Source organism: Bos indicus x Bos taurus, chromosome 29 (genome assembly GCF_003369695.1).
Source record: "Bos indicus x Bos taurus breed Angus x Brahman F1 hybrid chromosome 29, Bos_hybrid_MaternalHap_v2.0, whole genome shotgun sequence".
Taxonomy (NCBI): Eukaryota; Metazoa; Chordata; class Mammalia; order Artiodactyla; family Bovidae; genus Bos; species Bos indicus x Bos taurus.
Window position 1 is genome coordinate 271111 of NC_040104.1, and position 51948 is coordinate 323058.

Genomic DNA, 51948 nt, shown 5'->3' on the forward strand with positions numbered 1-51948 from the left:
CAGTGCATGTTCACGGACCGGAAGACTCAGTACGGTCACACTGTGTTTTTCCCAATGTGATCTCTCTAGATTTGATACAATTCTAATCAAAGCCCCACCAACCAGGACTTCCCTGCTGGTCCAGTGGTTACAAGCCCAGCTCGTAATGCAGGGGATGTGGGTTCAGTCCCTGGTCAGGGAACTAAGATCTCACGTGTGGTGGGGCAACTAAGCCAGCCCAGGCACCGCAGCTACTGAGCCCGTGCGGCATAACTAGGGTCCAGGCGCTGCAATGAAAGATCCAGCAAATAAGTAAGTGAAACTGCTCTGTTAGCAGAGTCAGATAAGCACAGTTTCTCCTCCAATTATTTAAGAAACAATATCCCACCAATCAACTAACTGATTCTTTCCTGGAGAGGTAAAAGACACAGAATAAGCAACATAATACTCAAGGAGAAGAATAAACTTGAAGGACTGAGAGCTCCAACTTCAAGCCCTCCTATAGAGCTGCAGCAATCAAGACAGTGTAGTACTGGCAAAAGAGTAGACAGATCAGTGGGACAGAAGAGAGAACTCGGAAACAGACCCACATAGAAGCAGCCAGGGCTTCCCAGGTGGCACTAGTGGTAAAGAACGTGCGTGCCAATGCAGGAGACACGAGAGATGCGCGTCTGATCCCTGGGTAGGAAGATTCCCCCAGAGGAGGGCATGGTCACCCACTCCAGTGTTCTTGTCGTAAGGAACTGGACAAGACTGAAGCGACCTAACACGCATGTAAATGCAGTCAACTGATCTTTGACAAAGAAGCACAGGCAGTACAGTGGAGCAAAGCGGTCTTTTCAACAAACGGTGCTGGGACAACTGGACAAGAAAAATTAACACCAGGTGACTCACAGACCTAAATGCAAAACACAAAACCATGAAATTTCTAGAAGACAGTGCAGGAGGAAACCTAGATGACCTTGGGTGTGGTGATGTTGTAGATACAACACGAAGGCTGACCCATAAAAGAAACAATTGAGGACTTCCCTGGTGGCTCAGTGGCAAAGAATCCACCTGGAGTTTGATCCCTGATCTGGGAAGATCCCACGTGCCACACAGCGACCAAGCCCGCGTGCCACGGTCATTCAGTCTGCTCTCTGGAGCCTGGGAGCTGCAACCGCTGAAGCTGGCACTTCCTAGAGACCGCGCTCCACAACGAGAGAAGGCAGCGCGGTAAGAAGCCCGCACCCTGCAACCAGAGAAAAGCCTGTGCGGTGAAGACCCAGGCCAGCCAAAAATAAAACAAAGAAGGACTTCCCTGATGGCTCAGACGGGAAAGAATCCACCTGCAGTGCCGGAGACCTGGGTTTGATCCCTGGGTTGAGAAGATTCCCCTGGAGAAGGGAACGTACTCCAGTATTCTGGCCTGGAGAATGCCATGGACAGAGGAGCCTGGCAGGCTACAGTCCATGGGCCCGCAAAGAGTCAGACACGACTGAGTGACTTTCACTTTTCACTTTCAGCTGACACACAGAACTTCATTAGAATGAAAAACTGTTCTGCAAAAGACAGCACCAAAAGAATAAGAAGATAAGTCACAGACTAGGAAAAAGATACTTGCAAAGGCCATATCTGACAAAGGACTGTTATTCAAAAATACAGAAAGAACTCTTAAAACCCAACAAGAAAATGAGTGACCCAACTGAAACATGAGCAGACAATCTTAACAGAGCCCTCAGCAGAGAAGATATGCAAGTGGCATCTGAGCACATGAAAAGAGGCACCGCCGCTTAGAGAAATGCACACTGTAAAACAATGAGTATCACTCTGCACCTACTGGAATGGCCAAAATCCAGAACCAAGTGCAGCGAGGACACCGGCGCGGCAGGAGCTCACAGCCAGCACGGGTGGGCTGCACACAGCGCAGCCACGTGGAGACAGCTGGCAGCTCCTTACAAACTGCACTCTCACCACGCGCTCCGCAGTCATGCCCCTGGGGGGTACCCAAAGGGGCTGAAAACACGTCCACACAAAAGCCTGCACAGGATGCTTATAGCAGCTTCATTCATGATTGCCCAAACCTGGAAACAACCAAGATGAACTTCAATAGCTGAACGGATGAAGAAACTGTGGTACATTGGACAATGGAATATAGTCATGTAAAAAGTGAGCTGTCAGGCCACAACGAGACACGAAGGAAACTTCAGCGCGTATAACTAAGTGAAAGAAGCAAACGAGAAAAGGCCACATACTGTGACATTCCAACCTGTGACATTCTGGAAAACGCAAAACTGCAAAGAAAACACAAAGATCAGTGGCTGCCAGAGGCTGGGGGAGGGGCAGGGAGAGATGAACCAGCGGAGCGGAGGGTGCTCAGGGCGGCGGCCGTACTCTGCACGGGACTGTGATGACGGGCGCACATCACTGTCAACTTGTCTAAACCCCCAGCGTGTAAAGCACCAGGATGAAGCCTGATGTGAGCCAGGAGTTCCGGGTGACGACGGCTTCTCAGTGCAGGGTCATCGACTGCAAGAAACGTGCCTGCCGATGCAACAGCTGGGGAGCTGTGCCTGGTGGGGAGGGGCAGATGGGGGTGCTCTCTACCTTCCTCTCAGTTCTGCTGTGAACCTAAAACTTGCTCTAAAAAATAAAGTCTCCTTTAAAAAATCAGTGACAGAAACAAAGAAAATTCAAACTATCTGACAGTACATGGGAAAAACAACAGATGAGAAAAATAAAATCGTTACAGTGATGAAAGCCACTTTAGGAGTTTCAAAGAATAGGAATAGCTATTGTTAAAACCCAGTCAGGAACACAGAAGACAAGTTTGAGAGACGCACACAAAAGGGGATGGGGAAGGACAGCTGAAGGAGACCGTGAGGAGACAAGGGATCCTGGAGCACAGACGGAACAGACAGGAAACAAGGAGAAAGACACCTCAGTGACACAGCGGAAGAAAACGTTCCTGAAGGAAAGAAACACAGGCCACTGTCGAAAGTTTAAAACGAAAAATTGGCCATACGTGTGCACAGGAAGTCATAGGCCTTGGAGGTGCAGGCCCCTGCGGGTGCCAGGCAGGCACACAGCGTCCTCCCCTGGGCTGGACCAGCTCCGACTGACCCCCAGGGCGCAGGACCTGCAGGAAAGGGAGTTGGAGGCTGACGGGCAACCCAGCCCTGATGTTGTTCAAGCAGAAAGGCGACACCGGGCCTGTTGGGCCCCGGCACCGGATCCAGATGGTGAGAGCGAAGAGCTGCCCGGGTGGCCCAGGGGGCAGGAACCCCTTTCAGGACAAGGCTGAAGCTGAACACCAGGAGAAGGCAAACAAACCCTGGCTCAACCCCGTGGAGAAGGTGGCCCAGCCCTAGCTAGGGGACTACATGGGTTCTACTGAGACCCCACCCAGCGGTGCCCAAGCCCAGCCCAGCCCAGCCTGCTGTTGCTCAGGGCGACCTTTCCACACACCCTGACTAGCTCTGTAAGTCCTGGGAACCTATTTAGCCTGCGGAGCCTGTTTCCCGGGCTGTAAAATGGAGTGCTCCCAGCTCGGCCTGCTGGGGCTCCTGAGAGGACAGAGAACAAGCTGTGAGCAAAGCACCGACCACTCTCGGAAACCCGCACCTGTGGGCGGTGCCCGGCGTCTCCGTGGGACCCAGCGCGGGCCTCCTGCCAGAAGAAGCATCGGGGTTCACAGACCTCCTTCCACCCTCCCTGCCCCCCGGGGGCCTCCTCCGGGTCCAGGCCACCCGGGCACCAGCCACCGCCTCCCCAGCCTCCCTTCAGTCAGCTCACGCCCCTCCTCCCCCGCTGGAGCACCCAAAGGATGCCCCGCACTCGTCCCCCACCCATGAGCTCCGGCCCCCAGTTCCCTTCTGGGTCCTCTTTGGGGCCCTGCAAGGCTGCCCTCTCTGTCCCAGAGGAGCTCGGCTGCCCCGCCGTCCTGACGGGCATCACTGCGTGTGCACCGCTCTGTCCGTCTCCGTCACACACCTGGGAAGAGCTCAGAACCAGCCCGGCGGATGGGAGGCTGAGAAGAGGCGTTGGGCGAGGTGGGTGGGGGGGCGGTCCCCGCAGCGACCTTCCCGCCAGGGGGCGCGGGCCGTGCCCGCCCCGGAGGGACGAGCGCTGCGCCGGTAGGCGTCGTGGCGGAGGCGGGCCCGGAGCTGGACTTGGCGGGAACCCAGCCGTCGGACGCTGGAAGGTTCTCGAGCCTGGGCGCGAGTTCCCGGACAGGAAGCGCCGGGACGCGCGGGCCGGAGGGCGAGCAGCAAGCCCGGTGTCTCCCCGCGCCCGCCCACCGCCCTCCGCCCTGCGCTGCGCCCGCGCCGGTGAGCGCCTCACCCGCCCCGGCCCTGCCGTGCGATCTAAACTTCTCTGCGCTCCAGCGCGCTCCCGAGTCTTGTTAATACGATTTTGCTGTCTGCGTCGTCACCTTTTCTCCCCATTTCCGCCCTCCTCCAGGCTCTCGACCGAGTGGGGTGCCGGGCCCTCTGTACCTACTCCAGCTCTGCCTGCACACACCCGGCAGCCCTTTCCCCCTTTGCAGTGAGCGCAGCAAAGCCAGCAAAGGGTCCTCATTCCAGCCCGCCCCTACTCATCCCCAACCTCGGGGTCCCCTCCACCGGTAGACGCCCCAACCCGACCTCTCAGCCCAGGCAGTCCATACTGTAAATGCTAGCCTGCCCCTTGGGCCCTCACACCCTTCCCTCACACCCCCCAGGGCAGAGTCCAGGCTCCCCCACCACCCACCTCCCAAGTAAGAGCATCCCTCACCCTTCCAGGCCTTCAGGTCCTGGGATCTCCAACGCATATTCCCAGGTTTTCTAATCTCCCCCCACCCCCACCCTGCCCGCTAGGGATGCCCCCCCCCAGGAAGACCCATCAAGCCGGCACCAATGGTCCTTATGCTGTCTCCCCCATGCACTCGCTCCAGAGAGAGGGGGACTCTCAGGAACAGAAGGCTGGTCCCAGGGGTGGGTCAGGGCTCTGAGCTTGAGGGGGGACAGGTTTAAGCCACAGCAGGTCCCTCGGGCCCTGCAGTGGTTAGAGGAAGCTCCCTTGGGTCCCCAGGCTTTCCTTGGACAGGGAGTCCCAAAGGGCAGAGACCCAAGGTGGGTGGTGGGAGGGGCGCACAGGTCCCCAGGAGGCTTGGCACAGCCTGGGACCACCTGCAGCCCTCCCTGCCAAGAGGAGGGGCGAGCTCTAGGGAACTGGCCCTGGGAACCCTGCAGGCTTGGAAGACTGGGCCATGGGGGTGTCTGCCTGACCCCCACCTGCAGTCCACCCCGGAGGCTGGCTTCCCCAGGTGTGCAGCCGGGTGGGCTGGGCCCCAGGTGGATGAGTGCAGGGCGGGCCCCAGGCCCGTGCCAGGCGACCTCCTCCAAGCGCACTCAGTGCCGCACAAACTTGTCTCCCGGGATTTTTCCACACAAAACACGACTCCCAGGGAAGCAACCGGTCTGATGAGCTGGCTGGGCGTGCAAGCGTTCCCACCCCGCCCTCCTGGTGCCCCCGCAGTCCTGGCCCACAGCGAGGCCCCAGCAGCAGTGCTGGGCCCGGGATGCAGCCCAGGACTCCTCAGCTCGCAGCAGCCGTCTCTGGGGTGAGCCCCGGGGCCAGCAGTCTCCGGACCGCCAGCAGGGTAGGTCACCCACCCTGTGCATCCCCTCTGCCCAGCGGCTCCACCCCAGGCATCACCTGGACCTTCCCAGGGACCCTCCTCGACCCCTCTCACCCCTGACACTGACTTCTGCCTCCCTCCCCAGTCTCCTCCCCAGCACTGACCTCACCCCTAGGGCTGCCTCCTGACCCGACCCCACCTCACCCCCAGGCCACTGCCCCCAGCCACCATTCCCACCTGGGACCATGTCCCCTGCCTTCAGGGACCCAGGGCCCAGGGTAAGGGTGTCCCACAGGAAGGAAGGCCGGTGAGGGTGGGCCCACGGTGACTCTGCGAGGGGAGCCCAGGAAGAACACGAAGCCGCTGGGCCCCTGCCCCCCAGCCCTCCTGGGCTCAGCCCTCGCCCCACTCAGCCCGCCAGGGGCCTGTCCTGGATCCCATGCAAGCCTCCCCAGGAGGCCTTGGAGCGGGCGGTCTGGCTGGTGGGGACGCTCCAGGGAGACTTTGGGGCAAGCCCCGCTCTGCCGGGCTCTCACTCCTGCTCTGACTCCTGGGCCGCCCCTGTCCATGCAGCTCCAGCCCTCCGGGTCCCTGCTGGCCTGGACTGCCAGTTCCTCCCTGCGTCCCCAGCCCGGGCAGGAGGGCCCCTCTGAGTCAACCCCCCGGGGCAGCCCCGCCTGCCCCCACTGAGCTGAACCCTGACTCACGTGTTGGGAACTGCCTCCCACCCCCACAGCCTGGGGGGCAGAAGCCTGGGAGGGGACCAGAGAGGGCCCAGCCAGCCCTTTGGAGGCCTCTGCAGAGGAGAGGGTTAGGGGTGACTTCCAGGGTCTACGGGATGGATATCTGGAGGGTCATGAGCTTGCGGTGGGCCCATCTAGCCTCCTGCTTCTGGGGTCTCTTGGGCACCAAGGACTGACCCTGTCGAGCCCTCCTCACCCAGAAGCTCCACCCCAAGCCTTCAATCCTCAACTCAGTCCCTTGGCGCCCAAACCCTGCTAGGCCTCCCACAGGCCTCAGGTTGGCTGCCTGGTCCTCGGAGTTTCCCAGAGCACCCGGTTCCCCGGGCAGGGAGGGCCCTGGCCCTGACTCCCCGAGGTGGCCGCCCTGGGACCTTTCCCAGCGCTCGGGACAGTAGGCCCAAAGGAGCAGCTGTGGCCTTACAGGCAGGGGAGAAAGGCACAGACCCTTGCTGCCTGTCCGGGATGGGCGGAAGGCAGGGTGACGCGCAGGGCCTGCTCTTCCGCCGAATTCCACCTTGAGCAGCCCCGCCCTCCCACCTGGCCCAGGTGTCCCCGCCCCTCGCTGAGCTCAGGGCTGGGCGGTGTCGGCCTCTGAGCCAGCCCTGGGCGAGGCCAGAGGGGAGGGGACTTCAGGGACAGGGCCGCGCGGGAAGAGACGGCGAGACAGCTCGGGCTGGAGGTGGCGACGGGGCCCAGGCCAGGCCGACCGCCCGGTGCCCGCCGCCATGCAGGACGGTAACTTCCTGCTCTCCGCCCTGCAGCCCGAGGCGGGCGTGTGCTCCCTGGCGCTGCCCTCGGATCTGCAGCTGGACCGCCGGGGCGCCGAGGGGCCGGAGGCAGAGCGGCTGAGGGCGGCCCGCGTCCAGGAGCAGGTCCGCGCGCGCCTGCTGCAGCTGGGCCAGCAGCCACGGCACAATGGGCCCGCTGAGCCCGACGGGGCAGCCGAGGCGGCCAGAGGTAGGCGGATGCGGGCCAGGTGGGCACCGGAGGGTGGCAGGTGGGGGTGGCCCCAGGGGCGTGGTGGTGCCAAGGCTGGAGGCCGCCGTGGGGCGACTCCGGGTTCAGCTCCCTGACTCACCCAGGCCGCCTTGAGTCACCGCCCCACCCCGCCAGGCGTGGGAGACGCCATGGGTGTGGCCTCTACCTCCCAGCAGGGACCCTGGGGTCCTCAGCGTGAGCCAGGGTGGGCCCCACCTGTCCCCTGTGCCCTGAGCCCCCTGCCCCAGCCAGACATGGGAGAAGCGGCACATGGCCGGCCGGCCGGCTGGGCCCATCTCGGTCGGCAAAGTCAGGACACGCACACGTCCCACATCCCACGGGCTCACACGCAGTCTCAGAGACACACGGACACACACGTCAGTCCCCGAGAGACACAGACACACAGAGACACAGACACCCAGACTCTAGCGTCCACCCCTGGCCCCTTGGGAATGAGCAGACAGAACGGTGAGGGGCGGGGTCTGGAGCTCCTGGGGGAAAGCCACTGCCTGTCGGGGCCAGGGTCTCCCTGCGGGATTGTGGGGCGGGGGGTGGAGGGCCTGCCAGAGCGACCCGGATACTCCCGCTGAGAAGAGCCCACGGGGAACGCCCTTGGGGCCAGGCAGCCCCCTGCGTGCAGAGACCCAGCTCCACCGGGCATGCATATGCATGAGTGTTGCAGCGAGCTCAGGGCGCTTCTGGGAATGTCATCCCCTCCTTGCCAGGCCACAGCAGCAGGCACCAAGGTCAGGCGGGAAGGAGAGCCTGTGGGATGTCAGGGTCAAGCCCCGGTGGCAGATGCTCGAGGGCCCTTCCCAGTACCGGCCTCCAGTGCCGGTTGGGAGATGCGGGTCAGCGTAGGGGCCGCCGGGTTCCTGAGTCCTCCCCGGCCTGGGCCTCTCAGCCTTGCTGGTGGCCCAGCTGGATGCCCAAGGGTCATGGGGTAGAGGAGGGAGCAGGGAGGGGTTAATTACCACCCCAGCTACCCTGGCAATTAGGGGGAAGAGGATTATAATTTTGGGGTGGGGGTAAGGTCCCCAGGCCGGGGGTGTGTCCCCCCAGGCTGAGCCTCCCTGGCATCAAAGGGTTAATAGCCCCTGCCCAGAAGCCTCATTAACCAGGGCGGGTCTGCCAGTTCGGGGAGTCCCCCCAGACCTAGCTGAGCCAGAGGCTGGGAGGGGGCCCCCTCCCCTTCACCCCTGCCCTGAGTCCCTTCTGCCCAGTCTTTCTACCTTGGCCTTGGGCGGGTGGGACTCAGGAACCCCCTCCCCATCCGAAGGCCCTGCCCAGCAGGTGAAGCCACCCCAGCCGGGCTCCCGTGGTGCTGCCTGGTGTGACCTTTGCTCCGCTCCTCTCAGGGTGTTCTCAGCTCTTGCCGCCTGCCTGTCCATCTGCATGTCCATTTAGTTGTTCCTTCAGCGTCTCTCCATTCTCCTGGCCTAGATACTCACTCATGTGCCAGTCTGTTCACCCACCCGCCATGTTCTGGCGGTCCAGGCTGCCCCCTTCCCTCCGCCCTCCGCCCACCCGCCCTGTCCACTCACCATGCAGTCTGGCTGGCTCCTGTGCCCTGGGCTTGTGTGTGCCGGGCGTGGGGATGGCCCTGCCAGGTGGGTCAGGGGCCCAACCCCAGGACACAGCGTGTCCCTAAGCACTGCAGTGTCACCGTCGTGGGGCCAACAGCACAGGCCAGGCCCATAGGGGTCCGTGCGGCTTCCTGGGCGAGGGGGCCAGGCACACTCCCCAGGCTGCCAGGAGGTCAGCAGGGTGAGCGCGTCTGTCCCCCCTGGGGGCCGGGGGGCTGCCCTGCCAGCCTCAGGGTGGAGGGGAGGCAGGAGGCCAGCGCCTGCCGTCGCCCCAGCGGGCTGTGCTGCCCCTGCCCCGTCTACAGGTGCATCCAGGGCTCAGTACCACACCTTGCAGGCCGGCTTCAGCTCTCGCTCCCAGGGCCTGGGCGGGGAAACCTCGGTGAGTGACGCCCCTCTAGCCCAGACCCCTGAGGTGGAGGTTCCGAGGGGGGCTGGGCTCCATGGTCGGGAAGAGGGGCCTGCTGAGCCCCCATGGCCCCTCACTGCCGTCCCCTCCCCTCCCTGCCCCACAGACCTTCCGGCCCATCGCCAAGCCCACCTACAGCCCCGCCTCCTGGTCTTCCCGCTCGGCCGTGGACCTGAGCTCCAGTCGGAGGCTAAGCTCCGTCCACAACGGGGGTGGTGCCTTTGGGGCTGCAGGGTACCGGGGTGCCCTGCCCACTGCACCGGTGCCCGCCCGGCCTGTGTCCTTCCACGAGCGTGGTGGGGCAGGCAGCCGGGCAGATTACGACACCTTGTCCCTGCGCTCACTGAGGCTGGGGGCCGGGGGCCCGGACGACCGATACAGCGTGGTGTCCGAGCAGCTGGAGCCGGCAGCCACGTCCTCCTACAGGGCCTTTGCCTACGAGCGCCGGGCCAGCTCCAGCTCTAGCCGGGCTGGGGGCCTGGACTGGCCGGAGGCTACCGAGGGACCACCCAGCCGGACCATCCGTGCCCCTGCCATGCGGACCCTGCAGCGGTTCCAAAGCAGCCACCGCAGCCGTGGAGTGGCTGCGGGCGGGCCCGGGGGCGTCCTGGAGCCCGTGACCCGCGCACCGTCTGTGCGCAGCCTCAGCCTCGGTGACTCGGGCCACCTGCCGGACATGCGCGGGCTGGACAGCTACGGCGGCCACCGCACTCTGCAGAGGCTCAGCAGCGGGTGAGCTGGGCCGGGTTTGCGGGGGTAGCCTCTGCCAGAACCCCAGTCCATCCTCAGATCAGCCTAACCCGGCTCTTGTCTCTGCAGATTCGATGACATCGACCTGCCCTCAGCAGTCAAGTACCTCATGGCCTCAGATCCCAACCTGCAGGTGCTGGGAGCTGCCTACATTCAGCACAAGTGTTACAGTGATGCAGCCGCCAAGAAGCAGGTGACCGTCCCTGCCGACCACGCCCACGGACCCGCCTCACTCAGTGCTCTGGTCCCTAACCGCCCTCGCTGACCCCCAAACTGACTGGGCAGACCTGGGCCTACCCAGAGCATCCCCAGCAGAGGAAGGGTGGGAGGGCTGGACTTACACATGTCCAAACACACACGCTGACACCGCACACCTCTGCACACACCTGAATATAGACACGCACGCCTGTCACTGTACACACCTGCCTACAGCTGCACACCTCTGCACACACCCATCCGTCGCGTGCACGCTTGTTAACACCCGCATGCCTGTGCCCGCAGGCCCGCAGCCTGCAGGCTGTGCCCAGGCTGGTGAAGCTCTTCAACCACGCCAACCAGGAAGTGCAGCGCCACGCCACAGGCGCCATGCGCAACCTCGTCTACGACAACGCGGACAACAAGCTGGCCCTGGTGGAGGAGAACGGCATCTTCGAGCTGCTGCGGGCGCTGCGGGAGCAGGACGACGAGCTCCGCAAGAACGTCACAGGTGGCCTGGTCCCCGCCCGCTACCCGCCCCCCCCCCCGCCCGCTACCCGCCCCCCACCCCCTCCCGCACCTCCCGCCGCCTCTTCCCTCGGACCCCACGGCCATGCCTTGGCACGTCTCTTTAGAGCCAGCCTCCACCCCAGGGCTCGTGTCCCCAAGGGTCGTCCTCTCTGCCCTACCGCAGCCCCGTGACCCTCTGGGTCACACCCAGGCTGTCCCCAGGAAGGCTGGTGGGTGAGGCTGGCAGTGCCCCGCAGGGACAGGTCAGGAGCCTCCTCCCTACCACCTGAGGAAGACAGAGGGGCTGGAGGCCTCGGAGGTCCCCAGAGGTGGTGCCTGACCACGACTGTGGCCCACCCACCACAGGGATCCTGTGGAACCTGTCCTCCAGCGACCACCTGAAGGACCGCCTGGCCCGGGACACGCTGGAGCAGCTCACAGATCTGGTGCTGAGCCCCCTGTCGGGGGCGGGCGGGCCACCCCTCATCCAGCAGAACGCCTCTGAAGCCGAGATATTCTACAACGCCACCGGCTTCCTCAGGTGCGCCGGGCGGCCGTGGGGCCCTGAGGTCCGAGGGACAAGGCGGAGCCACTGGGTTGCGGGGGGCGGGGGCTCTGGGGGAAGTGGACGAATCCAGCAAGGCAGAGGTGCTGACCCACGAGTGGAGTGGGTCACCAGGTGTCCTCCCCCCAGCCAGATGTCAACAGACTGCAGGCTCAGGTTTCTTTAAATCAGGGACTTGATCTGACATTTCTAACCTGCCCCGACCCCAGATGGTTTGAGGAGTGGATGGGGGCAGGCGTGCAAAAGCGTGGGAGCGACAGTGTCCAACAGGGGCCAGGAGCAGGAGCTGCTGGGGGCAGGCCCAGCGCGGCGGGGAGGGAATCGGGGCCCAGGAGCTCAGCCTCGGGTTCAGCTCGCTGTGGGGTGGCTCTGCCTGGGGTCCCTGTGCCGGCCTCTCACCTGTCTCCACCCGCAGGAACCTCAGCTCCGCCTCCCAGGCCACTCGCCAGAAAATGCGTGAGTGTCACGGGCTGGTGGACGCCCTGGTCACCTACATCAACCACGCCCTGGACGTGGGCAAGTGTGAGGATAAGGTGAGGGTCGGCCTGGGCCCGGGGGCCCCGGGGGTGCCAGCCCGCCCTGACCGCGGCCCCCTCCGTCCACAGAGCGTGGAGAACGCCGTGTGCGTGCTGAGGAACCTGTCCTACCGCCTGTACGACGAGATGCCGCCCTCGGCCCTTCAGCGGCTGGAGGGCCGGGGCCGCCAGGACATGGGGGTACCCCCAGGCGAGGCGGTGGGCTGCTTCACTCCACAGAGCCGGCGGCTCCGAGAGGTGGGCCCAGACTGGGGCGGGCGGGCAGAAGCAGGGGTCCCAGGCGACCTCAGCTGACCCTCTGTGCCCTCCTGCCCAGCTGCCCCTCACGGCCGACGCGCTCACCTTTGCCGAGGTGTCTAAGGACCCCAAGGGCCTCGAGTGGCTGTGGAGCCCCCAGATCGTGGGGCTGTACAACCGGCTGCTGCAGCGCTGTGAGCTCAACCGGCACACGACCGAGGCAGCAGCCGGGGCGCTGCAGAACATCACCGCAGGGGACCGCAGGGTAAGGCGGTGGGGCCAGGCCGGACAGGACGGGAAGGCAGGGGCCGCTGAGCGGCAGCAGGAGTGTGAGGTCAGCGCCACAGACGGCACAGGCCTCGGCTCCTGAGGACGTGGGTTCTGTGCCAGACTTGAGGGAGGCGCCAGGAGGTCTGGGCTGGCAGGGCCTGACCCGCGGGCAGCTCGGGGCGCCAAGCACCTCACTCACCGCCCTCCTCCTGCCGGCAGTGGGCGGGGGTGCTGAGCCGGCTGGCTCTGGAGCAGGAGCGCATACTGAACCCGCTGCTGGACCGAGTTCGGACCGCTGACCACCACCAGCTGCGCTCACTGACAGGCCTCATCCGAAACCTGTCCCGAAACGCCAGGAACAAGGATGAGATGTGTGAGTCTGGCCGTCCCACAGCCTGGGTTCCGCCTCCCCTGTGGACCAGGCGCTCACCTGGACTCTGCCTTTACTGCCGCCCTGGGGCCAGCTTCTGGGAGGCCGGGGTCAGTGGACAGGCAGGCGCGCCAGCTCCCTGGGGGAGCAGGGGACGGCAGGTGCCAAGGGGGCGGCGGGGGGAAGGGCGGTGGAGACCCACCTCCCCGACCTCCCGGCAGCCACCAAGCTGGTGAGTCACCTGATCGAGAAGCTGCCCGGCAGCGTGGGTGAGAAGTCTCCTCCAGCCGACGTGCTGATAAACATCATAGCTGTCCTCAACAACCTCGTGGTGGCCAGTCCCGTGGCCGCCCGGGACCTGCTCTACTTCGACGGGCTCCGCAAGCTGGTCTTCATCAAGAAGAAGCGGGACAGGTCAGGGCCCAAACCCTGTGCCCACCCTGCCCCCTGGCTGCCCCTGCCTTCTGGCCATGCCTGTCACCCCGCTGACCCCTGCCCCCCACCCCCCAGCCCTGACAGTGAGAAGTCCTCCCGGGCGGCCTCTAGCCTCTTGGCCAACCTGTGGCAGTACAACAAGCTCCACCGAGACTTCCGGGCGGTATGTTCCCGTGGCCCAGGGCAGGCGGGGCTGCAAGTGTGGGGCACGGAGGCGGGACAGGAGGGAGGGACAGGGAAGCCATGCTGCACAGGAGGCCTGGACGACCAGGGCCCGCTGCCAGCACACTGGACGCGGGGCAGCACAGCCCTGACTGTGGGTCCCCTCTCCACTGCAGAAGGGCTACCGGAAGGAGGACTTCCTGGGGCCGTAGGCGAAGCCTTCCTGAAGGAGAGTGCGATGTGACCCAGCCTCCTAGGGAAGGGCTCAGCTCAGGGCTGCTCGCCAGCCGGCCTGGAGGAGAAGGTTGAGGATGGCCCAGGGGCCTCTCGCTGGAGCCCTGTCCACATGCAACGTGAAGGCCTGGGCCACGGGGGAGGGGAACGAGGGCTTGCAGCTGGGGAATTGGCTTCTGCGGGGCATGGGGGGGCAGGGCTTGAGGCTGCTCTGATGCGTGGGGTGGTGGCCAGGTCACACTGGAAGAGGTGGTGCTGGCTGTGGCCCAGCGGTGCCTTGGGACAGCCAGCAGTGGGAATAAAGGTGGCCGTGAACACAGCCCCTCGTGCTTCCTTGGCTGGTCAGGTCTGGGGTCAGGTCCAAGGATGCAATAGTGTCCCCAAGCACAGCCGTGCTTGCCCCTGAGGACACTCCCCCCGGGCCCATGCACAGATTTCTCTGGTCAGGGGACACAGGACCGGGGGAGGGAGCGTCCCAACAGCAGGAGAGCCGGCAGAGGGCGGAGGTGGACAGCAGAGGCAGCCTCGAGCTGAATGAGACACGTGTGCAGAGGAATGACCTCTTCTGGGGCAGTGTGCCCACTGCTGACTTTAGTGCCACCCTGCTGGGTTGTGCTCACGTGGCACCTGCACCCCAATGTCTCTCTACCTTGCCCCGCTCTGGGGGTGCCTGACAGCTTCACTCATACTGTCTGAGGCTTGGGGTCCAGGAGCTCTGGGACTCCTCCGCATCCCACCAAGTCAGGCTACTTGGTTGTGACGCTCCCACAGATATTTTACAACAGACTTTTCCGCAAAACTCAGCACCTGCAGTCTGTAAGGGGCCTGCCCCCAGGGGCCGTCCGGCTCACGGTGGGACTGGAAGCAGTCACGTCCCGGGTCAGGGAGGCCTGAGGAGGGTGCTGAGAGAGGTGCCTGAGCTGGCACGGGGCGGAGGGGCAGCGTTGGAGGGGGCGGCCAGGAGTGCCGGCCAGGTGGCCACGAGGCGAGACAAGGGCAGGGTCCAGGGCCCTGGGTGCTGAAGCTCCAGTGCTCTGGCCATCTGATGCAAAGAGCCAACTCCTTAGAAAAGACCCTGATGCTGGGAAAGATTGAGGGCAGAGGGGTGACAGAGAATGAGATGGTTGGACGGTATCACCACGATGGACATGAATTTGAGCAAGCTCCGGGAGACAGTGAAGGACAGGCGAGGCTGGCGTGCTGCAGTCCATGGGGTCGCAGATTCAGACATAACTGAGCAACTGAACACCAACCAGGGCCCTGGAGGGCCCAGGATGGAAGTGAGGGGCCTTCCGCCCAGGACACTGCACACCCGCTTCCTGCCCCAGGGGAGAGGCTGAGACTCGGGCGGGATTCAAAAGGTCTTTATTTTTAGCACGAGGCGGACAGCTGGGGCTGGGTCCACTCTCTTTCCCTGAGGTCCCAGGACTGCAAGTAGACAGGTCCTGCTGTGTGGGACTAAAAACACCCAGCCCTGCCCCCGGCACCCCGGTAACCCCAGTGCTCCAGGGGGCAGGGCTACACGTCGTCCTCCGATACCAGGCAGTAGAAGTCCGTGCGGGCACTGTAGTTTCGGGAGCCAAGGTCTGACACATCCACTTCACTGCCTTGGCCCTCTCCGAGCGAGACCGCACCTGCATGTGGTAGAGCTGGTGGCTCCCCAAAGACAGGCCCTCGTACACCTGGGGAGGGGCACCGCCAGGCCTCAGGCTGGGCTGCACACTGCCTGCCTTCTGCCAGGCCACTCCCTGCTGCCCCTGCTTGCATGATGGCACTTGTGGTTCCCAGGCAGGCCCTGGGCCCAACCACCTCTATGGAAAGAGGCAGTGGGAGGTGCTGAAGTTAAAGCCATCCACGGCTGCAGGGCACGGTCCCCACCACCTGGGCCCCTTCAGGGGCTCCTTCACCTTCTGCAGCCTCCCTCCAACTCAGGGTGAGCTTCTCGGGGTCAGGGGTGGGGCTGGTGAGCCTACCCAGGTCCCCCTCAGGGTCGGGGTCCAGCTCGGGGTCCAGGGTCCGACCCTCTGGGAGCTGGCCTCGCACAATCAGCATGGGGTCCTTGTCGTCCTGCAGCCGGGTCTGGGGGTCTCCCTCCATCGATCTGTACTGCACCTTCCTCGGCAGCGCCAACCGTAGCTCTTTCCAAAAATCGGAGGAAGGCGTCTGGAGGCAAGGGGGGCAGTTAACGTGTGTGAACACAAGAATGGGGTTTGGGGGGGGTGGTGCCAACACATAAAGACCCTGGCCTCCTCGGCCCCCAAAAGCCCACTCCTCTGGGCAGCTGACCACGGAGCCTCCACTCACGGGGTCCCATCCACAGCACCCCCCGCCCCGCACCCCTCCGCACCACAGAGCCGGGCTTCCAGAGCAGCAGGGTCACCAGGTGGCGGTGCTGGCGCAGCAAGCGCAGCGCAGGGTGAGCGGGGTCGCGCCGCTGGCCCTCGAAGGTGATGAAGATGGGTCTGCGCGTGAGCTCCAGCAGCCGGCACAGGCCCTCCCTGCGAGGGCGGCACTGTCAGAGCGGGCACGGCTGAGGCCCACCCAGCCCAGCACGGGACCCACCGGAAGCTGTGACTGCACCAGGCCCGGCCCAGGAAGGCATCCGACAACACCACCACAAGTCGCCGGCAGCGGCTCAGGTTCACCAGGAGGTCTGCCGACGGCTCTGCAGGACCCGGGCATCAGCGGGGGCAGCACAGACTGGGCCCTGGAGGGGCGGGGCCCTAGGAGGGGAGGGAGCCCGAGGGGCGGTGGGGAGGGGCCTGGGGCCGAGGGAGACTTGAGGGGCGGGGCCTGAAAGGCGGGATCTGTGACCCAGCGGGGGCGGGGCGAGCACCGGGACAGGGGTGGGGCCCAGCGGAAAGGGGCGGAGGGCTCGAGGGGCGGGGCCTGGGCCGAGGAGGACCTGAGGGGCGGGGCCTTGGGAGGCGGGGTCTGTGAGCAGCAGGGGCGGGGCCCAAGCGGAAAGGGGTGGGGCGCCGGTACCCGCGCGCGGCAGGAGGTCGCGGTCGTCCAGAAAGAGCTTGTAGCCACGATGCCGCTCCAACTGCGGCTTCAGGATGAAGTTCACGAACTTCCGGTCCTCAGGGCTGTCGCTGTAGGAGATGTAGGCGTCGTAGAGCTTCCCGTCTGCGGACGGCGGCGGGTCAGTGCGGCCGCTTTCCCGGCCTGGACCAGCCACCTTCAGGGTCCCCTAAACCTCCCCCCCTGTGCCAGGGAAGCCAGGCAAGCCCCCCAGACGAGACTCAGCAGATCCCGGCTCAAGCACCGCCTGGATTCGTCCTCAGCACAGGATTCCGGGTAGAGGCCTGGAACCAGGGTACCGTGACCCCCTTCTAGCCATCCAGTGCCCTCCTGGGCTGCACAGAGACACGCCTCTTCCAGAGTCCTCTAGGGATGGATGCCTCCTCACCCCCACCTGCAGAGCTGAGCCTAGTGAGGCCCCCTTCCCCCACGTCCGGGCCCCACGCACCGTTCATCTCCACCTCCCCATACTTGTCTTGGTACCAGAGCAGCACGTTGAGCCGACACTTCACGTACAGCAGCGCCACCAGGAGCAGGGCCAGCAGGGCCAAGAGCGAGGCCAGCACCGCGGCCGCATGTCCCGCCAGCCCTGGGGACAGAGCCGCTGTCTGAGCCACCCCAGCACCCTCCGAGCCGCAAGTCTCCCCAGGGCTCCCTCCTACCTTATACCCCAGTGCACCCCCTCACCAGCTCTCCAAAGAGTGAAGGAAGAGGAGCTGATGTTCCGGATGGAGCAGGTGAAGGTCCCGAAGTCCTCAGCTCTGGTCAGGTTGATCCCCAGGACACTGGACACAAGTACCTCTGACCAGTTGGTCTTGACCCTGGGGAGACCAGGCCCCACCCCCTCACCTGGGGCCCGAGAGCATCACTGGATGCCCCCGAGCCCCAGTTGTCTGGGACTCGCCCAAAGAGGCTGCAGATTTGGGCTTCCTGGCAGTCCCTAGACCGTAAGCTAAGAGAAATGGCCAGAACATGAAGAGGGTATGGATCTCTTTTGGGACATCACCCTGATCCTGGGTCCGGGTCCTGGAGGTACTCAGATCCCAGGCTGGGCCCAGCAGTCAATGAGTAAATTCAGGCCTTAGCACTCTGCTGGCACCCATGACCCTGGGTGGTCTACAAGGTGAGTGTCTAGAGGGGCCATCTGTCCCTGTAGTCACTGACTTAGTCTGCATCCAGAGTGGCACTCTGCCCATGTTGTGTCTGGCCAGTCACTCCCCAGCCCATGTTCAAGTGATTATAGACCAGAGTGTAGGTCAGAGAGGCCACTGGCTGTGGGTATATCCAGCATGTCACCTGACCCTGGACACCTCATCTCTTACCAGGAGTCCTCATGGAGGTCATAGAGGCTTCCATTGCTCAGCAGCAGCCCACCTTTCAGCCACTGTACTGAGGGCAGGGGGCAGTGGGGCCCCGAGACCACCAAGGCTGTGCAGTTCAGTGTGACCACGCTGCCCAGGGCAAGCCCCAGGACCTGGTTTCCAGACGGGGACAGGAAGTCAGGGGCCTTGTCGCAGGCTCCTGCAGAAAGAGGACCCAGTGGGTTACCCGTGCCTGTGATGCCAGCCTCCCACTGTGCACAGATGGTCGGTGGGCCAGGAAAATACCACGGAGGCCAGTGGCACGTGCTGCTCGGTAACCACACCGTGTCCATCCACAAGTCCCAGGGGGACAGGGCCCGGCCCTTGGCACGTCTTCTCCCAGCAGCGGCTAGTTCTTACGTGTTCTGCCTGCCCTGGACGTGGCTGCCCTGTCCTCAGAGAGGATGTCAGTGTGGAGGGCAGTGGCCAGAGTCATGGCTGAGGTCCACCCCCAGCCCAGCCCAGCAGGACCCACCTAGCTGCCTGTGTGCCCAGGACAGGAGCCAGCACACATGCTCTGTGTGCACCTGTGGCCCACTCTGTGACGTCTCGGCCCTGGCCCCTCAGCTGGACAGTGGTGATTTGGGAGACTTGGGTTGGACATGCCAGCACCTTCAACCTGGTAGAAAGTTAGAGTTCCAGGACCCTCTATTTCTGGCCATGGGCAAGCATTCTCACCTCCCTGAGACCTGTCTTTAAATTGGGGTGATGAGCCCAAGCCGGCAGTCAGAGAAGAAAGCCATCATCTTGGCAGTGAGGTCTCCCAGTAGCCCACATCTACCCACCCAATCCCCAGTGGCCCCCACCGGTGCCCACTCCCAGTATCCCTGGGCTTTACTGACCCCCCATGAGCAGGAGATGGGGAGGGCCCATCTTAACCACACTGCAGTGTGGAGCCAGCCTGGGGCAGGAAGTGGAGTGGAGCCCGTGCCCACCCCTCTCTGACCGTCTACCTGCCATGGTCTGGCCGGGGCCTCCTCGAGGCAGGCTGGACACTGGTGCTACCCACAGCGCCACGGGGCTCCTTGGCCGAGCAGACTGATCCCCCAAGGGCTGAGCAAGATTCACTCTCTGTCCTTGTGGCTGGTCAGTCAGGGCGCCAGGACGGGTCAGAGGCTGCCGCCATCCCCAGGAGCAAGTTAAACAAGAACAGGATGAGTTAACGTGTAACTCTGGCCTCGGAAGCACTGCCTCTGCCCCAGCTGTCTTGCGGAAGCCGCAGAGCACCGGGCATGGCCTGGACTGAACTTCGTTTGCCCCAGGGACACCCGACGGCCCAGGGTGGGCAGCGCCCCTGACGCCCTTCCTGGGCCCAGGAGCTGGCCTGGTTCCCAGGTCCTCGGGGACAAGGCCGCCACGTACAGACGGGGGCTGTGTACAGCCGGACTCAGCCTGTACTGAGGCTCCGAGGGGCCGGGGGTCGTGAGTGCCCGGCAGCCTGACTGGGCCTCACTCCCAGCCTGGATGCAGCAAGAGCAAAGCACTCGAGGCCAAGGTGCCGACACAGAGGGGACTCGGGGCTCAGGCTGCTCTCGGGCGGCCTTCCTTCCAGGTCCTGTGCATTTCTCATCTTCAGACCACAGACTTTCGTCCGCATTGTCCGTCGGTTCTCCAAGGCAACCCCCACCAACCCACAGGCGGCCTTTCTCTCCCACGCAGGGCGGGACCACCGCCCGCCAGACAGCAGCAGCTACGCATACACACCTCTCGACACAGAAAGCTCCACAGTGACCTGGGCTGCGGGGCGGGACAGTGAAGCCCAAGCTTCAGAGCCTTCGAGGACAGCCTCCTGGCTCCCGGGCCTCGGGCACCTGCTCCCTGGCGCCAGGCAGGTTCTCACTAGGCATCCAGTCCTCTCCCTCCTCCCTGTGAGTGGACGCACTGGCCTCCTTCATGCCCCCTCCCTGCCCACAGGGCCCGTGAGGCTTTGCGGGGACGAGCTCCCCCGACTCCTTCTGCACGGGGGGGACACAGCGTGGACCCAGGGTCGGCTGGAGCCCCTGCCTTGGCTGGGCTGGGACTTCCTCACAAACGGGGGAAGCACAGGCTCCCTCCCAGCGGGCGGGGGCAGAGGGTCAAGCCGTGTGGAGTGGAGGGCAGCCTGGGAGGTCCCTGAAGCAGAAGAACCAGCCACGAGGGCTGTGAGGGCCTGGGCAGCTCGCACCCCCAGCCCAGAGCAGAAGGTCCAGGGCAACTCCAGTCATGGCCCCTTGGCCTCCACATGCTGACACACCTCTGACCCCTGGAAAGTCACGCTCGGAGCCTCCTGGAAGTTAAGGCAGGTGGCAGGTGCCCCCTGCACACCGTGCCCAGTGGCCCCGCCGCGACACTCCCTCTCCTCCACACAGCCTCTGTGCTGCACCCCCAGCCCCTGCGCACCACTCATGCCCGCACGCTTGGTCCCCGGGCACATGCGCACACGCCCCACATGCCTGACACTGTGGCGGCCCACACCTGGCACACAGCACACACTTCCAAGTTGCCCAGGGCACACCGCCAAGAGCATCCGTGTACACCCCACACCACACACACTGCTCCTCACGCCCACCCTCGGCCTCCATCACCCCTCGCCCTCTCACAGTCACACGTGCCCCACGCACACACGTGCACTCACAAGCTGCATGCTCTGCAGGCCTCCCCTCACACAGGCCTGATTTTGAGGACAGGCCTCAGGCCGGGAAAGGCAGCTGAGGACAGGGACGCAGGCTCACGCTAAGCAGGGAAGGCATGAAGTCACCTGGCTGCAGCTCTTTCCTCCTGAGGAGGGGATGCCCGTCACTGAGGTCATTGGCTTGAGCTTGGGTGCGATTGCTTTGCTCAGCTGGGCCCCCGGCCCAGCCTAAAGCAGCACCGCAGCCCCGGATGCATCACCGAGCATGGCGAGGACCCGGCTCTTGTTTGTGTGTTTGAATCAGAAGTTTCCCCGTAGCTTCCTGGCTTTGCAGTCACATCCTCTGCTAAACCTAAACCCCACCCAGGCACCCCTCCCCGGCGGGCTGGCGGGCAGTTGGTGGTTCTCCCCGCCAGCCCCGCCTGCCCCAGTCTTCCTGTAACTCTGAGTCAAGCGGCTCCTTCCTCCAGGGCCCGCCCCAGTCCACTGCGGCCCAGGCCTTCCCTTCTCAAGCTAGGTCTAGAAGGCCGGGGCTCACGGTGATATGTGGGGGTCCTGTCCAGCAGACCCCCACTCAGGCCTGTCCTGCACACCAACGAGGAGCCGGGCAGCATGGCCTGCTTCCCAGACAGCCCTGTGGTCCCAGGACCTGGAGGGGGCGGGCTCCGTGTAGCTCCCCTGGCCCCAGCGAGCATCACTGACCTGCTGGGGGTGGTGCGGCTCCCGTGGAAACTCTCGCCAATGATAGAACTTTGAGCAGGGCTCTCCGGGCCCCACCCTGGCCACCTCCGAGGTGTAGCCCCCAAACGGTGAGCAGTTACAAGGGGCTTGGGTTATCACGTGGACCTTAGCCCCCTTTTCTACATAGGAAAGCAGTCAGGAGGCCTCAGCGAGGCTCACAGATCTGAGCCCAGGTCAGGGGCAGCCTGAGGTCACCACAGATTCCTCTGCACCCTCATCCTAGACTGCCCTGGCACTCTCAGCCCAGCACTGCTGGCTGATGGCGCTGCTCATGGAAATCAGGCAGGGTCGTTTGTGGCCCCTGTCCCTGCCCTCACCGCTGGGGCAGGGCCTTCCCTTGGAGCATTCTCATCCTACATCCTTAATCTGACCCTTTCCAAGGCGCCTTGCTCAAACACCCCAACCCCGTGGCCCTCAGGGCCTTTGGATAATGGTGCATCTTGGGCTCAGGTCCCACAGACCCTGCCTGCGCGCCTCCCCACTGAGCCGCAGCTCCCCGGTGGGCCCTGAGGCTGAGTGAGCAACATAAGCACCTGATGGACAGGTTAATGGGCTCCGGCGGTCAGCGACCTGCCCAGAAGCACCCAGGAGGAGGCAAAGAACTAGGTAGTCCCTGGTGTCCCCACCAGCCTTGCTGCCTCCCAGAGCTCCTGCCAGGTTGCCTGCCGCCCCACAAGCCGGCCGGTGTCACCACCTCACACCCTCGACTGGGCGCCCTGCCGCTTCCGCTCACGGCCGGCCTCCCCGCCGCGTCCCCCAGGCCCCCTCCCCAGAGCGAAAAGAAACCCACGCGCCTCAGGCGCTCCAGAGAACAGCCCGCGGAGCCGGAGCCCGCCCCCTGCACCGCACACCGCGCTCGGCCGGCGCCCCGCGGTTCCTAGAGAGCCCGGCCTCGCGCGGGTGCTCCGCCTTCCCCGGGCTCCACGTCGGCCCGGAGGCCCGGCCCGCGCCCGCCCCCTGTCCCCACGCTCTGCCGTCTGGCCGGCTGCTGGGCACCCAGAGGGTCTGAGCGACCCCCTCATCTGGGACAGGCGGCCCTCTGCGCCTGGAGCGTGCTTCCTTCCCTGACGTCTCTCCCGAAGGAAAGAACCCGCGCAACGCGCGGCGGCCCCGCCAGCCGAGAGGCCCCTGCTGCGCCCCGCGCCCCCCACGTCGCACTCCCCGCCTTCCGGAGGGTGGGCCGGCCTCCATACCCGGCCCTCTGGCTGCGGTGAGCGGGGCGAGGCGGGGCACGCGCGGTTGGAGGGCGCGGGGGGCGGGCTCGCGGGGCCGGGCGCCGGAGGTGGCTCCGCCCGGAGACAGGTGCGCGGCGGCGCCAGCAGGCTTCCCGGCCGGCGGCGCCCTGGGAGGCCTCGGGCCTGGGCTCCGCTCGCCGCGGCGCTCCTTTTCCCTTTTCTGGCCAAGGGCCGCGGGCGGAGCGGGAAGAGCTGCCCTCGCCCCCGCAACCCCGAGGGCCAGGCCTCAGGTAAGCTCCGGCGACGCGCGCAGCCGGCCCGGCTCCGAGTCGCTTCCTGCGGAACCGCACCGGTCACAGGCCAGGGGCTCCGCGGGCCAAGAGGAGCCTCGGCCCCCCCTAGGCTCCAGGCTCGGTCCTGGCTCCTGGGACCCGAAAACCGCCACGCACTTCCGCCGACAGGAGCAGCGATCTCCACTCACCTGCGGCCCAGACTCGAGGCTCGCGCGGCCGCGAGGGCGGAGCGGCTCACCTGGGCCAGGTGCGCCGCGGCGACAGCCCCAGCGACGGCGGCAGGTGCGGCCCCGCCCAGCGGCCGGGGCGAGGGCGGACCCTATTTTGCGCCCGCAGGCTGGTTGGTGTTCAAGAATGTCCCACGCTCAGGCCCGTGGAGTCGCGGCCGCCGGGCCTAGGGGCAGAGGCCAAACCGGCCCAACCAACCCGGACTGCCTTGGTGCCCCAGAGACTCCTCGGAAATTCCGCCGCCCCCAGGGGCACCTGCAGCAGTTCTGGCCCCCTGCCCAAGCTCTTCCTCTTCCTCCAGGAAGCCTGCCTTAACTCCTGCCTTGACTCTTGCCCCTGATAGGTGCAGGCAAATCCTCACTTTTCTGTGGAAGCCCACGGAAAACCAGAGGAGAGCAGGAGGCTACTGCATTCCAGGCCTTTCCCCATCTGGACCTCAGTTTCCCAGCTAACCCTGTTATCGTTCAGTCGATAAGTCAGGTCCCACCCTTTTCTACGTCATGGACTGCAGCACAAGTCAGGCTCCCCCGTCCTTCACTATCTCCCAGAATTTGTTCAAATACCTGTCCATTGAGTCAGTGACGCTATCTAACCATGTCATCATCTGCTGCCTTCTCCTCCTGCCTTCAATCTTTCCCAGCATCAGTCTTTTTCAATGAGTCAGCTCTTCGCATCAAGTGGCCAAAGTATTGGATTTTCAGCTTCAGCAACAGTCCTTCCAACAAATATTTAGGGTTGATTTCCTTTAGGATTGACTGGTGTGACCTCCTTGCAATCCAAGAGACTCTCAAGAGCCTTCTCCAGAACCACAATTTGAAAGCATCACTTCCTCAGTGCTCAGTCTTCTGTATGGTCCAATTCATATGCATACATGACTACTGGAAAAACCATTGCTTTGACTGTGTGGACCTTTGTGGGCAAAGTAATGTCTCTGCTTTTTAATACTCTGTTCTAGGTTTACCATAGCTTTCCTTCCACAGAACAAGCATCTTTTAATTCCATGGCTGCAGTCACCATCCGCAGTGATTTTGGACCTCCAGAAAATAAAATCTGCCACGGTTTCCACTTTTTCCTCTTTTATTTGCCATGAAGTGATGGGACTGGATGCCACTCAGTTCTTTGAATGTTGAGTTTCAAGTCAGCTTTTTCACTCTCCTCTTTCACCTTCAGGAAGAGGCTCTTTAGTTCCTCTTTGCTTTCTGCCATTTAAGTGGTATCATCTGCATATCTTAGGTTGCTAATTTTTCTCCCGGCAATCTTGATTCCAGCTCGGCATTCTGCATGATGTACTCTGCATATAAGTTAAATAAACGGGGTGATGGAATACAGCCTAGATAGAATCCTTTCCCAATTTTGAACCAGTCACTTGTATGTCTGGTTCTAACTGTTGCTTTTTGATCTACATACAGATTTCTCAGGAGGCAGGTACAGTGGTCTGGTACTTCCATCTCATTAATAATTTTCCAGTTTGTTGTGATCCACACAGTCAAAGGTTTTAGCGTAGTCAGTGAAGCAGAAGTAGATGTTTTTCTGGAAGGCCCTTGCTTTCTTAATGACCCAGCAAATGGCAATTTGATCTCTGGTTCCGCTGTTTCTTTAAAACCCAGCTTGTACATCTGGCAGTTCTGTTCACGTACTGCTGAAGACTAGCTTGAAGGATCTTTAGCATAACCTTGCTAGCCCTGAGGGCAGACATAATCCATCAGAGAGACCCAGAAATCTACAGAAAATTTTTATTTTATTATAGAAAATTCTGCTGGTTGAAGGGAGCCAGGGGGTGGGGCAAGATCTGGGGCCCAGAAGTCAGAGGGCAGCCCAGGAAAGAGGCCACCCCCCTGCACTGTGGCTGCGCAGGAGCCTCTGCCCTGCCCGCCCTCCCCTTCTAGGGCTGGCAGGAGTCACTGAGAGTTCAAGTCAGGCAGTACCAAGCCTGAGACCTAACACATGGAACAGGCCTCACAGAGCACGGACAAGGGTGCAGTTCGCAGACACCCCAAACACACAGGGGCTCCCAGGGCCCCCCCACACACTCAGGTCTTCTTAAAGCTCCCCACACACAGCCAGCCAGGCTGGGGTGGGAGGCCGTGGTGGCAGCTCCTGAGTCGTGGGCCTCCAGGCACCACCTGCTCCAGGTCCCCTACACGTCTGTGCTCTTGGGGCTGCAGCTGGAGGCAGGAAAGGGGTTGAGTGGGCCCACCCCAGCCCCTCCCTGCTCCCAGCCAGCCCCGCCTCTCCACCTTTTTTCTTCCAGTCTCTGGTACTTCTTCTTCAGGACTTCGTTCTTCACAGACTGCGGGACGTCGGGTACAAACCAGGCCGCAATGAGCTTGATGCATAAAGCCACGTGCTGGGGACGGCAGAGAGGGGAGGTCAGGAGGGCTGCACAGGGGCGCCAAGGGTCAGAGAGCTGCCCCACTCCAGGGTCCCTGCCGTGCTGACTCACCTCGAAGAGGATGAGGAAGGCCAGGCGGATCGCCAGGAGGAACCACTGCTGCTCTGAGAAGTTGGAGTCCTGAGCAGAGAAATAGTCCCGGTACCTGGGGTGGGGAGCAGATGAGGTCAGGGGTCAGGAGTTCAAAGGGTGCTCACAGGGGGTGGGGGTCCAAACCTGCACTCGGTCACATTCTCCCAGCCCTCGATTTTGGCAGGATCCTGGAAGTCTTTGGTGTAGAACACAGACAGGCTGTGGTTGACATAGCCGGTGAAGCAGCTGTGGGCAGAGGACAGGAGCTTGGTGTGGCCCCTCAGGCTTCCGGGGTGCCGGCTCGAATCTGGCCTGACGTGGTGGGGGCCGTCAGGGTGGGCCACAGTGCAGACCCTCTCCTTCACCTCTGTACATGGGAGACGGGCCCTCGGGGAGGCTGAAGGGACTCGCAGGGGCTGGGGGAGCCTTCCTGGGAGAGACCCCTGGAGACCCAGCCCCCCACAGGGCTGGAAGAGCTGGATGAGGACAGTGTGCAGACCCTACAAAGCGTCTGAATTCGGAAGGGGAGCCGTTCCCGTAGCGCTTGCTCAGGAAATGGCTAGCTCTGGGACATTAATGCCCTCCTAGGGTCCAGTCTGCATTCCCAGGCTCTACCCAGGGTCTCCAGGTTGGCACAGGGCGGGGGCAGACCACCCCAGGAGAAACTGGGAGCATCAAGCCCTGCCCTGGGCTCCCCTGGGGTGGGGCCAGTTTTGCAGGGGCCTCTGGACAGTTTGAGACTCCCCCAGGGGCTGTGTGGCAGCGTCCCCTTACTCGACTTCAGACTGGGCCCCTCTCCGGCAGGGGCCATAGCGGTACTTGTACACCACACGGGGGATGAACTCGGACGTGAAGGCGATGACCATCCCATTGGCAATGACCGCCAGCACACCGATGATCTCCAGCACCTGCAGCCAGGTCCCTGGGCCACAGAAGGGAGAGAGGCCCAGTCTGCCTACGAGCCTCCTCCCCTGGCCCCATTGATTCCCCAAGGCTGGGAGCCCGGCTGGCCAAGGGCTTTGTCACACTTATGCTCGTGGAGACTGCCAGGCCCCTGATGAGGACAGTCTTGGCCAAGGCCAGCAGAGGGCAAACGCCACTCTCCTGCACCCTGCTTCTTGACATGGACAGGGAGGGGCCCAGGTCTCCATCCCCCATGTTATGCCTGAACCTTTCAGCTGCCCCCAGGCCTGCTCTGCCTCCTAGGTTCCCCCACCCAGGGCAGGGGCAGACCCCCTTACTGGTCCTGGGATGGAGGCCTTCCTCTCTCCTGCTGCCTTGTCCAGTACTCCATCTCCTTGCTTCATCCCTGACCCCGTCCGCCCTGGCAAGGCCAGCCGAGGTGACCGAGTCCCTGCCCCCAGCTGCTGGACATCTCTCCCCCAGCTTCCTGCTCTCAGAGTCCAGCCTTTTCGTATCTGCTTCCCAGTGGCTTTGGCCCTTCAACCCGACTGGGGGTGGGGGGCAGTGGGGGCATGCCAGCCCCTCCTCTTCTTGGGGCCTGGGCTCAACCCCCAACCCAGGCAGACCCTGGGAAGGGCTGGGGGCCACCGCGGGGTGAGGGCCCCTCTTGCCCCGCAAGGCTTAGGGCTGGGGTTCCAGGGAGACTGGCGCACTGGCCGCCCCGCCCCTGGCCGGCCCCTGACCGATGTCCTTGGCCTTGCGTGGCACCAGGCGCCGCTGCAGCCGGACCATTTTGATGGCGTCCAGGCGGATCTCCACGAGGTTGCTGAAGAGCGCGAGCAGCGGGGCCAGCGGGAAGGCAGCCACGAAGATGGTGGTGAAGCCGTACTGGATCACTGCGGGCGGGAGCGGTCACCCTGCGCGTCCTCGCCAGCCCCTCCGCCAGCCCCTCGGCCGCCAGCCCCACCCCGCGTACTCATCTCCATGAACTCGTTGAACAGGCTGAAGGTGTAGACTGGGTTCAGCCGATAGTTGCGCTGCCAGTGGCCCAGCTCGGGGTCCTGAGACGGGGCCCGCAAGGAGCGACACTTGTGCGCCAGCCACCTAGGGGCAGGAGAAGCGGGGGGAGAACCGGGAGGAGCAGGGGGCGGGGCGGGGGGCGGGGCGTCCTGGGGTCCGGACTCCCTGCGGTGGGCGGCGCCCGGAGGGGAGGGGGTCCTCACGGCTTCAGATACTCCACGCAGTTGCTGAGCGTTTGCTTCAGACCCATGATGATGGCCATCTGCACGAACAGGTCCATCATGCAGCCGCTGAGGTGGCACTGCAGGGACAAGGGTGGGAGGGGCGCATGCGCACGGGGCACTGGGAGAGGCCAGGAGAGAGGGCAGTTCGGGAAGAGGGCAGCAGGGCACCCGGGACAGGCTGACCTCCTCCAGCTTCCACAGCCCCGCCAGGCGCACCGTCTTCCCGGGGTGACCGTTGATCCTGTGAAGGACAGCCAGGCTGAGGGAGGTGGCAGGACAAGAGTGGGAATCGGGGCGCAATGGGCCCTGGAGGGGAAGGAAGCAGACCTGCCCCACAGGTGAGCAGCGGCCGGATGTGAGCCTTGTGCCCAGACACGCCTGTGGGCACATGCTCGCACACACAAACCACTAGACCATTCAAGGGTAAGAATAACATTCGCTCAGTCGTGTCCAACTCTGCAACCCCCTGGACTGTAGCCTACCAGGCTCCTCTATCCATGGGATTTTCCAGGCAATAGTACTGGAGTGGATTGCCATTTCCTTCTCCAGGGGGTCTTCCCGACCCAGGGATCGAACCTGGGTCTCCCACATTGTAGACAGACGCTTTACCGTCTGAGCCACCTAATCCATTCAGGTATGACCTAAATCAAACCCCTTACGATTATACAGTGGAAGTGACAAACAGATTCAAGGGATTAGCTCTGATAGACAAAGTGCCTGAAGAACTGTGGATGGAGGTTCGTGACATTGTACAGGAGGCAGTGATCAAGACCATCCCCAAGAAAAAGAAATGCAAAAAGGCAAAATGGTTGTCTGAAGAGGCTTTAAAAATAGCTGAGAAAAGAGAAGCGAAAGGCAAAGGGAAAAAGGAAAGACATACCCATCTGAATGCAGAGTTCCAAAGAATAGCAAGGAGAGATAAGAAAGCCTCCCCCAGTGATCAATGCAAAGAAATAGAGGAAAACAATAGAAGGGGAAAGACTAGACCTCTTCAAGAAAATTAGAGATACCAAGGGAACATTTCATGCAAAGATGGGCAAAATAAAGGACAGAAATGGTATGGACCCAACAGAAGCAGAAGATATTAAGAAGAGGTGGCAAGAATACACAGAAGAACTGTACAAAAAAGACCTTCGTGATCCAGATAACGTCGTGATAGGTGGTGTGATCACTCACCTAGAGCCAGACATCCTGGACTGTAAAGTCAAGAGGGCCTTAGGAAGCACCACTACAAACAAAGCTACTGGAGGTGATGGAATTCCAGTTGAGCTATTTCCAGTCCTAAAAGATGATGCTGTGAAACTGCTGCACTCAGTATGCCAACACATTGGGAAAACTCAGCAGTGGCCACAGGACTCGAAAAGGTCAGTTTTCATTCCAATCAAAGAAAGGCGATGCCAAAGCGTGTTCACACCACCGCACAACTGCACTCACCTCACACGCTTGCAAAGTCACGCTCAAAAGTCTCCAAGCCAGGCTTCAACAACATGTGAACCATGAACTTCTAGATGTTCAAGCTGGTTTTAGAAAAGGCAGAGGAACCAGAGAACAAATTGCAAACATCTGCTGGATCATCAAAAAAGCAAGAGAATTCCAGAAAAACATCTAATTCTACTTAGAAAAACATCTACTTCTACTTTATTGACTATGCCAAAGACTTTGACTGTGTGGATCACAACGAACTATGGAAAATTCAAGAGATGGGAATACCAGACCACCTGCCCTGTCTCCTGAGAAATCTGTATGCCAGTCAAGAAGCAACAGTTAGAACTGGACATGGAACAACATACTGGTTCCAAACTGGGAAAGAAAAATGTCAAAGCTATATATTGTCACCCTGCTTATTTAACTTCTATGCAGAGTACATCACGCAAAATGCTGGGCTGGATGAAGCACAAGCTGGAGTCAAGATTGCCAGGAGAAATATTCATAACCTCAGATATACAGATGACACAGAAAGCCAAGAAGAACTAAAGAGCCTCCTGATGAAAGTGAAAGAGGAGAGTGAAAAAGTTGGCTTAAAACTCAACATTCAGAAAACGAAGATCATGGCATCTAGTCCCATCACTTCATGGGAAATAGATGGGGAAACAATGGAAACAGTGACAGACTTTATTTTGGGGGGCTCCAAAGCACTGCAGAGGGTGACTGCAGCCATGAAATTAAAAGATGCTTGCTCCTTGGAAGAAAATCTATGACCAACCTAGACAGCATATTGAAAAGCAGAGACATTACTTTGCTGACAAAGGTCCATCTAGTCAAGGCTATGGTTTTTCCAACTATCATGTATGGATGTGAGAGTTGGACTATAAAGAAAGCTGAGTGCTGAAGAATTGATGCTTTTGAACTGTGTTATTGGAGAAGACTCTTGAGAGTCCCTCGGACTACAAGGAGATCCAACCAGTCAATGCTAAAGGAAATCAGTCCTGAATATTCATTGGAAGGACTGATGCTGAAGCTGAGACTCTAATACTTTGGCCACCTGATGCGAAGAGCTGACTCATTAGAAAAGAAAACGATGCTGGGAAAGACTGAAGGCAGGAGGAGAAGGGGACGACAGAGGATGAGATGCTTGGATGGCATCACCAACTTGATGGGCATGAGTTTGAACAAGCTCTGGAGGCTGGTGATGGACGGGGAAGCCTGGCGTGCTGCAGTCCATGGGATCACTAAGAGTTGGACACGACTGAACGACTGAACTGAGAGCAGAGTTCACATGACAGCTAAAGAACATCAAAACAAGACTTGAATAGAGAAGCCTTGTCTTTGATACAAAAAATGAGGATTGCCTGCTTGAGACAGATAGAACGACAGGCCCCCAAGGACGTCCACATCATGATTCCTGGCTTATGTTATATGACGTGGCAGCATTAAGGTTGCCAATCAGCTGACCTTAAAATGGACAGAGAATCCTGGGTGATCTAGGTGTGCCCATTTTAATCACCAGAGTCCTTAAATGAGGAAAGAGAAGAGTTGGAGACATGACAAAATGAAAGGGGCTCAGCCTGACACCACTGGCTTTGCAGACACAGGAGGAAGGGACCAGGAGCCATGGAATCAGGCAGCGTCTAGAAGCTGAAAAAAACAGCAGTGTGGATTCTCCCCGAGGGTCTCCAGACAGAACGCAGCCCTGCTGACTGTGACTTTAGTCCAGCAAGACCCTTTTTGGACTCGGCCTCTAGAACTGTCCATAATGTGTATTGTTTAAAGCCACTAAATTGTGGTAAAAGAAAATTAATACAGTATGTATGTCGGTTCTCCCTAAAAGAATGTATAATTTCCCTGCAATCCTAAGGTAAACTCCACAGAATTTTGATGGAGTTTGACAAAAATTAAAGTTCACCTAGAAGAATAAACATGTAAATAACTACAAAAAAGGAAAAGTGAAAAAGAAGAGAAAAAGAAAATTAATGCTAGTCCTATCTGATAGTAAAGCATAACAGAGTAATAATTACACAGTAAGATACTAGACTAAAATGATCAGAATTCACAGAAAGAGCAAAACATTCAGGCAAATGATGGGACTTGGCGTGTGCAGAAGGTGGTGGTGCTGATGGAACAGTCAGCAGATGGTTTGGGGACAGCTGGCTGTCACTTGGAAACAAAACAAGCTTCCCTCCCGTGCCCCTTGCAGCAGAACCAGTTCCTGTGGATCAAAGATCTGAGTGTTTAAAAATACTGGAAACTGCCTTCATAGGAACACGAGAGATCGCCTAGGCTTTCGCCTCCTCACCCGGAAGCACAGTGTGCAGGGACGGCACACAGGAGGAACCGAGTCGGGCCTCGTCTGCTCCTCCGCCTGCTGACTATGTGACCCTGAGAGCTTCCTAACTTCTCCGTCAACCCATCTTTGAAATGGGGTTTAGAGTCCCTACCCCATAGGGCTGTTGTGCGGATTAGAGTTGACGAACATGACTTAGGATAGAATGTGTGAGTGTCCGTGACATGAGTTATTATTATAAAGACATATTCCATCCTGCCAGGGAAAATAAACTGAGTCCTTCGTTATCCAAAGTCAGTGGAGGGCTGCAAATCTTCAGTCGTGAGGAAAAGCGGCTGTATTAACAGAGAAAGACTGCGGTAAAGGAACAGGAAGATGGACCCTTTAGGAAATGAGATGAGGAAAGGAAATGGGATTTCTCTGGTGGCCCAGCGGCTAGGACTCCGAGCCCCCAGTCCCAGGGACCCAGGCTCAATCCCTGGTCAGGGTACTAGATCCCACAGGCCGCAACGAAGACGTGGTGCAGCCAAATACTTAAAAGAAAAAACTTAAGGGGAAAAAAGAACATTGACATCTTCAAGAAAGTACTGTGTCTATGGAAACAAGAAAAGGACACTCTAAGGGTAACAAAAGACCAAAAATCTCTTAAAAATTAAGACTTTGTCTTAAATTCTTAGAAGAAAACAACAGAAGGCAAAAAAGACAAAGTGAAACGACCTTCCCAGATGAGGATTGTGAGACAGAGAGACGGACGACATGAGAGAGAAAGGCAGACACATGAGGAGTGTAGAGACAGAGAGACAGACGACATGAGTGAAAAAGGCAGACGTGTGAGGAGTGTGAGACAGAGAGACGGACAACATGAGAGAAAAAGGCAGACGCGTGAGGAGTGTGAGACAGAGAGACGGACGACATGAGAGAAAAAGGCAGAGGCACAGGGGACAGCCCGCGAGGACCAGGACTCGCATAAAGAGGAAGCAAGGGGAGGTTTTTTTAAAAAACCTGAGATTAAAAAGAAGAAAATTTACTGAGCTTAAGCAGGACATGGTTTTTTCATCGGAAGGTGTCAACAACTGCCCAGCACAGTGCAGGAAGAAAAGACTCACCCTGAGTGTCCCCCTGCTTAAAGAGAAGACCTTAACTTTAAACAGAAGATCCCTCTACCAGAGGGGAAAAAATCTAGGTCAACTAGGAAAAAACAAAAATCAGATTTTCTGCACACTTCTCATCATTCATTTTGCATGTTCAAAGACAAAGGAGCAATGTCTTTGAAGTTCTAGAAAGGAAAACTGTTTTGAAGTTAGACTTCTCTACCCAGCCATATCAAACATGTGCCAAGGTAGACCATGACACCTTGAGACATAAAAGAATTCAGAAAATTTACCTCTCCAATATACCTTCTCAGAATAAATGAAAGCAAAAATCAAGAAAGAAGGAGGCTTGGGAATCAGGAAATGATGGTCCTAACCCAAGTCCCAAGAAGACAGATGTACAGGAGGCGCAGAGAGCAACCAGGCCAGCGTGGGATAAGGCAGGGCTCCCAAGGAGGGTCCCATGGACAAAGGGACTCCGTGCAACAAACAGTTTGCCATAGACACGCAAGGGGGAAAAGGCAGCTGGAAACAATAGGAAAAATAAAGAGCTCTACGACAAAGAAATGGTCAAATAAGAAGCAAAGTAAAATATGACATGATTTTAAGAAACTGATAACATCAAAAGAGAATCCATTTGATCTTGAGATTACGAAAATGCTCAGATGATATGAACAGTTTATAGAAACGGAAATTTAATGACCAATAAATATCTCGGAAGAAGCTGGATTCTCACTAATAGGTTTTAATAAGGCACCTTGAAAGATGAGAAGCCTCTGTTCGTCAGATCAGCAGGGGGTATGCACACACGCAGAGCGCGTGTCTCTGTGAGTCACCTCAGGGTTTCTGGAGGTTGCTTTAGCAATGCTCATCTCCACATAAACATGCACTCCCAGCTTTCAATTGAAATGGCTGCCGACACCCACGGCCAGGCATCACCTCAGAGCTGGGAGGGACCTGGAGAGGCCTGCAGCCCACTCGACACATCCTGCTGGATCGAACCTGTGGGGCTGACGTCCGAGCAGCCGGCAGCCCCACCTCGCCCGGAGCACCCAGGACTTAGGCCCCTCTGGTGGGCCGGGGGCACCCGCTGGATGGGATGCAGGCCTGGCTGAACCCCTGGGCCTCCTATCTGACCTCTAATCCCCCCACACAAGCAAAAAGACAGAGATACTTCCAGGAGGTTGAACAACCAAAGACTCAGATCTCAGGATTGAGCCAATGGACACCGAGACCCCACGCTGTCCCTCCCCCAGCTGGGCTCCCAGCATACCAAAGGCATCCTCCTTCCTCCAGGCAGGACACCAGGGATTCCCCTTCGGGAACAGACAGAGCAAAAGGCCCCACCAGGAGACACGTGGTCCAGAGCACACTGGCACATACCTTTCTCAATTAAAGACATGTGTCCGGGAATAAAAGACATCTAAGGACAGTCTCTAACACCAGAATCAGAGACCAATCAACAAAGAGCGTAAAACACTTGCAAGCAACAGAAGCAACGCAGAGTAGCAGGAAAAGAGGCCACATTCTCAGACAAGAGAAACCCTGGTGTCCAGGTAACACGAAGAGGCAGCTGTAAAGACCCTGAAATATCGAAAGGAGTGCTCTGAAATTAAGAACATAAGCAGAAGTGATGCATTCAAAGAAAACTTCTGAGAAACTGGGACAAGGATGGAAGGAAAAAGCGAAGAAAATTGGATGATCAATTCAGAAGATCTGATTTCCAAACAAAAAGAATTTACCAGACGGGAAGAGAGGGAACCAGAGTAGGGGGCTATCAGACACATCAGAAAATCACTAAAACGGGAGGACCTGAGGCTCCAGGCCCAGCGAGCACCGGGTAATTTCTTTCCACTTGATCAGCATGGATTCTGCATACCTGGCCAGCACAGGAGTTGAGACAGGGCAGGGCAGAAGCAGAGGGAGCAAGGCAAGAGCGGGGTCTGAGGGACCAGGGTTCTGGGTCAAGTGCTCTTTAGAGGCCAGGAGAAGGGCAGCAGTCAGTGGCCAGAGGTGGCCCTGGTGCGGGGCGGGAGAAGCACGGGCTGGGGATGCCAGGAACCCGGCACGACAGGGAGAAGGGTGTTTGAAAGGGAGACGCGGGCACATCTGCGTGGTAGTGGAGACCGTCCAGTAGAGACAGAGATGCTGGTGTGGAAGAGAGAGGCGTGAAGTACTGAAGCAACGTGCAGTGAGAAAGAGCCACCGAGTCACACTGCTAAGAAGTTTCCGGAGATGGAGGATAGTGAGAAGACGCAGAGGGTCGGAGTCGCGTTGCCGTCAGGTCCGTGGGACGGAACACTGGAAGCCAATAAAGCTATCCCTCGAGTCTGAGGAAACCACATCCAACCTAGCATCCTGTCTCTAGCAGTCGCTCGGTCAGGTCCTCAATACAGAGGAGCTCAGCACAGATGATCTCCTGCGCACCCTTTCTCAGGAAGCCACTGGAAAACTTGGGGTCCTCCCTGGCAGAGGGGGATGGGCTCACCAGGATGGGAAGGCCAAGCAGCGCCCGGAGACGGGGACAGACGGAAGGCCTCTCCAAGGACCTCACGATGTCTTTGAATGAACTGGGAGGGGTTTTCTGTTTTCAAAGTTCCACTAGAGAGTTCGGAGTTAATGAGTCTGAGCAAACCCCAGGAGGTGGTGAAGGACAGGAAGACTGGCACACTGCAGTCCACGGGGATCACAAAGAATCGCACATGACAGCGCCTGAACAACCACAATGCGACTTACAAAAGTTGAGCAAACACAGAGACCACATGGAGCAATTATTTTCTTCCGAAAAGACAAGAAAATGTCTGTTGATTGAATCAAAATATTAACTTCACTAATTTGGAAGGTGAGGGCAAGTGTGTGCCTGAGCCTGGTATATGAGATGCCCACTGCCACTTTACTTACAAAGCTCAAAACTGGGATTAACCCAAATGTCCACCAACTGATGTGGTTACATAAATTCAAGAACATCTCTCAAAGGAATGCTCATGTATGGTTTTAAAAACAAAGCCTCACCACCCTTGCGGACATGGAAGATACCCATTGTGTGCTTTCAGGGTAAGGCAGAGAGGATAATTTACATGACTAACCACTTACGTCAACAGGTGTATCTGGGACTCCCCTGGTGGCACAGTGGTTGAGAATCTGCCTGCCAACGCAGGGGACACAGTTTCAATCCCTGGTCCAGGCAGATTCCACGCGCCACCACAGGGCAACGAAGCTGGTGCACCGCAACTACTGAAGCCCGTGTGCCTGGAGCCCACGCTTTGCGACAGGAGCCACAGCAAGGAGAAGCCCTCACGCCGCAACTAGAGAGCAGCCTCAGATCACACATGTGCACAGCAACAAGGGCACAGCACAGCCGAAACAAACACAGAAGAATTTTAAGACAGGCGTGTTTGTGTGTGCTCAGATGTGTAAAAATATCTGGGGAGATGCAACAAACAGTGTCATCTCTGGGGACGTGAACTGGACAGTTGGGGGTAGACTGTGCACTTCTTCCACACTTTTCTGTATTAGGTTTCCATGTGTTCTGAGCTTGATTCATTTTAAAAATTAAAAAGAACATGTGTTTCCATTTCCAAGGTGGGAGAAAGAAGTTAGAGGGAGGCATGTGAGAGCCGGTGGCCCTTACCTGCCCAGGATGAAGGCAATGTAGATAAGGGAGGAGAAGTGAGCAAAAAACTGCAGAGTGAAGAACTTGATAGTGAACTTGCTCTCTCGCTCTGAAAAGGTCCTGGGTTTCTCTGGAATGAGATGTGGGGCCATCCTTCCTCCGTCTCTCCCCCCAATGACAGCCCACGCCCAGCCTGTCCATATCCTAAAAACTTGGGGTCACCTGGGACCCTCACCTGTCTCCCAGGCAGGATGTTCTGGCCTCTCATGGGCCCCATTTCCCCACCCCAGGGTTCCAAGACCCCCACCCTGAATCCTCTCCCAGAGAAGCCATTCTCTCACCAAAGTCACAAAGCTTCAGGGCCACATATTTGTTGATCTGCAGTAGGGGAGACAGGGCTCACCTTGGACCTGGGCGGAGCCGCAGCCTGCCCCACACCCTCCCCTGCCCCGACCCCTACCTTGGTCATGATGAGGATGATCACATAGTGAACCAGGGCCCCGCTCACCACCACAGCCGTGGTCACCTGCTCCCCCAGGAAGGGCAAGGCCGAGTTGAAGAGGGCGGCAGCTAGGACTCGGTAGACCACCAGGACGTGGGCCATGCCGATCATGAGGCAGATCTGGGGTGGAGGCAGGATGGGCGGGGCTCAGGGAACTGCCTCAGCTGCTCTCCAGCCCAGCCACGGGAGCCCAGGAGTACCATCAAGAGAGACAGGAGAAGGATGACGGTGCTCCGCAGGTAGGAGTGCTGGTGCAGCTGCGGCTGGTGGTCTGGGCAGCTTATGAGCCCCAGAGCCATTTCCTCCTGTGGAAGGCACCCAACTGGCCTCAGATGCCGGAACTGCCTCAGATGCAGAACCCCCTGGGGCCTGGGACCCTCCCTCCGACAGAGGACCCCCTCAGACACAAGAACCCTTTGGACACTGAACCCACTCAGACACGGAACCCCTGGGACGTGGAACCTCTCGGACACGGAACCCCTTCGGACACAGGAAACTTTGAAGCAGGAAGCCCTTGGATACAGACACCCCCTCGGACACAGGAAACCCTTGGACATGGGAACCTTCTACGGGAAGCCCTTGGACACGGAACCCCTTGGACTCAGCAGCCTCTCAGGGCCCGAGCCAGCCGCCGGTCAGCCTCACCTGGTCCTCGTCCCACCCGTACAGCTCCCACTGCAGGACCACTCGGGCTCGCTCCCGCTTCCACAGCTCCAGGAACACCGTGGCTGCGCCAGAAAGCAGAGGCCTCAGGGACGTGTCTACGTGTGTTGCTCAGGGGGCCCCAGGTCCGCACGACTCACCCCACAGCGCCATGAAGATGGCGAACAGCACGGTGCCCTCGTTGTCAAAGAGGTGGGTGAGCTAGAGGGAGGGGCACGTTGGGCTGGGATGGCCTTCCCCCCAGCCCTCGGCCCAGGCCTCCCCTTCCCCGGGAGGACCCGCTGGGCCCGCCTCCATCCCGCGCAAACCTTGGCATAGGCGCAGGTGTCTGAGAGCCGCTGGAACCTGCGGTTGTGGTCGCCGCGAGGGCACATGTAGATGTCGTGGGCCTTGCAGATCTCCTTGCTGAGGGCGCAGGGACCGAATTGGCTGCCGGGCTTTCCTGTGGACCCTGGAGGGGCCCCTCCCTGGACCGCCCCTTCTCTGACTCCGCCCACCCTCAGCTTCAGTCCCGCCCCTTCTCTGGCCCCACCCCACCCTCAGCTTCAGATACGCCCCTTCCATGACCCCACCCACCCTGTTTCAGGCCCGCCCCTTCCCTGACTCTGCCCCACCGTCAGCTTCAGTCCCGCCCCTTCCCTGGCTCCGCCCACCCTCAGCTTCAGATACGCCCCTTCCATGACCCCACCCACCCTGTTTCAGGCCCGCCCCTTCCCTGACTCCGCCCACCATCAGCTTCAGTCCCGCCCCTTCCCTGGCCCCGCCCACCTTATCTGGCTGGCTTCGAATTGGGAAAACCCGCTCAGGAAGACGATGAGGCCTATCACTGCGGCGGGCACCAGCATGTAAGTGTACCAGCCGAGCCAGGCGAAGTACAGGGCCACTTTCTCTCCAAAGTAGTCCCTACGGGCACAGCGTCCCGTCAGGGCCACTCCCACCAGGGGTGACGGCCAACGCCTGGGTGAAGCTTGCCATGCTGGGGGCAAGGAGTGTACCGAGGACATCTAAATGTATGTCTGAATGGTTCGCCAGACAGCTGTTTGCTGGAGGCATGGGTGTATCTACAGAGGGGCGGCCTGCCTGCGGGGGGCACAGGTGTGTCCGCGAGGGCAGTAGTACCTGATATCACTAATTGGCTGCCTTTGGAACATGCTTCTCCACCGGGCCCATTTCTTCTTTAGGTGTTCTTCCCCCTGGGCACAGGTGAGACACAGTGAGAGCTTCCTGCCTCAAGTCCTGCCCTCAGGGCCTCTCCCAGCCAGCCCACCCCTCACCTTGTGCAGGGGGAACCCGGCCTCAAAGACCCCATCCTTCACCAAATCCTGGAGCGTGTCTGGTGGTCAGAGGGGTTCTCGGGTCAGAAGGGGCGGGGATGAGGGAGGACCCTGTCCCGTTCTCCCCATGCGACGCCCCTCCTGGAGGGCTGCGGCACAGGCCACCTGCCCATCCAGTCCTTACCACCTGCTGCCATCTTGCTGTTCAGGACAAAGTCGACAATTCGGATTCTAGAACACAAGAGCTGGTTCAGGAGGGTCCTCTGTCTGGCCAGGTTCCAGGCCCCTCTTCAACCTGGCAGAGCCCCCAGACCACTAGCCGGGACTGCCTGACCAGAGCTCAGAATCCAGGACTCATCTGGGAGCACAGCTCCTCGAATCCTCCCAGGGTTCAGCTGTACCGTGGTTGCAAGGTGGGCCGCCTTCAGGGTGGTCTCTCTCATCCCAGGGCCCCATGCTCAGCCCTACAATCGGCCGCCCAGCTTCCTCCAGGATTCCCCACCTCCAATCACACCTCCCACCTGGAGCCCCAACATGTTCAGAGCACACCCTTTATGTGCACAAATAAATCCTCTTTACACCCTGTGAGCCATTTTGCCTATGGGAGACTGAAACTCAGAGGGTAACTTGGCCAAGGCCACACAGCCAGGAGGTGGCACATCCAGACATCTGATCCTGCTCCTCTGGAACACCTCCTATGAGACACAGCCTCCCAAGTGTCCCAGGGCCCTCCCCACAGCCTGCTCCTTCCAGGCCCCGACAAGGTGCCTCTACGCATGTGTCCTCCCAAACCAGCCAGTTCTGAGCTCCCAGGAAGCCCCCTCCATTGCCTCATATCCAGACTCCCAGAGTGTTCTTTGTTGACCTCCCTGACTGGCCCCAGCTGAGTTCAGAGGGCTGGGGCTAGGACCAGGAAGGTGCTGGAGGCAGGGTGTGGGGAGGACAGGTGGACTGGCTTGGTGGGCTAAGGATCAGAGTGGGGAGAAGCAGGTTCCTAGAGAGAGAGAGGAGGTGTGGGGTGCCTGGGAGGCAGGGACAGATGTCCAGAGAAGGGCATTCAGTCTGGAGAAAAGAAGTGGAGACTGAATCCAGGGAGACGACCTCAGAACCCAGGAGGGACAACCAGGAGAGTCCTCCCAGCCTCTCCAAATGCCACCCGCCCTTTAAGGCTGGCTTCTGGTCTGCGTCTGGGGACACAGTCACAGATGTAACCTTCAAGCACATTTTCCAGTATTACAGGCATGGTAAGTAAGGCACAGATGGTTGCCCCCTGTGGCCTCTGCCCCAGGACCACACCTGGGAGCCTTGCTGCCTGTCTGGACCACCATGTAGGTGGGCAGGGGTCCACCTGGCCCCGCGTGGGCCAGCCTCCCACCTGTTGGTGGCTCGGATGGAAGTTGGCCTGGACAGCTCCCCTCTGGGGACAGTGTCCTCGGTCTCCGTAAGTCTCCAGTACCGGTCAAACATCCTATTGTCAGCTCGGATCCCGAAGAACTCCTTCTCCTGGTCCTCCATTGCCTGAGAGTTGGGGGCAGCATGGGACCCTCTGCTCCACCTTGGGACCCTCCCCCTTCATCCGAGGCCAACAGTCTGTCCCCTTCGACTCCGGCATGAGGCCACAGGCAACCTCCCCAGACTCCTTCCTGGGACCCACCCAGCCCCCTGTGACTGCTGCACCCAGGCAGGGCCCTCAGCCCTCCCACCTTGTAGCGAAAGCCCTGGTTCTCAAGCTCTTCCAAGAACTGCCGCTGCCTCTGGACCTGCCCGGGGTCTCTCTGGGTGCGATGATCGACCACAAAGACATAGTCCCATAGCTCAGGGGCCTCGGTCTAGAGGAAAGAGGCGCGGGGCCCAGGGCTGGCAACCAGAGCAGGCCGGGTGCAGGGCGTGGGGGAGCGGGACCAGGCCCAGGAGGGGCTCACGGAGGCTCACCTCACAAGTATTGATGTCCATCAGCGGAAGGCTCTCACCTTCCGTCGGCACCAGGATCCGGAGACTGTCTTCTCCCTGGGGGTGAAGCACATGCGGAACAGAGGCTGGCACTCGTTGCCACAATAGAGCGCCTCCCAGGCTGGGTGCTCTGGCACCAAAGGGATGGTTTCTGGTGGGGCCACGTGCACGCTGAGGCTGCAGCACAAATGGCCGGCAAAGGTTTGTTGGGAAACATACAAAGAGCACCCTGAATTCATAAGAAAAGGCAGGCAGTCCAGTGAAAATGGGCCAAAGATGCAAATGGACACTTCACAGAAGAGGAGCACCCAGAAGGTGAAAACATGGAACTCGAACGTGAAACCGTTTGGAAAATGCAGGCTAGGTGACCAAGGAGGCATCACCGTCCACCCATTTGGCAGCAAACATTTTACAGTCAGACAGTATGAACCATCCAGGTGTGGGAGTTGGCGGCAGCCTGGTGGTTAGGACTCGGTGCCTTCACTGCCGGGGCCCGGGTTCAGTCCCTGGTCAGGGAACTGAGACCCTGCAAGCACACTGCGACCAAAAAAAACACCCTGGTGATCTATAAAATTATTGAATGTAACATAATACTGTAAATCACCTGAAAATCATACAGTATTGAAAATAAGCTATGTGTAAAAAAAAAAGCCAGGGTGACTCAGCAGGACCCCATGTGCTGCTGTCGTGCACGCCTTGGTGCCTGAATTTGAGAAACCTCGCGGACCTGCCCCCTGGCCCCCCTTGGAGTCACACAAAGGCGCTCACACTAGCATATTTCATACCAAAATTGTGGAAATAACCCAAAGTCTCATCAGTTTTCTTCCCAGGTGGCACTAGTGGTAAAGAATCTACCTGCCAAGGCAGGAGACACAGGGGGCGTGGGTTTGATTCCTGGGTTAGGAAGACCTGCTGGAAAAGGAAATGGAAACCCACTCCAGTATTCTCATCTGGGAAATCCCATGGACAGAGAAGCCTGGTGGGCTACAGTCCATGGGGTGGCAAAGAGTCAGACACCAAGTGACTAACACTTTCACTTTCACTAACGAACACACGTCCTTCTATGTTCCTCCCTCCGGGAGGTGAAATCCTCCCTGTTGAGGCTGGCCTGGACTCAGCGACTAACAAGGAAAGTATGAAACAGAAAACCAGCCACTTTACAGAGGAGACCCTGGCAGAGGCCCCCAACCCGGGAGATGACGGCCCAGGCGATGGCACGCAGCAGCCCGTGGTCCCCAAAGCCCACGGCCCCATCCCAGCAGGAGGAGAGCCCCAGCGAGCAGACCCCGGAGTCAGGCAGCCAAGGACAGGGGGGACGGAGAGGCCGTCACAGACAGGAGGGGCCGTGGGGCCGTGGCGATGATGCCGTGGGGGGCCTGCATGATACACTTGAAAAGCCGGTGACGTGAGTCCAGGCCGAGTCAGGCTCGTCACCTGCACCAGCGCCCCAGGCAACAGGCACGGCAGGCCCTGCACTGTCTTTGTGACACTTTAGGAAAACTTACAGATCTGCAAAAACTGCACAAGTAGCAGTCGGGGGCTTCCCAAGTGGCACAGTGGTAAAGAACCTGCCTGCCAATGCAGGAGACGTGGGCTCCACCCCTGGGTTGGGAAGATCCCCGGGAGGAGGAAGTGACAACCCGCTCCAGTACTCTTGCCTGGGAAATCCATGGGCAGAGGAGCCTGGTGGGCTACAGTCCATGGGGCCGCACAGGGTCCAAGCGGCTAAGCACACACAGGAGTGGGGGAGTGGAAAATGCTGGGACTGGCATCCAGGTGGGAGGGGTGTCTTAAGGCCTCACTGATTCCCAAAGAGCAGACAGCAGGCTAGGAGGGCTTGAGACAAAGTGACCCAGGGCCCCTTCTCTGGAAGAGCCACTGGGCTGAAGGGAGTGGGGGACAAAGGAGATGGGGGACCAGGGCAGACAGGCAGGTGGGTCATCAGGGGGAACCCCCGGGGGCTGAGGCGGGGGAAAGACACCACCTCCGGAGCCAAGCGCCCAGCAGGTGCTGAGGCTTTGTGCCCTCAGGCAAGAACCCACCTCTCCCAGCCTTGGGGGGCTTGACGCAACGCGGGCAGCATCCTGCAGCCCTGGCAAAGGGCTGGCCAGGCCGTGTGCCCAGTGAGAGGCCGCCAGCCGTGTCCCGTCGGCAGCTCCCCGGGGAGCATGGGGGACCCCGGGAGGGACAGGAAGCCCGGGATGAGGGCCTGGGGGAACTGAGAGCTGTGTCAGCTTGAGCCCCCTGACTTCCTTGAAGGGCCTGGTGGCTCCCCATCCCACCGTGGGTCCGCCGCCAGCCCACCACCCACTACTGCCTCTGGGCAGCCCCGCCCGGCTCACAAGCCTGCAACCCCCCACCCCCACCCCCAGGCATCGCAGCTGCTCAGCGTCCTGGCCAGCCCTTGCCCTGCGCTGCCCCCGCCGCTCCCCTTCTCCTCCCTGCGCATTCCTGCCTCCTCCAGAAAGCCTCACTGGACTGCTCCAGCCAGTCTGCCCTTGAGGGCTGCCAGAAAAAACGGAGGCCACCCATCACATTTGAATTTCAGATAAACAATAAATACCATTTAGTATAAGTATGTCCCAATTATTGCATGGGACATAACCTATACTAAAAAAAAAAAAAAAAATACTGTTGTGTGTGTGAAATTCAGCTTACTGGGGACCTGTTTTTTATTTTGTTTCACTAAATCCAGGACTCGACCCCAAATCCCCACCCCAGACACACCCGGAACTACTGGGTCCAGAACCAGGTCTGGGTCTGCCCCCTCTCTCCCCTCTGTCTCAGCCACAAAACGGCCAGCTCCGGGGCACGGGACGCCAGGGTCTTTGTGCCGCGGTGCAGCCCCTGCCCGGCCCTCTGTCCCGCTTTCCTGGGGGGCGCTCACCCCCTCTGCAGGCCTGCCCCCTTCTGCCCCAGCTCCAACCCCGCACCATCCGAGCCCTCGGACCCGCAGTGGGGTCAGGGCCAGAGGAGAAAGCCGCCTCCTCAGGCCGGTCTGTGCGCGTGCGCTCTGGGCTGAGGCGCCTGTCTCAGCGAAGGGAGTCAGGTCTCATGTAGATGGGGACGAGGGACGCTGGTACATTTCTGTCACCAGCAGCCAGTCCTGTGACTTGCCCACTGTAGGAGCGAAGCGTCATGTGGGACAAATTCGTGAGTGAAATGGGTCCTCACGTACTCGAACTCGGACCCAGGAGGAGGCCTACGCTTGCTGGGCCTCGACCCCCTGCAGGACGACCCTCTGAGGGTCCCTCGCCGGCAGGCCCACAGAGGCTGAAAAGAGAGGCTACCTCACGTGAGCCTGAGGCTGAAGAGTGGGCAGGACCAGCAGCGGGAAGATGGGGTCCCAGCTGGGGAGACGGGGTCCCTGGGGCGGGAAGATGGGGTACCTGGGGTAGGGAGATGGGGTCCCCGGGTGGCGAGATGGGGTACCTGAGTGAGGAGATGGGGTCCCCAGGGCGGGAAGACAGGGTACCTGGGTGGGGAGACGGGGTCCCCGGGTGGGGAGGGACAGCACAGGGATCCAGATGGGAGGAGGGAGCCTGGGGAGGACCATCCCCGAGGGACTCCCAAAGGCAGCAGCGGGAGGCTAACCCTCAAGTGGCCCCAGAAATGAGGCTGGGGCAGCTCTCTTTCCCCAGAGACATCACATGACTTTGGGGCGTTACCCAGAGCCTCTTGGAAAAGGGGAGTCAGCCTTCCCTGGAGGCTGCTGTGTGACCTGGACCAAAGAGGTCCCACAGGCACTGTCCCCCATCACTGGGACACAGCCCCACCCCAGTCATGACCTGGTTCCCCCAGGGAAAGGGCCGGCAGGTGCAGGAGCAGCAGCAGCCAGGCCTAAGTCCCCTGCCCCGTCCTGTCAAGCCACCCCACACTCGACGTCCGGACGTCTGGTGCCCACACGCTGTGTGCCCAGCGGCCCCATCCCCAGGCCAGCTGCCTGGGCCCCAGGCTCCAGGATCAGGCTGTCCATTGCCCACCTGTCCTCCAGGGAGAGAGGCCTTCACGGATTAGAACCAGGCTCCCCTAAAGTCACCCCCTCCTCCAGCCAACCTGACTGCTTGGTGCACCTGAGGCGAGCTATCTGGGGGTTCTGCTGTCCCCGTCCACCAGGCCCCACCTCCAGGAAGCCACGTGTGCCCATCAGGCTCCCAGACCCCAGGCAGGGTCAGAGGCTCCCCGGGCCCGCTTGGCCTTGGGGGTCCCAGCCCCACCACGTGCAGGTCCCCAGCAAGTCTGCGCACGTGGACGGGGGAGATTCCAGGCACCCGGCTCTCCGTTGTCCTCCCTTGGGGCTTCCAGCCCCCACTCCCTGCAGGCCACGCACCCAGTAGGCCAGGCCCAGGACTGAGTCCAGGCCAGAGCCCCAGTCGATCCACCCACTGCCTGCTTGAGTTCTTTAGAGGCTGCAGCTCCCCGGGAGACCAGCCCAGGCGTGGGGGCCAGGCCTGGGGATCCACACTCTGTCTGTCCATCCCCAGGCAGCTTGCAGGTCCCGGCAGGGCACAGGGACTGCTGTGCAGGTGTGCCTGCCCCGCAGCTCCCGACCCTTCTGGCCGGGCAGCCTACCTGGAGCACACAACGTCACCCTAGCCACACGCAGCAGGCAGGGGCCTCCCCGAACCATCCATGGCCCGCCTCAGGCTTAGGGTCACACGACAGCCCAGCCAGCACCCCACAGCCCCCTGGCTAGGCCCTACCAGCAAGCAGTGGTTTCATCACTCAGCAAAGGGACCGCCCACCCCAGCACCAAGCTCAGACGTGGAGAGGCCTGCCCACACGTGCGATCCCCCACCTGGCTCTGTTTCCTCATCGTTCGGGGGCCACACCATGAAACATGTAGGATCTCACCTCCCTGACCAGGGATCAAACCTATGCACCCTGCAGCAGAAGCACCAAGTCCCAACCACCGGGCCGCCAGGGAAGTCCCGGCTCCCTTGTCTTCCAAGTCCTGTCATCTGCCTCCCTCCCGCCTTGGGCCCCTCCTTCCCACCATGCCTCCCACTGTCCATCCATCTCATTTGTCAGATCACATGTCTGTCTGGTCATCCACCCCAGATGCGGCCTGCTGTGAGTGCAGCCCTCACAGGCAGTGCCCAGCGTGAGTGGACACGGGCCTGGAGAGGCAGGTACCTGCTTGGCAGGGGAGGCAGCCCAGAGCTTGCCCTGGTAATGTGGACAGGGCCTGAGGGGCAGCACACAGCTGGTGTCCAAGAACCTGCTACAGAGACTCAGGGACTTGACAGCATAAAGCCTTGGTGCTCAGCACTTCAGCTCTGCAGAAGCATAACAGGCTTGAGGGCAGCCACCAGGAGGTGAGACCAGCAGTTAGCAGAAGCTAGACCAGAGGGCTTCTGAACTGTGGTGTTGGAGAAGGCTCCTGAGAGTCCCTTGGACTGCAAGGAGATCCAACCAGTCAATCCTAAAGGAAATCAGTCCTGAATATTCATTGGAAGGACTGATGCTGAAGCTGAAACTCCAATCCTTTGGCCACCTGATGTGAAGAACTGACTCACTGGAAAAGACCTTGATGTTGGGAAAGACTGAAGGTGGGAGAAGGGGATGACAGAAGTTGAGATGGTTGGATGGCATCACCGACTCAAAGGACATGAGTCTGAGCAAGCTCTGAGAGTTGGTGGTGGACAGGCAGGCCTGGCATGCTGCAGTCCATGGGGTCACAGAGTCGGACAGGACTGAACTGAACTGAGACCAGAGGGCTGCACAGGCAGCGGCGGAGCTTGGACTGCAGCTGGGGCCAGGGGTAGGGGGTGGGAAATGGGAGGGATTTGGGCAGGGGAAGGGGATGCTCAGATCCGGCTGGGGCGGAGCTCTCTGCTGTCTGTGTCTGTCTTTACCCAAAGGCTGATTTTCTTGCCTTAACTCCCTCCACACCCCCCAACCCCATCCCCAGGCCCCCTCCTCCCCCAGCCCAGGCCCCCTCCTCCCCCCAGCCCCAGGCTCCCTTCCCCCCAGCACAGGGCTGGCCTGGGAACCAGCCTCAGCTGCCAAGGCTCCACAGCCCTGGAATGGCCGAGGCGGAGTGCGAGGCCGCCTGCCTGGCCCACACCTGGGAGCGCCCGGAGGAGGGCGACGGGGAGGCGGGTTTCGCTCTCCACCTCAGCTCGGGTCTCCTCCCGGCCACCCACGGCTGCCCGGGCCTCGAGACCTCGTCCCTGGCGGAGGAAAGAGAGGAAGTCCTCCCGGACGCTCTCCTGCTCTGCCCCCAGATTCCGAATCCAGCAGCCTTCAGCGACTCCCACCCCGGCCCAGGCAGAACCCCCAGGAGCGGAGGGCCCTGCCGGCCACCCTGGGTCTCTCCAGCCCCCTGCCCGCCGGACGGAGCCGCGAGGTCTGGGGTCCGGCTCCAGGCTCAGCGCCCGGGGGTGGCCACGCCCCCCACCTGACCCCGCTCTCCCCGGGGCTCCGGCGCAGGAGGGAAGCCCTTTCTTCCGTCCTGCCCCAGCCCCGGGGGAGCGGGGGGACACGACCCCCTGCCGGCCCCCTCCCGCTCTGCAGGGGACGGGGACGGAGGCGGGAGGGGCGGGAGGCCGGGGCCTGTCCCGGCGGGCGTGGCCTCGCGCGGACTCACCCGCATGCCGGTGGTCGCGCTGGGCTCAGGGTCGGAGGGTCCCGAGGCGAGGCAGCCCCAGCGCCGCTGGGAACCCGAGTGTGGCTTGGAGGCCGCCCAGCGGTCCTACCTGACTTCCGCGTGGGACTCACCCCTCCCTTCTCCCCGCCCTCCTCGTCCTCGGGTCCCTGTGCCGCCCTCGGGAGCGGCCCGTGCCCGCCGGCCGGAAGGCACACCCCTCCCCCAAGCCCCGGGGCCCGGGACACCTTCGGGGCCTCCGGGCTCACCGGAGGCTCTCAGCTCACCTGCAGAGGGGCGTTCCCCTGCGTAAGTGTTAGATCGGCATCCTTTAGGGGGAGGGGAGCGGCTCCCATAACCCTGCTCCCTGCTCCCTTCACTCTTCCTGACGACGCCTGGACGCACCGTCCCCAGGCCCCTCTGGGGCACCAAGCCTCCCACCCTCCAAGTCTAGTGTCGAGTCCCTTGGGGGAGAAAGTGGGGCCGGGACGATGGAAGATGAGACAGACCCCAGAAAGAAAACAGTCTGCTCCACCCAGAATCCCTGCTGTGTGCACCCCAGGGCCAGGATGGGGAGCCCGGGGGTCCTGGAGCCACTTGCTAGCCGGAGGAGGTGGGGGGTCAGAAATGAAGGACTGAGAGGGGCCGTACCCCACCCGTGGTCAGGGCAGCAGCGGGAGGCGGCTCTGGGCCACCTGAGGGAGACTGTCCTGGGGGACGGTGGACTGCCCCCAACAGGGAGGGAGGGTGTCCATGCTCTGACAGCTGCAAGGCAGGGGGTCAGGAGAGAGAAGAGGCGGACATGCTGGGCAGCACAGGGGCAGCTGGAGGACAGCAGGGACCACTTCGGTGTGGCGGGGGTCAGGAGGTCGGAGTACAGCATTGTGCAGCCCAGGCAACCCACGCAGCAGACCGCGGGTGAGGCTCCTCCGGGCTCCACCGGGATAACCCGGCCCCGCCCACGTGTCTGTTTGGGGGACCCCATGGCAGACTGTGAGGGCAGCAGGGACTGAACCCTGAGGTGGCACAGGTGAGAGAAGGAACTGGCAGCACAGAACTGTGAGACTCTGGAGGAGGAGTCTGGACAAATGTGTTATTCGTGTGACAGAAGACCCCACGAAGTAGCGGCTTAAACCAGCCTGTATGCCTCTCTCTCCCACAAGTGACATCTGGGGCAGTGCTACCAGGACCGGTTAGTAACTCGTTGGTCACCGAAAGCACATGGATCCACCGCATGGTTCCAAATGGCTGCTCAAGCCCCAGACATCACGACACTGCAGACGGCCAGGAGAGCAAAAGACAAAGGAGGGGCATCCCGGCCGCCTGTGGTTAGTCACCTGGCTAGTCACCTCACCACACCTTACTGCACGGAAGCCTGGGAAGCGTGGTCACTTTTCCTAGAGGAAGGTCGTTGTTGTTTAGTCACTAAGTCGTGTCCAACTCTTTGTGACCTTGAACTGTAGCCCACCAGGCTCCTCTGTCTGTGGGATTTCCCAGGCAAGAATACTGCAAGGGGATTTTTCTTCTGCAGGGGATTTTCCCGACCGAGGGATGGAACCGCCATCTCCTGCACTGGCAGATGGATTCTTTACTGCTGAGGCACCGGGCAAACCCTAGGAGGAAGGTGGAAGGACCCTAACCCTAACTCAACCTGCTCAGGACAGTCAGCGCGTACTAGTCCCCCACTCAGACGTCACTGCAAGCGTCAGCAAGCTGCCCTCCCTCTCATGGTTTCGTTTGGCATTCCCAGTTTCAACACTCCAGAGACGCTGCCTCTCCTCATTCCCGCCTTCCAAGGGTCTGAGGGAAACGAGAGCCTTGCTGCTCACCTGAGGCCCCTGTGGGAAAGGCAGCGTCTCCTGCGGGGGGAGGGCCAGGAGGAGGAGCCCTGGCCTGGACCACCGAGGACGTTCCTCTCAGTGAAGGGCAGAGGGTGAGGGCAGATCTCATCCAGTCCTACTTGGAGAGGAAACCGGTGTGGCTCTTTGGAAAGCAGTCCAGCAATAAGCATCTAAAGCCTAAAAAAGTGTTCATACTTTGGTCCATTAATTAACTTTTTCTAAACTATCCTAACAAAAATCCAAAATATTGAAAATATGCATTAATATGTCCTTTGAGCAAAAAGTATAAACCACTCAAAAGTGAAAGTCGCTTAGTCATGTCCGACTCTTTGCAACCCCATGGACTATACAGTCCATGGAATTCTCTAGGCCAGAATACTGGAGTGGGTTGCCTTTCCCTTCTCCAGGGGATCTTCCCAACCCAGGGATCAAACCCAGGTCTCCTGCATTGCAGGCGGATTCTTTACCAGCTGAGCCACCAGGGCAGCATGAGAACCCCTTTAGATGATCAATAATAGGGAAAGGGCTTCCCTGGTGGTCGAGTGGTAAAACTCCACACTCTCATTGCAAGGGCCCCGAGTTCCATCCCTGGTCAGGGAACTAGACCCCTGACCCAAATGTCAAAACTAAAAATCCTTTATGCCACCACGAAGATGAAAGATCCTGCGTGCCCCAACTAAGACCCGGTGCAGCCAGATAGAAGGATAAGTAATAAACACATTAAAAAGTAGAGCAGTACCTGAGCAAACATGGTGTATCCACATGCTGCTTAAGCAGCCGTTAAAAATGGTGCTTTCAAACCAGAGTTTAGGACAACATAAGAAAACGCTTCTCTTATACTGTTAAGTGAAAAAGACATAACTGTAAACATGTATACATTTTTATCTCGACCAAGTAAAAATGCAGGAAGATACCAGCAGAGTGGGTTTAATACTTTATATTTCTATTTTCCTGTGGATGGTAGAGGGGCTTCCCAGGTGGCACAGTCATAAAGAATCCACCTGCTCATGCAAGAGACACAGGACACGCAGGCTCAGTCCCTGAGTTGGGGAGGTCCCCTGAAGGAGGAAAGGGCTACCCACCCCGGTATCCTTACCTGGAAAATCCCATGGACAGAGGAGCCTGGTGGGCCACAGTCCATGGGGTCACCAAGAGTCAGACACGACTGAGCGGTTGCACAAGCAAGCACGTGGATGGTGGAACTGTGCTTCTCGTCAGGTAATTTGCTTCCTCCGACACACGTCGCTTTCATAAGCTTTATATTACTAAATGCACTTTGTTGTGTGAAAGTCTATGATTATGAACTTTGTTCAGAGTCAGCCCCACTCTGGGCCTTGGTTTTGAGTATGTCCTGTGGAGAAGCCACACCCTGGATGTTGGCAGGGCTGACTCTGCCCTGTCTTGGGTGGAGAACCTCAGTTGAGGTCCACATGGGCCTCCTGCTCTTCTCTGTGAACCCTGGACCCTGCCTCCTCCCACTCCAGAAAACGCTGTCCACCTGCTGTCTTCCCTCCCAGGGCCAAAGTGCGGCAGGAGGCAGATCCCCCGTTTCCGCTGTCTCTAGGGCGCCACCCCACGGAAGAGGTCCAAGTGACAAGTCGGCCAAGAGAGCCCCAGGCTCATTCCCGCCTGGGCAACCTGGTCTCCCAGCCGCAATGGCCTGGACCCTGGACCTGGACAAAGATCCTCTGGGATCTTGCTGGGGACCCTCCCCAGAGGCACACAGTCGGACTGGCTGAGGCTGGAGCCTCCTGAGTCCTCCCCAGCCTAGTCTCACCGCCCCCCACACACACACACCCAACTCCCAATGCCCCCTCCTCTGGTCTGCGGGGAGCAGGCGCTTGCCTCCCACACCAGGATGGCAGGGGACTGCAGACCCAGGCCGCTGACGTCCTCACCCAAGGGACACTTCTGTCTCCCTGCTGCTCCCCACCAACGCCTCTGGGACTTCTACATTTCCACTAGTTCCTGTTTTCTTTCCTAGGGAGCAGGACCCCTTCTCGGTTGCGTTTACAGACCTGCTGTTTCAAGTCCCTCCATCAACCCTGAGAAAACTCCCAGTGGCAGCTGTGCAGGCAGGGGTGGAGTGCTACACAACTCTTCATCTTCACAGCTTGTTGTGATCCACACAGCCAAAGGCTTTAGCACAGTCAGTGAAGCAGTTTGTGAACTGAGAACTTCCAGATGTTCAAGCTGGACTTAGAGAAGGTAGATGACCCAGAGATCAAACTGCCAACATCCGTTGGATCATCGAAAAAGCAAGAGAGTTCCAGAAAAATGTCTACTTCTGCTTTATTGATTACGCCAAAGCCTTTGACTATGTAGATCACAACGAACTGTGAAAAATCCTTCAAGAGATAGAAATACTAAACCACCCGACCTGCCTCCTGAGAAATCTGTATGCAGGTCAAGAAGCAACAGTTGGAACTGGACATGGAACAACAGGTTGGTTCCAAATTGGGAAACGAGTAAGTCAAAGCTATATGTTGTCACCCTGCTTATTTAACTTATATGCAGAGTACATCATGCAAAAATGCCAGGCTGGATAAGCACAAGCTGGAATCAAGATTGCCAGGAGAAATATCAATAACCTCAGATATGCAAATGATACCACCCTTATGACAGAAAGCAAAGAAGAAATAAAGAGCCTCTTGATGAAAGTGAAAGAGAAAAGTAAAAAGTTGGCTTAAAACTCAGCATTCAGAAAACTAAGATCATGGCATCCAGCCCCATCACTTCAAGGCAAATAGATGGGGAAACAATGGAAACAGTGAGAGACTTTATTTGGGGGGCTCCAAATTCACTGCAGATGGTGACTGTAGCCATGAAATTAAAAGACGCTTGCTCTTTGGAAGAAAAGCTATGACCAACCTAGAAAGCATATTACAAAGCAGAGACATCACTTTGCTGACAAATGCCTGTCTAGTCAAAGCTATGGTTTTTCCAGTGGTCATGGATGGATGTGAGAGTTGGACCATAAAGAAGGCTGAGCACTGAAGAAATGATACTTTGAACTGTGGTGTTGGAGAAGACTCTTGAGAGTCCCTTGGACTGCAAGATCAAACCAGTCAATCCTAAAGGAAATCAATCGTGAATATT

General features: G+C 59.8%; 3 protein-coding genes across 12 annotated transcripts; 1 reads left to right on the plus strand and 2 right to left on the minus strand.

The window, feature by feature from the left end:
• The first annotated feature begins 5480 nt into the window (after positions 1-5480).
• PKP3 (plakophilin 3) lies at positions 5481-13881 on the plus strand. 2 transcript variants are annotated; one of them, XM_027532359.1, is made up of 14 exons: positions 5481-5602; positions 7086-7281; positions 9194-9270; positions 9404-10029; positions 10117-10240; positions 10549-10753; positions 11119-11293; positions 11733-11850; positions 11923-12090; positions 12170-12355; positions 12580-12733; positions 12952-13144; positions 13241-13328; positions 13504-13881. In XM_027532359.1, the coding sequence occupies exons 1-14, from the start codon at positions 5522-5524 to the stop codon at positions 13537-13539; spliced, it is 2427 nt and encodes an 808-aa protein (XP_027388160.1). In that variant the 5' UTR covers positions 5481-5521; the 3' UTR covers positions 13540-13881. The 2 variants fall into 2 exon arrangements, with proteins under 2 accessions (XP_027388160.1, XP_027388158.1); XM_027532357.1 differs by lacking the exon at positions 5481-5602 and having other exon boundaries at positions 6876-7281.
• Positions 13882-14909: 1028 nt separating this feature from the next.
• On the minus strand, positions 14910-23718 carry SIGIRR (single Ig and TIR domain containing). Of its 6 annotated transcripts, none has more exons than XM_027532109.1 (10): positions 22955-23718; positions 18900-19062; positions 17908-18565; positions 17273-17406; positions 17034-17174; positions 16547-16690; positions 16124-16226; positions 15909-16059; positions 15535-15724; positions 14910-15243 (listed from the first exon to the last, which is right to left on the minus strand). In XM_027532109.1, the coding sequence occupies exons 3-10, from the start codon at positions 18237-18239 to the stop codon at positions 15080-15082; spliced, it is 1359 nt and encodes a 452-aa protein (XP_027387910.1). In that variant the 5' UTR covers positions 18240-18565; positions 18900-19062; positions 22955-23718; the 3' UTR covers positions 14910-15079. The 6 variants fall into 6 exon arrangements, with proteins under 6 accessions (XP_027387910.1, XP_027387912.1, XP_027387913.1 ...); XM_027532111.1 differs by having other exon boundaries at positions 17908-18106; positions 22955-23130; XM_027532112.1 differs by lacking the exon at positions 22955-23718 and adding an exon at positions 21260-21429 and having other exon boundaries at positions 17908-18106.
• Positions 23719-24713: 995 nt separating this feature from the next.
• On the minus strand, positions 24714-47139 carry ANO9 (anoctamin 9). 4 transcript variants are annotated; one of them, XM_027532238.1, is made up of 24 exons: positions 47012-47139; positions 40402-40476; positions 40173-40298; positions 39845-39987; positions 38654-38700; positions 38470-38528; positions 38315-38388; positions 37964-38098; positions 37504-37600; positions 37336-37396; positions 37178-37260; positions 36733-36837; positions 36491-36652; positions 36372-36408; positions 36049-36160; positions 27789-27846; positions 27585-27643; positions 27338-27465; positions 27105-27257; positions 26233-26380; positions 25603-25704; positions 25438-25531; positions 25232-25341; positions 24714-25159 (listed from the first exon to the last, which is right to left on the minus strand). In XM_027532238.1, the coding sequence occupies exons 1-24, from the start codon at positions 47015-47017 to the stop codon at positions 25132-25134; spliced, it is 2202 nt and encodes a 733-aa protein (XP_027388039.1). In that variant the 5' UTR covers positions 47018-47139; the 3' UTR covers positions 24714-25131. The 4 variants fall into 4 exon arrangements, with proteins under 4 accessions (XP_027388039.1, XP_027388038.1, XP_027388040.1 ...); XM_027532237.1 differs by having other exon boundaries at positions 27585-27682; positions 47012-47138; XM_027532239.1 differs by lacking the exons at positions 39845-39987; positions 47012-47139 and having other exon boundaries at positions 27585-27682.
• Between the last annotated feature and the right edge of the window lie 4809 nt (positions 47140-51948).

Coding starts and splice junctions, on each gene's coding strand:
- PKP3 (XM_027532359.1), top strand. CDS start 5,522: ATGCAGCCCAGGACTCCTCAGCTCGCAGCAGCCGTCTCTGGGGTGAGC. Junction 10,754..11,118: donor GCTCCGCAAGAACGTCACAG/GTGGCCTGGTCC, acceptor CACCCACCACAG/GGATCCTGTGGAACCTGTCC. Junction 13,329..13,503: donor TCCACCGAGACTTCCGGGCG/GTATGTTCCCGT, acceptor TCTCCACTGCAG/AAGGGCTACCGGAAGGAGGA.
- SIGIRR (XM_027532107.1), bottom strand. CDS start 20,734: ATGACCTCAGTGACGGGCATCCCCTCCTCAGGAGGAAAGAGCTGCAGC. Junction 17,407..17,907: donor GACCTCCATGAGGACTCCTG/GTAAGAGATGAG, acceptor TGGTCTCCCCAG/GGTCAAGACCAACTGGTCAG. Junction 15,725..15,908: donor TCTGGAAGCCCGGCTCTGTG/GTGCGGAGGGGT, acceptor CCTTGCCTCCAG/ACGCCTTCCTCCGATTTTTG.
- ANO9 (XM_027532237.1), bottom strand. Junction 38,701..39,844: donor TCCATCCGAGCCACCAACAG/GTGGGAGGCTGG, acceptor CTTGTGTTCTAG/AATCCGAATTGTCGACTTTG. Junction 25,160..25,231: donor CAGAGACTGGAAGAAAAAAG/GTGGAGAGGCGG, acceptor TCCTGCCTCCAG/CTGCAGCCCCAAGAGCACAG.